Source organism: Schistocerca piceifrons, chromosome 7, assembly GCF_021461385.2.
Source record: "Schistocerca piceifrons isolate TAMUIC-IGC-003096 chromosome 7, iqSchPice1.1, whole genome shotgun sequence".
NCBI classification, from domain to species: Eukaryota; Metazoa; Arthropoda; class Insecta; order Orthoptera; family Acrididae; genus Schistocerca; species Schistocerca piceifrons.
Window position 1 is genome coordinate 130,543,195 of NC_060144.1, and position 72,089 is coordinate 130,615,283.

General features: G+C 37.1%; 10 protein-coding genes across 10 annotated transcripts in view; all 10 read left to right on the forward strand.

Moving 5' to 3' along the window:
- The window catches only part of LOC124805502, a 525-nt gene extending 165 nt beyond the window's left edge, over window positions 1-360 (forward strand). The window contains exon 1 of the mRNA XM_047266066.1: window positions 1-360. This exon is cut by the window's left edge and continues 165 nt beyond it. Coding sequence (XP_047122022.1) covers window positions 1-360 — 360 coding nt within the window.
- Window positions 361-2,627: 2,267 nt separating this feature from the next.
- Window positions 2,628-3,710, forward strand: LOC124805503. The gene is made up of 2 exons (XM_047266067.1): window positions 2,628-2,726; window positions 2,805-3,710. The coding sequence occupies exons 1-2, from the start codon at window positions 2,628-2,630 to the stop codon at window positions 3,708-3,710; spliced, it is 1,005 nt and encodes a 334-aa protein (XP_047122023.1).
- A 9,454-nt stretch (window positions 3,711-13,164) lies between these two features.
- LOC124805504 lies at window positions 13,165-13,843 on the forward strand. The gene is made up of 2 exons (XM_047266068.1): window positions 13,165-13,481; window positions 13,645-13,843. Exons 1-2 carry the CDS (start codon window positions 13,165-13,167, stop codon window positions 13,841-13,843), a joined length of 516 nt encoding a protein of 171 aa, XP_047122024.1.
- Window positions 13,844-30,058: 16,215 nt separating this feature from the next.
- Window positions 30,059-30,916, forward strand: LOC124805505 (LWamide neuropeptides-like). The gene has a single exon (XM_047266069.1). The coding sequence runs from the start codon at window positions 30,059-30,061 to the stop codon at window positions 30,914-30,916; it is 858 nt and encodes a 285-aa protein (XP_047122025.1).
- Window positions 30,917-35,001: 4,085 nt separating this feature from the next.
- On the forward strand, window positions 35,002-35,871 carry LOC124805506 (N66 matrix protein-like). The gene has a single exon (XM_047266070.1). The coding sequence runs from the start codon at window positions 35,002-35,004 to the stop codon at window positions 35,869-35,871; it is 870 nt and encodes a 289-aa protein (XP_047122026.1).
- Window positions 35,872-36,665: 794 nt separating this feature from the next.
- LOC124805507 (LWamide neuropeptides-like) lies at window positions 36,666-37,691 on the forward strand. The gene has a single exon (XM_047266071.1). It carries the CDS (start codon window positions 36,666-36,668, stop codon window positions 37,689-37,691), a length of 1,026 nt encoding a protein of 341 aa, XP_047122027.1.
- Window positions 37,692-54,853: 17,162 nt separating this feature from the next.
- Window positions 54,854-55,491, forward strand: LOC124805508. Its single transcript, XM_047266072.1, has 2 exons — window positions 54,854-55,119; window positions 55,401-55,491. Exons 1-2 carry the CDS (start codon window positions 54,854-54,856, stop codon window positions 55,489-55,491), a joined length of 357 nt encoding a protein of 118 aa, XP_047122028.1.
- Window positions 55,492-60,419: 4,928 nt separating this feature from the next.
- Window positions 60,420-61,414, forward strand: LOC124805509 (pentatricopeptide repeat-containing protein At1g10270-like). Its single transcript, XM_047266073.1, has 2 exons — window positions 60,420-61,122; window positions 61,218-61,414. The coding sequence occupies exons 1-2, from the start codon at window positions 60,420-60,422 to the stop codon at window positions 61,412-61,414; spliced, it is 900 nt and encodes a 299-aa protein (XP_047122029.1).
- A 1,635-nt stretch (window positions 61,415-63,049) lies between these two features.
- On the forward strand, window positions 63,050-64,117 carry LOC124805510. The gene has a single exon (XM_047266074.1). The coding sequence runs from the start codon at window positions 63,050-63,052 to the stop codon at window positions 64,115-64,117; it is 1,068 nt and encodes a 355-aa protein (XP_047122030.1).
- A 7,094-nt stretch (window positions 64,118-71,211) lies between these two features.
- The window catches only part of LOC124805511 (LWamide neuropeptides-like), a 1,067-nt gene continuing 189 nt past the window's right edge, over window positions 71,212-72,089 (forward strand). Inside the window, exon 1 of the mRNA XM_047266075.1 lies at window positions 71,212-72,089. This exon is cut by the window's right edge and continues 110 nt beyond it. Coding sequence (XP_047122031.1) covers window positions 71,212-72,089 — 878 coding nt within the window.

The following is a 72,089-nucleotide window of genomic DNA, read 5'->3' on the forward strand; positions in this document are numbered from 1 at the left end:
CGAATATGGGAAAAACGCAAATATGGGAAAAACGCAAATATGGGAAAAACGCAAATATGGGAAAAACGTAAATATGCGAAAAACGCAAATATGGGAGAAACACAAATATGGCAGAATGGCAAATATGGCAAATATGGCAAATATGGCAAATATGGCAAATATGGCAAAACGCGAATATGGGAAAAACGCGAATATGGGAAAAACGCGAATATGGGAAAAACGCGAATATGGGAAAAACGCGAATATGGGAAAAACGCGAATATGGGAAAAACGCGAATATGGGAAAAACGCGAATATGGGAAAATCGCTAATATGGGAAAATCGCTAATATTGGAAACTAGCAAATATAGTAGAAGATAATTTAGTGGCACAACATGAGTAGAAGGAATCGGTTGGTAAGATGGGTTCATGAGTAATGGAAAAATGGCAAATATGGGAAAATGACAAACATGGGACAATGGCAAATATGGGAAAGTGGCAAATATGGGAAAGTGGCAAATATGGGAAAGTGGCAAATATGGGAAAATGGCAAATATGGGAAAATGGCAAATATGGGAAAATGGCAAATATGGGAAAATAGCAAATATGGGAAAATCGCAAATATGGGAAAATCGCAAATATGGGAAAATCGCAAATGGGAAAAACACAAATATGTGATATACGCAAATATGGGAAGTACGCTAATATGGGAAAAACGCAAATGTGGGAAAAACGAAATTTTGGGAAAAACGCAAATATGGGAAAAACGCAAATATGGGAAAATTGCAAAAATGGGAAAAACGCACATATAGCAAAAACGCTAAAATGGGAAAACGCAAATATGGGAACAACACATATATGCCGGCCGAAGTGGCCGTGCGGTTAAAGGTGCTGCAGTCTGGAACCGCAAGACCGCTACGGTCGCAGGTTCGAATCCTGCCTCGGGCATGGATGTTTGTGATGTCCTTAGGTTAGTTAGGTTTAACTAGTTCTAAGTTCTAGGGGACTAATGACCTCAGCAGTTGAGTCCCATAGTGCTCAGAGCCATTTGAACCAACACATATATGGGAATAATGCAAGTAAGGGAAAAACGCAAATATGGAAAAAACGCAAATATGGGAAAAACGCAAATATGGGAAAAACGCAAATATGGGAAAAACGCAAATATGGGAAAAACGCAAATATGGGAAAAACGCAAATATGGGAAAAATGCAAATATGGGAAAAACGCAAATATGGGAAAAACGCAAATATGGGAAAAACGAACATATAGCAAAAATGCTAATATGAGAAAAACGCATATTTGGGAAAAACGCAAATATGTAAAAAACTCAAATATGGGAAAATTGCAAAAATGTGAAAAACGCACATATAGCAAAAACGCTAAAATGGGAAAACGCAAATATGGGTAAAACATATATATGGGTAAAACGCAATTATGGGAAAAACGCTAATAGCGGAAAAACGCAAATATGAGAAAAACGCAAATATGGGATAACTGCAAACATGGAAGAAACGCGAATATGGTAAAAACACAAATATGGGAAAAACGCAAATTTGGGAAAAACGCAAATTTGGGAAAACGCAAATTTGGGAAAACGCAAATTTGGGAAAACGCAAATTTGGGAAAAACGTAAATTTGGGAAAAACGTAAATTTGGGAAAAACGTAAATTTGGGAAAAACGTAAATTTGGGAAAAACGCAAATTTGGGAAAATCGCAAATATGGCAAAAACGCGAATATGGGAAAAACGCAAATATGGGAAAAACGCAAATATGGGAAAAACGCAAATATGGGAAAAACGCAAATATGGGAAGAACGCAAATATGGGAAAACGCAAATATGGGAAAAACGCAAATATGGGAAAAACGCAAATATGGCAAAATCGCAAATATGACAAAAACGCAAATATGGGAGATACGCAAATATGGGAAAAACGCAAGTATGCAAAAACGAAAACATGGCAAAAACGCAAATGTGGCCACAACGCAAATGTGGCCACAACGCAAATGTGGCCACAACGCAAATGTGGCCACAACGCAAATATGGGACAAACGCACATATAGCAAATACGCTAATAGGGGAAAAACGCAAATATGGGAAAAACGCAAATATGGGAAAAACGCAAATATGGGAAAAACGCAAATATGGGAAAAACGGAAATATCGGAAAAACGCAAATATCGGAAAAACGCAAATATCGGAAAAACGCAAACATGGTAGAAATGCAAATATGTTAAAAACGCATATATATGAAAAACGCAAATATGGGAAAAACGAAAATATGAGAAAAACGAAAATATGGGAAAAACGAAAATATGGGAAAAACGAAAATATGGGAAAAAGGAAAATATGAGAAAAACGAACATATGGGAAAAACGAAAATATGGGGAAAACGAGAATATGGGGAAAACGAGAATATGGGGAAAACACATATATGGGAAAATGGTAAATATGGGAAAATGGCAAATATGGCAAAATGTCAAATATGGGAAAATCGCAAATATGGCAAAAACCCGAATGTGAGAAAATCGCTAATATTGGAAACTCGCAAATATTGCAGCAGAAAATTTTGTGGCAAAACATGAGTAGAAGGAATCAGTTGGTAGGATGGGTTCATAAATAATGGGAAAATAGCAAATATGGGATAATGGCAAATATGGGAAAATGGCAAATATGGGAAAATGACATATGGGAAAATGCAAATATGGGAAAATGCAAATATGGGAAAATGCAAATATGGGAAAATGCAAATATGAGAAAATCGCAAATTTGAGAAAAACACAAATTTGAGAAAATCGCAAATTTGGGAAATTCGCAAATATAGGAAAAACATAAATATGATAAAAACGTAAACAAAGGAAAAACGAAAAATTGGGAAAAACGCAATAATGGCAAAAAAGCAAATAAGGGAATAACGCAAAAATGGCAAAATCGCAAATATGGGAAAAACGCAAATATGGCAAAAACGCGAATATGGGAAAAACGCAAGTATGGCAAAAACGCGAACGTGGGAAAAACGCAAGTATGGCAGAAACGCAAATATGGGAAAAATGTAAATATGGGAAAAACGCAATCATGGAGAAAACGCAAATATGGGAAAAACGCAAATATGGGAAAAACGCAAATAAGGGAAAAACGCAAATATGGGAAAACCACAAATATGGGAAAAACGCAAATATGGGAAAAACGCAAATATGGGAAAAACGCAAATATGGGAAAAACGCAAATATGGGAAAAACGCAAATATGGGAAAAACGCAAATATGGGAAAAACGCAAATATGGGAAAAATGCAAATATGGGAAAAATGCAAATATGGGAAAAATGCAAATATGGGAAAAACGCAAATATGGGAAAAACGCAAATATGGGAAAAACGCAAATAAAGGAAAAACCCAAATATGGGAAAAACGCAAAACAGGGAAAAACGCAAAACAGGGAAAAACGCAAAACAGGGAAAAACGCAAAACAGGGAAAAACGCAAAACAGGGGAAAACGCAAAACAGGGGAAAACGCAAAACAGGGGAAAACGCAAAACAGGGGAAAACGCAAAACAGGGGAAAACGCAAATCAGGGGAAAACGCAAAACAGGGGAAAACGCAAAACAGGGGAAAACGCAAAACAGGGGAAAACGCAAAACAGGGGAAAACGCAAAACAGGGGAAAACGCAAAACAGGGGAAAACGCAAGACAGGGGAAAACGCAAAACAGGGGAAAACGTAAATATGGGGTAAACGTAAATATGGGGTAAACGTAAATATGGGGTAAACGTAAATATGGGGTAAACGTAAATATGGGGTAAACGTAAATATGGGGTAAACGTAAATATGGGGTAATCGTAGATATGGGGAAAACGCAAATATGGGAAAAACGCAAATATGGCAGAAACCCAAGTTTGGAAAAAACGCAAATATGGAAAAAACGTAGATATGGGAAAAACGCAGATATGGGAAAAACGCAGATATGGGAATATCGCTAATATTGGTAACTCGCAAATATAGCAGAAGAGAATTTTATGGCACAACATGAGTAGAAGAAATCGGTTGGAAAGATAGGGTCATTAGTAATGGCTACATGGCAAATATGGGAAAATGGCGAATATGGGAAAATGGCGAATATGGGAAAATGGCAAATATGGGAAAATGGCAAATATGGGAAAATGGCAAATATGGGAAAATGGCAAATATGGGAAAATGGCAAATATGGGAAAATGGCAAATATGGGAAAATGGCAAATATGGGAAAATGGCAAATATGGGAAAATGGCAAATATGGGAAAATGGCAAATATGGGAAAAACGCAAATATGGGAAAAACGCAAATATGGGAAAAACGCAAATATGGGAAAAACGCAAATATGGGAAAAACGCACATATAGCAAAAACGCTAAAATGGGAAAACGCAAGTATGGGAACAACACATATATGCCGGCCGAAGTGGCCGTGCGGTTAAAGGCGCTGCGGTCTGGAACCGCAAGACCACTACGGTCGCAGGTTCGAATCCTGCCTCAGGCATGGATGTTTGTGATGTCCTTAGGTTAGTTAGGTTTAACTAGTTCTAAGTTCTAGGGGACTAATGACCTCAGCAGTTGAGTCCCATAGTGCTCAGAGCCATTTGAACCAACACATATATGGGAATAATGCAAGTAAGGGAAAAACGAAAATATGGAAAAAAACGCAAATATGGGAAAAACGCAAATATGGGAAAAACGCAAATATGGGGAAAACGCAAATATGGCAAAAACGCACATATAGCAAATATGCTGATATGAGAAAAACGCAAATTTGGGAAAAACGCAAATATGTAAAAAACGCAGATATGTAAAAAACGCAAATATGTAAAAAACGCAAATATGGGAAAATTGCAAAAATGTGAAAAACGCACATATAGCAAAAACGCTAAAATGGGAAAACGCAAATATGGGTAAAACATATATATGGGAAAAACGCAATTATGGGAAAAACGATAATAGCGGAAAAACGCAAATATGAGAAAAACGCAAATATGGGATAACTGCAAACATGGAAGAAACGCGAATATGGTAAAAACGCAAATTTCGGAAAAACGCAAATTTCAGAAAAACCCAAATTTGGGAAAAACCCAAATTTGGGAAAAACCCAAATTTGGGAAAAACGCAAATTTCGGAAATACGCAAATTTCGGAAAAACGCAAATATGGGAAAAACGCAAATATGGGAAAAACGCAAATATGGGGAAAACGCAAATATGGGGAAAACGCAAATATGGGGAAAACGCAAATTTGGGAAAAACTCAAATTTGGGAAAATCGCAAATATGGCAAAATCGCAAATATGGGAAAAACGCAAATATGGCAAAATCGCATATATGGCAAAATCGCAAATATGACAAAAATGCAAATATGGGAGATACGCAAATATGGGAAAAACGCAAATATGGGAAAAACGCAAGTATGCAAAAACGAAAACATGGCAAAAACGCAAATGTGGCCACAACGCAAATGTGGCCACAACGCAAATGTGGCCACAACGCAAATGTGGCCACAACGCAAATGTGGCCACAACGCAAATGTGGCCACAACGCAAATGTGGCCACAACGCAAATGTGGCCACAACGCAAATGTGGCCACAACGCAAATGTGGCCACAACGCAAATGTGGCCACAACGCAAATGTGGCCACAACGCAAATGTGGCCACAACGCAAATATGGGACAATTGCACATGTAGCAAATACGCTAATAGGGGAAAAACGCAAATATGGGAAAAACGCAAATATCGGAAAAACGCAAACATGGAAGAAATGCAAATATGTTAAAAACGCATATATATGAAAAACGCATATGTATGAAAAACGCAAACATGGGAAAAACGCAAATATGGGAAAAACGAAAATATGGGAAAAACGAAAATATGGGAAAAACGAAAATATGGGAAAAACGAAAATATGGGAAAAACGAGAATATGGGGAAAACGAGAATATGGGGAAAACGAGAATATGGGAAAATGGTAAATATGGCAAATTGTCAAATATGGCAAAATGTCAAATATGGGAAAATGTCAAATATGGGAAAAACCCGAATGTGAGAAAATCGGTAATATTGGAAACTCGCAAATATTGCAGCAGAAAATTTTGTGGCAGAACATGAGTAGAAGGAATCAGTTGGTAGGATGGGTTCATAAACAATGGGAAACTAGCAAATATGGGAAAATGGCAAATATGGGAAAATGGCAAATATGGGAAAATGACAGATATGGGAAAATGACAGTTATGGGAAAATGACAGTTATGGGAAAATGCAAATATGGGAAAATCGCAAATTTGAGAAAATCGCAAATTTGAGAAAATCACAATTATAGGAAAAACACAAATATGATATAAACGAAAACAAGGGAAAAACGAAAAATTGGGAAAAACGCAATAATGGCAAAAAAGCAAATAAGGGAATAACGCAAAAATGGCAAAATCGCAAATATGGGAAAAACGCAAATAAGGGAACATCGCTAATATGGGAAAAACACAAATATGGGAAAAACACAAATATGGGAAAAACACAAATATGGGGAAAACATAATATGGGAAAAACGCAAATATGGGAAAAACGCAAATATGGGAAAAACGCAAATATGGGAAAAACGCAAATATGGGAAAAACGCAAATATGGGAAAAACGCAAATATGGCAAATACGCTAATATGGGAAAAACGCAAATTTGGGAAAAATTCAAATTTGTAAAGAAAACTTTAATATGGGAAAATTGCAAAAACGTGAAAATCGCACATATAGCAAAAACGCTAAAATGGGAAAACGCAAATATGGAAAAAGCATATATATTGGAAAAACGCAAATATGGGAAAAACGCTAATATGAGAAAAACGCAAATATGGGATAATTGCAAACATGGAAGAAACGCGAGTATGGGAAAAACGCAAATATGGGAAAAACGCAAATATGGGAAAAACGCAAATATGGGAAAAACGCAAATATGGGAAAAACGCAAATATGGGAAAAACGCAAATATGGGAAAAACGCAAATATGGGAAAAACGCAAATATGGGAAAAACGCAAATATGGGAAAAACGCAAATATGGGAAAAACGCAAATATGGGAAAAACGCAAATATGGGAAAAACGCAAATATGGGAAAAACGCAAATATGGGAAAAAGGCAAATAAGGGATTAACGCAAATATGGGATTAACGCAAATATGGCAAAAACCCAAGTTTGGAAAAAACGCAAATATGGGAAAAACGCAGATATGGGAATATCGCTAATATTGGAAACTCGCAAATATAGCAGAAGAGAATTTTATGGCACAACATGAGTAGAAGAAATCGGTTGGAAAGATAGGTTCATTAGTAATGGCTACATGGCATACTTGGGAAAATGGCAAATATGGGAAAATGGCAAATATGGGAAAATGGCAAATATGGGAAAATGGCAAATATGGGAAAATGGCAAATATGGGAAACTGGCAAATATGGGAAACTGGCAAATATGGGAAACTGGCAAATATGGGAAACTGGCAAATATGGGAAACTGGCAAATATGGGAAAATGGCAAATATGGGAAAAGGCAAATATGGGAAAATGGCAAATATGGGAAAATGGCAAATATGGGAAAATGGCAAATTTTTCAAAATGGCAAATTTGGGAACATCGCAAGTTTGGGAACATCGCAAGTTTGGGAACATCGCAAGTTTGGGAACATCGCAAGTTTGGGAACATCGCAAATTTGGGAACATCCCAAATTTGGGAACATCGCAAATTTGGGAACATCGCAAATTTGGGAACATCGCAAATTTGGGAACATCGCAAATTTGGGAAAAACGCAAATATAAATAAAATCACAAATATGACAAAATCGAGAAAATGGGAAAATCGAAAATATGGGAAAATCGAAAATATGGGAAAATCGCAAAAATGGGAAAAACGCACTATGGGAAAATCACTAGTATTAGAATCTCGTAATTATGGAAAAATCGCAAAATATGGCAGAAGGGAATTTTGTGGCACAACTTGAGTAGAAGAGGGAATCGGTAGGTAGGATGGGTTCATGAGTAATGGGAAAAACACAAATATGGGAAAAACGCAAATATGGGAAAAACGCAAATATGGGAAAAACGCAAATATGGGAAAAACGCAAATATGGGAAAAACGCAAATATGGGAAAAACGCAAATATGCGAAAAACGCAAATATGCGAAAAACGCAAATATGGGAAAAACGCAAATATGGGAAAAACGCATATATGTAAAAAACGCAACTATGGGAAAATTGCAAAAATGTGAAAAACGCACATATAGCAAAACCACTAAAATGGGAAAACGCAAATATGGGGAAAACGCAAATATGGGTAAAACATATATATGGGAAAAACGCAATTATGGGAAAAACGCTAATAGCGGAAAAACGCAAATATGAGAAAAACGCAAATATGGGAGACATGCAAATATGGGAAAAACGCAAATATGGGAAAAACGCAAGTATGCAAAAACGAAAACATGGCAAAAACGCAAATGTGGCCACAACGCAAATGTGGCCACAACGCAAATGTGGCCACAAAGCAAATGTGGCCACAACGCAAATGTGGCCACAACGCAAATATGGCCACAACGCAAATATGGCCACAACGCAAATATGGCCACAACGCAAATGTGGCCACAACGCAAATGTGGCCACAACGCAAATATGGGACAAACGCACATATAGCAAATACGCTAATAGGGGAAAAAAACAAATATGGGAAAAACGCAAATATCGGAAAAACGCAAACATGGAAGAAATGCAAATATGTTAAAAACGCATATATATGAAAAACGCATATATATGATAAACGCATATATATGAAAAACGCAAATATGGGAAAAACGAAAATATGGGAAAAACGAAAATATGGGAAAAACGCAAATATGGGAAAAACGCAAATATGGGAAAAACGCAAATATGGGAAAAACGCAAATATGGGAAAAACGCAAATATGGGAAAAACGCAAATATGGGAAAAACGCAAATATGGGAAAAACGCAAATATGCGAAAAACGCAAATATGGGAAAAACGCAAATATGGGAAAAACGCATATATGGGAAAAACGCATATATGGGAAAAACGCAAATATGGGAAAATTGCAAAAATGTGAAAAACGCACATATAGCAAAACCGCTAAAATGGGAAAACGCAAATATGGGTAAAACATATATATAAGGAAAACGCAATTATGGGAAAAACGCTAATAGCGGAAAAACGCAAATATGAGAAAAACGCAAATATGGGAAAAACGCACATATAGCAAAAACGCTAAAATGGGAAAACGCAAATATGGGAACAACACATATATGCCGGCCGAAGTGGCCGTGCAGTTAAAGGCGCTGCAGTCTGGAACCGCAAGACCGCTACGGTCGCAGGTTCGAAACCTGCCTCGAGCATGGATGTTTGTGATGTCCTTAGGTTAGTTAGGTTTAACTAGTTCTAAGTTCTAGGGGACTAATGACCTCAGCAGTTGAGTCCCACAGTGCTCAGAGCCATTTGAACCAACACATATATGGGAATAATGCAAGTAAGGGAAAAACGCAAATATGGAAAATACGCAAATAAGGGAAAAACGAAAATATGGAAAAAACGCAAATAAGGGAAAAACGCAAATAAGGGAAAAACGCAAATAAGGGAAAAACGCAAATAAGGGAAAAACGCAAATATGGGAAAAACGCAAATATGGGAAAAACGCAAATATGGGTAAAACATATATATGGGAAAAACGCAATTATGGGAAAAACGCTAATAGCGGAAAAACGCAAATATGAGAAAAACGCAAATATGGGATAACTGCAAACATGGAAGAACGCGAATATGGTAAAAACGCAAATTTCGGAAAAACGCAAATTTCGGAAAAACGCAAATTTCGGAAAAACGCAAATTTCGGAAAAACGCAAATATGCCAAAATCGCAAATATGGGAAAAACGCAAATATGGCAAAAACGCAAATATGGCAAAAACGCAAATATGGCAAAATCGCATATATGGCAAAATCGCATATATGGCAAAATCGCAAAATATGGGAAAAACGCAAAATATGGGAAAAACGCAAAATATGGGAAAAACGCAAAAAATGGGAAAAACGCAAATATGGCAAAAACGTAAATATGAGAAAAACGCAAATATGGGAGACATGCAAATATGGGAAAAACGCAAATATGGGAAAAACGCAAGTATGCAAAACGAAAACATGGCAAAAACGCAAATGTGGCCACAACGCAAATGTGGCCACAACGCAAATGTGGCCACAACGCAAATGTGGCCACAAAGCAAATGTGGCCACAACGCAAATGTGGCCACAACGCAAATATGGCCACAACGCAAATGTGGCCACAACGCAAATATGGGACAAACGCACATATAGCAAATACGCTAATAGGGGAAAAACACAAATATGGGAAAAACGCAAATATCGGAAAAACGCAAACATGGAAGAAATGAAAATATGTTAAAAACGCATATATATGAAAAACGCATATATATGAAAAACGCATATATATGAAAAACGCAAATATGGGAAAAACGAAAATATGGGAAAAACGAAAATATGGGAAAAACGAAAATATGGGAAAAACGAAAATATGGGAAAAACGAAAATATGGGAAAAACGAAAATATGGGAAAAACGAGAATATGGGGAAAATGAGAATATGGGGAAAACGAGAATATGGGGAAAACGAGAATATGGGGAAAACGCATATATGGGAAAATGGTAAATATGGGAAAATGGCAAATATGGCAAAATGTCAAATATGGGAAAATTGCAAATATGGGAAAAACCCGAATGTGAGAAAATCGCTAATATTGGAAACTCGCAAATATTGCAGCAGAAAATTTTGTGGCAAAACATAAGTAGAAGGAATCAGTTGGTAGGATGGGTTCATAAACAATGGGAAAATAGCAAATATGGGAAAATGGCAAATATGGAAAAATGGCAAATATGGGAAAATGACAGATATGGGAAAATGACAGATATGGGAAAATGACAGATATGGGAAAATGCAAATATGGGAAAATCGCAAATTTGGGAAATTCGCAAATATAGGAAAAACACAAATATGATAAAAACGCAAACAAGGGAAAAACGAAAAATTGGGAAAAACGCAATAATGGCAAAAAAGCAAATAAGGGAATAACGCAAAAATGCCAAAATCGCAAATATGGGAAAAACGCAAATATGGTAAAAACGCGAATATGGGAAAAACGCAAGTATGGCAGAAACGCAAATATGGGAAAAATGTAAATATGGCAAATTCGAAAATATGGGAAAAACGCAAATATGGGAAAAACGCAAATATGGGAAAAACACAAATATGGGAAAACCACAAATATGGGGGAAAAAAATATGGGAAAAACGCAAATATGGGAAAAACGCAAATATGGGAAAAACGCAAACATGGAAGAAATGCAAATATGTTAAAAACGCATATATATGAAAAAAGCATATATATGAAAAACGCAAATATGGGAAAAACGCAAATATGGGAGAAACGCAAATATGGGAGAAACGCAAATATGGGAAAAACGCAAATATGGGAAAAACGAAAATATGGGAAAAACGAAATTATGGGAAAAACGAAAATATGGGAAAAACGAAAATATGGGAAAAACGAAAATATGGGAAAAACGAAAATATGGGAGAAACGAAAATAAGGGAAAAACGAAAATATGGGAAAAACGAATATATGGGAAAAACGAAAATATGGGAAAAACGAGAATATGGGGAAAACGAGAATATGGGGAAAACGAGAATATGGGGAAAACGCATGTATGGGAAAATGGTAAATATGGGAAAATGGCAAATATGGCAAAATGTCAAATATGGGAAAATCGCAAATATGGGAAAAACCCGAATGTGAGAAAATCGCTAATATTGGAAACTCGCAAAAATTGCAGCAGAAAATTTTGTGGCAAAACATGAGTAGAAGGAATCAGTTGGTAGGATGGGTTCATTAACAATGGGAAAATAGCAAATATGGGAAAATGGCAAATATGGGAAAATGGCAAATATGGGAAAATGACAGATATGGGAAAATGACAGATATGGGAAAATGCAAATATGGGAAAATGCAAATTTGAGAAAATCACAAATTTGAGAAAATCGCAAATTTCGGAAATTCGCAAATATAGGAAAAACACAAATATGATAAAAACGCAAACAAGGGAAAAACGAAAAATTGGGAAAAACGCAATAATGGCAAAAAAGCAAATAAGGGAACAATGCAAAAATGGCAAAATCGCAAATATGGGAAAAGTGCAAATATGGTAAAAACGCGAATATGGGAAAAACGCAAGTATGGCAAAAACGCAAACGTGGGAAAAACGCAAGTATGGCAGAAACGCAAATATGGGAAAAATGTAAACATGGCAAATTCGAAAATATGGGAAAAACGCAATTATGGAGAAAACACAAATATGGGAAAAACGCAAATATGGGGAAACGCAAATATGGGAAAATCGCAAATAAGGGAACATCGCTAATATGGGAAAAACGCAAATATGGGAAAACACAAATATGGGAAAACACAAATATGGGAAAACACAAATATGGGAAAACACAAATATGGGAAAACCACAAATATGGGGGAAAAAAATATGGGAAAAACGCAAATATGGCAAAAACGCAAATATGGGAAAAACGCAAATATGGGAAAAACGCAAATATGGCAAAAACGCAAATATGGCAAAAACGCAAATATGGCAAAAACGCAAATATGGCAAAAACGCAAATATGGGAAAAACGCAAATATGGGAAAAACGCAAATATGGTAAAAACGCAAATATGGCAAAAACGCAAATATGGCAAAAACGCAAATATGGCAAAAACGCAAATATGGCAAAAACGCAAATATGGCAAAAACGCAAATATGTGAAAAACGCAAATATGTGAAAAACGCAAATATGCGAAAAACGCAAGTATGCAAAAACGAAAACATGGCAAAAACGCAAATGTGGCCACAACGCAAATGTGGCCACAACGCAAATGTGGCCACAACGCAAATGTGGCCACAACGCAAATGTGGCCACAACGCAAATGTGGCCACAACGCAAATGTGGCCACAACGCAAATGTGGCCACAACGCAAATGTGGCCACAACGCAAATGTGGCCACAACGCAAATGTGGCCACAACGCAGATATGGGACAAACGCACATATAGCAAATATGCTAATAGGGGAAAAACGCAAATATGGGAAAAACGCAAATATCGGGAAAACGCAAACATGGAAGAAATGCAAATATGTTAAAAACGCATATATATGAAAAATGCAAATATGGGAAAAACACAAATACGGGAAAAACGAAAATATGGGAAAAACGAATATATGGGAAAAACGAATATATGGGAAAAACGAATATATGGGAAAAACGAATATATGGGAAAAACGAAAATATGGGAAAAACGAAAATATGGGGAAAACGAGAATATGGGGAAAACGAGAATATGGGGAAAACGAGAATATGGGGAAAACGAGAATATGGGGAAAACGCATATATGGCAAAATGGCAAATATGGGAAAATGACAGATATGGGAAAATGACAGATATGGGAAAATGACAGTTATGGGAAAATGACAGTTATGGGAAAATGACAGATATGGGAAAATGACAGATATGGGAAAATCGCAAATTTAAGAAAATCGCAAATTTGAGAAAATCACAAATATAGGAAAAACACAAATATGATAAAAACGAAAACAAGGGGAAAAACGAAAAATTGGGAAAAACGCAATAATGGCAAAAAAGCAAATAAGGGAATAACGCAAAAATGGCAAAATCGCAAATATGGGAAAAACGCAAATAAGGGAACATCGCTAATAAGGGAAAAACACAAATATGGGAAAAACACAAATATGGGGAAAACATAATATGGGAAAAACGCAATATGGGAAAAACGCAAATATGGAAAAACGCAAATATGGAAAAAGGCAAATATGGGAAAAACGCAAATATGGGAAAAACGCAAATATGGGAAAAACGCAAATATGGGATTAACGCAAATATGGGATTAACACAAATATGGGATTAACGCAAATATGGGATTAACGCAAATATGGGATTAACGCAAATATGGGATTAACGCAAATATGGGATTAACGCAAATATGGGATTAACGCAAATATGGGATTAACGCAAATATGGGATTAACACAAATATGGGATTAACGCAAATATGGCAAAAACCCAAGTTTGGAAAAAACGCAAATATGTGAAAAACGCAAATATGTGAGAAACGCAAATATGGGAGAAACGCAAATATGGGAGAACCACAAATATGGGTAAATGGCAAATATGGCAAAATGGCAAATATTGCAAAATGGCAAATATGGGAAAATGGCAAATATGGCAAACCGCAAATATGGGAAAAACGCGAATATGGGAAAATCGCTAATATTGGAAACTCACAAATATAGTAGAAGATAAATTAGTGGCACAACATGAGTAGAAGGAATCGGTTGGTAAGATGGGTTCATGAGTAATGGGAAAAAGGCAAATATGGGAAAATGGCAAATATGGGAAAATGGCAAATATGGGAAAATGGCAAATATGGGAAAATGGCAAATATGGGAAAATGGCAAATATGGGAAAATGGCAAATATGGGAAAATGGCAAATATGGGAAAATGGCAAATATGGGAAAATGGCAAATATGGGAAAATGGCAAATAGGGAAAGTGGCAAATATGGGAAAATGGCAAATATGGGAAAATGGCAAATAGGGAAAGTGGCAAATATGGGAAAATGGCAAATATGGGAAAATGGCAAATATGGGAAAATAGCAAATATGGGAAAATAGCAAATATGGGAAAAACACAAATATGTGATTTACGCAAATATGGGAAGTACGCTAATATGGGAAAAACGCTAATATGGGAAAAACGCTAATATGGGAAAAACGCAAATTTGGGAAAAACGAAATTTTGGGAAAAGCGCAAATATGGGAAAAACGCAAATATGTAAAAAACGCAAATATGGGAAAATTGCAAAAATGTGAAAAACGCACATATAGCAAAACCGCTAAAATGGGAAAACGCAAATATGGGTAAAACATATATATGGGAAAAACGCAATTATGGGAAAAACGCTAATAGCGGAAAAACGCAAATATGAGAAAAACGCAAATATGGGATAACTGCAAACATGGAAGAACGCGAATATGGTAAAAACGCAAATTTCGGAAAATCGCAAATTACGGAAAAACGCAAATTTGGGAAAAACGCAAATTTGGGAAAAACGCAAATATGGCAAAATCGCAAATATGGCAAAATCGCAAATATGGCAAAAACGCGAATATGGGAAAAACGCAAATATGGGAAAAACGCAAATATGGCAAAATAGCAAATATGACAAAAACACAAATATGGGAGATATGCAAATATGGGAAAACCGCAAATATTGGAAAAACGCAAATATGGGAAAAACGCAAATATGGGAAAAACGCAAGTATGCAAAAACGAAAACATGGCAAAAACGCAAATGTGGCCACAACGCAAATGTGGCCACAACGCAAATGTGGCCACAACGCAAATGTGGCCACAACGCAAATGTGGCCACAACGCAAATGTGGCCACAACGCAAATGTGGCCACAACGCAAATGTGGCCACAACGCAAATGTGACCACAACACAAATGTGGCCACAACGCAAATGTGGCCACAACGCAAATGTGGCCACAACGCAAATATGGGACCAACGCACATATAGCAAAGACGCTAATAGGGGAAAAACGCAAATATGGGAAAAACGCAAATATGGGAAAAACGCAAATATGGGAAAAACGCAAATATGGGAAAAACGCAAATATGGGAAAAACGCAAATATCAGAAAAACGGAAACATGGAAGAAATGCGAATATGTTAAAAACGCATATATATGAAAAACGTATATATATGAAAAACGCAAATATGGGAAAAACGCAAATATGGGAAAAACGAAAATATGGGAAAAACGAAAATATGGGAAAAACGAAAATATGGGAAAAACGAAAATATGTGAAAAACGAAAATATGGGAAAAACGAGAAGATGGGAGAAACGAGAATATGGGAGAAACGAGAATATGGGGAAAACGAGAATATGGGGAAAACGCATATATGGGAAAATGGTAAATATGGGAAAATGGCAAATATGGCAAAATGTCAAATATGAGAAAATCGCAAATATGGCAAAATGTCAAATATGGGAAAATCGCAAATATGGGAAAAACCCAAATGTGAGAAAATCGCTACTATTGGAAACTCGCAAATATTGCAGCAGAAAATTTTGTGGCAAAACATGAGTAGAAGGAATCTGTTGGTAGGATGGGTTCATAAATAATTGGAAAATAGCAAATATGGGAAAATGGCAAATATGGGAAAATGCAAATATGGGAAAATGCAAATTTGAGAAAATCACAAAAATTGAGAAAATCGGAAATTTGGGAAATTCGCAAATATAGGAAAAACACAAATATGATAAAAACGCAAACAAGGGAAAAACGAAAAATTGGGAAAAACGCAATAATGGCAAAAAAGCAAATAAGGGAATAATTCAAAAATGGCAAAATCGCAAATATGGGAAAAACGCAAATATGGTAAAAACGCCAATATGGGAAAAACGCCAATATGGGAAAAACGCAAGTATGGCAAAAACGCAAACGTGGGGAAAACGCAAGTATGGCAGAAACGCAAATATGGGAAAAATGTAAATATGGCAAATTCGACAATATGGGATAAACGCAATTATGGAGAAAACGCAAATATGGGAAAAAAGCAAATATGGGAAAAACGCAAATATGGGAAAAACGCAAATATGGGAAAAACGCAAATATGGTAAAAACGAAAATATGGGAAAAACGAAAATATAGGAAAAACGAAAATATAGGAAAAACGAAAATATGGGAAAAACGAAAATATGGGAAAAACGAAAATATGGGAAAAACGAAAATATGGGAAAAACGAAAATATGGGAAAAACGAAAATATGGGAAAAACGAAAATATGGGAAAAACGAAAATATGGGAAAAACGAGAATATGGGGAAAACGCATATATGGGAAAATGGTAAATATGGGAAAATGGCAAATATGGCAAAATGTCAAATTTGAGAAAATCGCAAATTTCGGAAATTCGCAAATATAGGAAAAACACAAATATGATAAAAACACAAACAAGGGAAAAACGAAAAATTGGGAAAAACGCAATAATGGCAAAAAAGCAAATAAGGGAATAATGCAAAAATGGCAAAATCGCAAATATGGGAAAAACGCAAATATCGTAAAAACGCGAGTATGGGAAAAACGCAAGTATGGCAAAAACGCAAACATGGGAAAAACGCAAGTATGGCAGAAACGCAAATATGGGAAAAATGTAAATATGGCAAATTCGAAAATATGGGAAAAACGCAATTACGGAGAAAACGCAAATATGGGAAAAACGCAAATATGGGAAAAACGCAAATAAGGGAACATCGCTAATATGGGAAAAACGCAAATATGGGAAAAACGCAAATATGGGAAAAACGCAAATATGGGAAAAACGCAAATATGGGAAAAACGCAAATATGGTAAAAACGCAAATATGGTAAAAACGCAAATATGGGAGATACACAAATATGGGAAAAACGCAAATATTGGAAAAACGCAAATATGGGAAAAACGCAAGTATGCAAAAATGAAAACATGGCAAAAGCGCAAATGTGGCCACAACGCAAATGTGGCCACAACGCAAATGTGGCCACAACGCAAATATGGGACAAACGCACATATAGCAAATACGCTAATAGGGGAAAAACGCAAATATTGGAAAAACGCAAATATGGGAAAAACGCAAACATGGAAGAAATGCAAATATGTTAAAAACGCATATATATGAAAAACGCATATATATGAAAAACGCATATATATATGAAAAACGCAAAGATATGAAAAACGCAAATATGGGAAAAACGAAATTATGGGAAAAACGAAAATATGGGAAAAACGAAAATATGGGAAAAACGAAAATATGGGAAAAACGAAAATATGGGAAAAACGAAAATATGGGAAAAACGAAAATATGGGAAAAACGAAATTATGGGAAAAACGAAATTATGGGAAAAACGAAATTATGGGAAAAACGAAATTATGGGAAAAACGAAATTATGGGAAAAACGAGAATATGTGGAAAACGAGAATATGTGGAAAACGAGAATATGGGGAAAACGCATATATGGGAAAATGGTAAATATGGAAAGATGGCAAATATGGCAAAATGTAAAATATGGGAAAATCGCAAATATGGGAAAAACCCGAATGTGAGAAAATCGCTAATATTGGAAACTCGCAAATACTGCAGCAGAAAATTTTGTGGCAAAATATGAGTAGAAGGAATCAGTTGGTAGGATGGGTTCATGAGCAATGGGAAAATAGCAAATATGGGAAAATGGCATATATGGGAAAATGACAAATATGGGAAAATGACTGATATGGGAAAATGACAGATATGGGAAAGTGCAAATATGGGAAAATGCAAATTTGAGAAAATCACAAATTTCAGAAAATCGCAAATTTGGGAAATTCGCAAATATAGGAAAAACACAAATATGATAAAAACGCAAACAAGGGAAAACGAAAAATTGGGAAAAACGCAATAATGGCAAAAAAGCAAATAAGGGAATAACGCAAAAATGGCAAAATCGCAAATATGGGAAAAACGCAAATATGGTAAAAACGCAAATATGGGAAAAACGAAAATATGGGAAAAACGCAAATATGGGAAAAACGCAAATATGGGAAAAACGCAAATATGGGAAAAATGCAAATATGGGAGAAACGCAAATATGGGAGAAACGCAAATATGGGAGAAACGCAAATATGGGAGAAATGAAAATATGGGAGAAATGAAAATATGGGGAAAATGAAAATATGGGAAAAATGAAAATATGGGAAAAATGAAAATATGGGAAAAATGAAAATATAAGAAAAACGCAAATTAGGGAGAAACGGAAATATGGGATAAGCACATAAAATAGGAAAAACGCAAATATGTTAAAAACGCAAATATGTTAAAAACGCGAATATGAGAAAATCGCTAATATTGGAAACTCGCAAATATGGCAGAGGATATTTTGTCACACATTAAGAGTAGAAGGAATCAGTTGGTAGGATGGGTTCACGAGTGATGGGAAAAACGCAAAAATGGTAAAATGGCAAAAATGGTAAAATGGCAAAAATGGGAAAATGGAAAATAAGGGAAAATGGAAAATAAGGGAAAATTACAAATATGGGAAAACAAAATATGGGAAAAACAAAATATGGGAAAATCACAAATATGAGAAAATCGCAAAAATGGGAAAATCGAAAATATGGGAAAATCGAAAATATGGGAAAATCGAAAATATGGGAAAATCGCAAAAATTAGAAAGTTGCAAAAATGAGAAAATCGCAAAAATGGGAAAAACGCAGTATGGGAAAATCACTAGTATTGGAATCTCGTAATTATGGGAAAATCGCAAATATGGCAGAAGACAATTATGTGGCACAACTTGAGTAGAAGAAGGTATTGGTTGGTAGGATGGGTTCATAAGTAATGGGAAAAACGCAAATATGCGAATATGGGAAAAACGCTAATATGGGAAAAACGCTAATATGGGAAAAACGCTAATATGGGAAAAACGCTAATATGGGAAAAACGCTGATATGGGAAAAACGCTAATATGGGAAAAACGCTAATATGGGAAAATCGCTAATATGGGAAAAACGCTAATATGGGAAAAACGCTAATATGGGAAAAATGCAAGTATGCAAAAACGAAAACATGGCAAAAACGCAAATGTGGCCACAACGCAAATGTGGCCACAACGCAAATGTGGCCACAACGCAAATATGGGACAAACGCAAATATGGGACAAACGCAAATATGGGAAAAACGCACATATACAAATACGCTAATAGGGGAAAAACGCAAATAGGGGAAAAACGCAAATAGGGGAAAAACGCAAATAGGGGAAAAACGCAAATAGGGGAAAAACGCAAATAGGGGAAAAACGCAAATAGGGGAAAAACGCAAATAGGGGAAAAACGCAAATAGGGGAAAAACGCAAATAGGGGAAAAACGCAAATAGGGGAAAAACGCAAATAGGGGAAAAACGCAAATAGGGGAAAAACGCAAATAGGGGAAAAACGCAAATAGGGGAAAAACGCAAATAGGGGAAAAACGCAAATAGGGGAAAAACGCAAATATGGGAAAAACGCAAATATGGGAAAAACGCAAATATGGGAAAAACGCAAATATGGGAAAAACGCAAATATGGGAAAAACGCAAATATGGGAAAAACGCAAATATGGGAAAAACGCAAATATGGGAAAAACGCAAATATCGGAAAAACGCAAATATCGGAAAAACGCAAATATTGGAAAAACGCAAACATGGAAGAAATGCAAATATGTTAAAAACGCATATATATGAAAAACGCATATATATGAAAAACGCAAATATGGGAAGAACGCAAATATGGGAAAAACGAAAATATGGGAGAAACGAAAATATGGGAAAAACGAAAATATGGGAAAAACGAAAATATGGGAAAAACGAAAATATGGGAAAAACGAAAATATGGGAAAAACGAAAATATGGGAAAAACGAAAATATGGGAAAAACGAGAATATGGGGAAAACGCATATATGGGAAAATGGTAAATATGGGAAAAAGGCAAATATGGCAAAATGTCAAATTTGAGAAAATCGCAAATTTCGGAAATTCGCAAATATAGGAAAAACACAAATATGATAAAAACACAAACAAGGGAAAAACGAAAAATTGGGAAAAACGCAATAATGGCAAAAAAGCAAATAAGGGAATAATGCAAAAATGGCAAAATCGCAAATATGGGAAAAACGCAAATATCGTAAAAACGCGAGTATGGGAAAAACGCAAGTATGGCAAAAACGCAAACATGGGAAAAACGCAAGTATGGCAGAAACGCAAATATGGGAAAAATGTAAATATGGCAAATTCGAAAATATGGGAAAAACGCAAATACGGAGAAAACGCAAATATGGGAAAAACGCAAATATGGGAAAAACGCAAATAAGGGAACATCGCTAATATGGGAAAAACGCAAATATGGGAAAAACGCAAATATGGGAAAAACGCAAATATGGGAAAAACGCAAATATGGTAAAAACGCAAATATGGTAAAAACGCAAATATGGTAAAAACGCAAATATGGGAGATACACAAATATGGGAAAAACGCAAATATTGGAAAAACGCAAATATGGGAAAAACGCAAGTATGCAAAAATGAAAACATGGCAAAAGCGCAAATGTGGCCACAACGCAAATGTGGCCACAACGCAAATGTGGCCACAACGCAAATATGGGACAAACGCACATATAGCAAATACGCTAATAGGGGAAAAACGCAAATATTGGAAAAACGCAAATATGGGAAAAACGCAAACATGGAAGAAATGCAAATATGTTAAAAACGCATATATATGAAAAACGCATATATATATGAAAAACGCAAAGATATGAAAAACGCAAATATGGGAAAAACGAAAATATGGGAAAAACGAAAATATGGGAAAAACGAAAATATGGGAAAAACGAAAATATGGGAAAAACGAAAATATGGGAAAAACGAAATTATGGGAAAAACGAAATTATGGGAAAAACGAAATTATGGGAAAAACGAAATTATGGGAAAAACGAAATTATGGGAAAAACGAAATTATGGGAAAAACGAGAATATGTGGAAAACGAGAATATGTGGAAAACGAGAATATGGGGAAAACGCATATATGGGAAAATGGTAAATATGGAAAGATGGCAAATATGGCAAAATGTAAAATATGGGAAAATCGCAAATATGGGAAAAACCCGAATGTGAGAAAATCGCTAATATTGGAAACTCGCAAATACTGCAGCAGAAAATTTTGTGGCAAAATATGAGTAGAAGGAATCAGTTGGTAGGATGGGTTCATGAGCAATGGGAAAATAGCAAATATGGGAAAATGGCATATATGGGAAAATGACAAATATGGGAAAATGACTGATATGGGAAAATGACAGATATGGGAAAGTGCAAATATGGGAAAATGCAAATTTGAGAAAATCACAAATTTCAGAAAATCGCAAATTTGGGAAATTCGCAAATATAGGAAAAACACAAATATGATAAAAACGCAAACAAGGGAAAACGAAAAATTGGGAAAAACGCAATAATGGCAAAAAAGCAAATAAGGGAATAACGCAAAAATGGCAAAATCGCAAATATGGGAAAAACGCAAATATGGTAAAAACGCAAATATGGGAAAAACGAAAATATGGGAAAAACGCAAATATGGGAAAAACGCAAATATGGGAAAAACGCAAATATGGGAAAAATGCAAATATGGGAGAAACGCAAATATGGGAGAAACGCAAATATGGGAGAAACGCAAATATGGGAGAAATGAAAATATGGGAGAAATGAAAATATGGGAAAAATGAAAATATGGGAAAAATGAAAATATGGGAAAAATGAAAATATGGGAAAAATGAAAATATAAGAAAAACGCAAATTAGGGAGAAACGGAAATATGGGATAAGCACATAAAATAGGAAAAACGCAAATATGTTAAAAACGCAAATATGTTAAAAACGCGAATATGAGAAAATCGCTAATATTGGAAACTCGCAAATATGGCTGAGGATATTTTGTCACACATTAAGAGTAGAAGGAATCAGTTGGTAGGATGGGTTCACGAGTGATGGGAAAAACGCAAAAATGGTAAAATGGCAAAAATGGTAAAATGGCAAAAATGGGAAAATGGAAAATAAGGGAAAATGGAAAATAAGGGAAAATTACAAATATGGGAAAACAAAATATGGGAAAAACAAAATATGGGAAAATCACAAATATGAGAAAATCGCAAAAATGGGAAAATCGAAAATATGGGAAAATCGAAAATATGGGAAAATCGAAAATATGGGAAAATCGAAAATATGGGAAAATCGCAAAAATTAGAAAGTTGCAAAAATGAGAAAATCGCAAAAATGGGAAAAACGCAGTATGGGAAAATCACTAGTATTGGAATCTCGTAATTATGGGAAAATCGCAAATATGGCAGAAGACAATTATGTGGCACAACTTGAGTAGAAGAAGGTATTGGTTGGTAGGATGGGTTCATAAGTAATGGGAAAAACGCAAATATGCGAATATGGGAAAAACGCTAATATGGGAAAAACGCTAATATGGGAAAAACGCTAATATGGGAAAAACGCTAATATGGGAAAAACGCTAATATGGGAAAAACGCTGATATGGGAAAAACGCTAATATGGGAAAAACGCTAATATGGGAAAATCGCTAATATGGGAAAAACGCTAATATGGGAAAAACGCTAATATGGGAAAAATGCAAGTATGCAAAAACGAAAACATGGCAAAAACGCAAATGTGGCCACAACGCAAATGTGGCCACAACGCAAATGTGGCCACAACGCAAATATGGGACAAACGCAAATATGGGACAAACGCAAATATGGGAAAAACGCACATATACAAATACGCTAATAGGGGAAAAACGCAAATAGGGGAAAAACGCAAATAGGGGAAAAACGCAAATAGGGGAAAAACGCAAATAGGGGAAAAACGAAAATAGGGGAAAAACGCAAATAGGGGAAAAACGCAAATAGGGGAAAAACGCAAATAGGGGAAAAACGCAAATAGGGGAAAAACGCAAATAGGGGAAAAACGCAAATAGGGGAAAAACGCAAATAGGGGAAAAACGCAAATAGGGGAAAAACGCAAATAGGGGAAAAACGCAAATAGGGGAAAAACGCAAATAGGGGAAAAACGCAAATAGGGGAAAAACGCAAATAGGGGAAAAACGCAAATAGGGGAAAAACGCAAATATGGGAAAAACGCAAATATGGGAAAAACGCAAATATGGGAAAAACGCAAATATGGGAAAAACGCAAATATGGGAAAAACGCAAATATGGGAAAAACGCAAATATGGGAAAAACGCAAATATCGGAAAAACGCAAATATCGGAAAAACGCAAATATCGGAAAAACGCAAACATGGAAGAAATGCAAATACGTTAAAAACGCATATATATGAAAAACGCATATATATGAAAAACGCAAATATGGGAAGAACGCAAATATGGGAAAAACGAAAATATGGGAGAAACGAAAATATGGGAAAAACGAAAATATGGGAAAAACGAAAATATGGGAAAAACGAAAATATGGGAAAAACGAAAATATGGAAAAAACGAAAATATGGAAAAAACGAAAATAAGGGAAAAACGAAAATATGGGAAAAACTAAAATATGGGAAAAACAAAAATATGGGAAAAACGAAAATATGGGAAAAACGAAAATATGGGAAAAATGAAAATATGGGGAAAACGAAAATATGGGAAAAACGAGAATATGGGGAAAACGAGAATATGGGGAAAACGCATATATGGGAAAATGGTAAATATGGGAAAATGGCAAATATGGGAAAATGTCAATATGGGAAAAACCCGAATGTGAGAAAATCGCTAATATTGGAAACTCGCAAATATTGCAGCAGAAAATTTTGTGGCAAAACATGAGTAGAAGGAATCAGTTGGTAGGATGGGTTCATAAATAATGGGAAAATGGCAAATATGGGAAAATGGCAAATATGGGAAAATGACAGATATGGGAAAATGTCAGATATGGGAAAATGCAAATATGGGAAAATGCAAATATGGGAAAATCGCAAATTTGAGAAAATCACAGATATAGGAAAAACACAAATATGATAAAAACGAAAACAAGGGGAAAACGAAAAATTGGGAAAAACGCAATAATGGCAAAAAAGCAAATACGGGAATAACGCAAAAATGGCAAAATCGCAAATATGGGAAAAACGCAAATAAGGGAACATCGCTAATATGGGAAAACCACAATATGGGAAAACGCAATATGGGAAAAACGCAATATGGGAAAAACGCAAATATGGGAAAAACGCAAATATGGGAAAAACGCAAATATGGGAAAAACGCAAACATGGGAAAAACGCAAACATGGGAAAAACGCAAACATGGGAAAAACGCAAATATGGGAAAACCGCAAAAATGGGAAAAAGCAAATGTGGAAGAAACGCAAATATGAGAAAAACGCAAATATGGGAAAACGCAAAAATCGGAAAATCAGAAAGTCGCAAATATGGCAGAAGGGAAGTTTGTAGCACAACTTGACTAGAAGAAGGAATCGGATGGTAGGATGGTTCGTGAGTAATGGGAAAAACGCAAATTTGGGAAAAACGCAAATTTGGGAAAAACGCAAATGTGAGAAAAACGCAAATGTGGGAAAAACGCAAATGTGGGAAAAACGCAAATATGTGAATAACGCAAATGTGGGAATAACGCAAATATGTGAATAACGCAAATATGCAAAAAACGCAAAACTCGGAAAATCAGAAAACCGAAAATACGGGGGAAGAGAATTTGAGCACATTTTGACTAGAAGAAGAAATTGGTTGGTAGGATGGTTCGTGAGTAATGGGAAACACGCAGATATGGGAAAAACGCAGATATGGGAAAAACGCAGATATGGGAAAAACGTAGATATGGGAAAGCACATTAAAAATGAAAAATGCAAATATGCAAAAAACGCGAATATGGGAAAATCGCTAAAATTGGAAACTCGCAAATATGGCAGAAGAAAATTTTGTTGCACAACATGAGTAAAAGGAATCGGTTGGTAGGATGGGTTCATGAGTAATGGGAAAAACGCAAAAATGGGAAAAACGCAAAAATGGGAAATACGCAAAAATGGGAAAAACGCAAAAATGGGAAAAACGCAAAAATGGGAAAAACGCAAAAATGGGATAAACGCAAAAATGGGAATAACGCAAAAATGGGAAAAACACAAATATGGGAAAAACGCAAATATGGGAAAAACGCAAATTTGGGAAATACGAAAAAATGGGAAATACGCAAAAATGGGAAAAACGCAAATATGGGAAAAACGCAAATATGGGAAAAACGCAAATATGGGAAAAACGCAAATATGGGAAAAACGCAAATATGGGAAAAACGCAAATATGGGAAAAACGCAAATAAAAACGCAAATATGGGAAAAACGCAATTATGGGAAAAACGCAATTATGGGAAAAACGCAATTATGGGAAAAACGCAATTATGGGAAAAACGCAATTATGGGAAAAACGCAATTATGGGAGAAACGCAAATATGGGAGAAACGCAAATATGGGAGAAACGCAAATATGGGAGAAACGCAAATATGGGTGAAACGCAAATATGGGAGAAACGCAAATATGGGAGAAACGCAAATATGGGAGAAACGCAAATATGGGAGAAACGCAAATATGGGAGAAACGCAAATATGGGAGAAACGCAAATATGGGAGAAACGCAAATATGGGAGAAACGCAAATATGGGAGAAACGCAAATATGGGAGAAACGCAAATATGGGAGAAACGCAAATATGGGAGAAACGCAAATATGGGAGAAACGCAAATATGGGAGAAACGCAAATATGGGAGAAACGCAAATATGGGAGAAATGAAAATATGAGAAAAATGAAAATATAAGAAAAACGCAAATAAGGGAGAAACGGAAATAAGGGAGAAACGGAAATATGGGATAAGCACATAAAATAGGAAAAACGCAAATATGTTAAAAACGCGAATATGAGAAAATCGCTAATATTGGAAACTCGCAAATATGGCAGAGGATATTTTGTCACACATTAAGAGTAGAAGGAATCAGTTGGTAGGATGGGTTCACGAGTGATGGGAAAAACGCAAAAATGGTAAAATGGCAAAAATGGTAAAATGGCAAAAATGGTAAAATGGCAAATATGGGAAAATGGAAAATAAGGGAAAAATACAAATATGGGAAAAGAAAATACGGGAAAAACAAAATATGGGAAAATCACAAATATGAGAAAATCGCAAAAATGGGAAAATCGAAAATATGGGAAAATCGAAGAAATAGGAAAACCGCAAAAATTAGAAAGTTGCAAAAATGAGAAAATCGCAAAAATGGGAAAAACGCAGTATGGGAAAATCACTAGTATTGGAATCTCGTAATTATGGAAAAATCGCAAATATGGCAGAAGGGAATTTTGTGGCACAACTTGAGTAGAAGAGGGAATCGGTAGGTAGGATGGGAAAAACGCAAATATGGGAAAAACGCAAATATGGGAAAAACGCAAATATGGGAAAAACGCAAATATGTGAAAAACGCAGATATGGGAAAATCGCAGATATGGGAAAAACGCAAATATGGGAAAAACGCAAATATGGGAAAAACGCAAATATGGGAAAAACGCAAATATGGGAAAAACGCAAATATGGGAAAAGCGCAAATATGGGAAAAGCGCAAATATGGGAAAAGCGCAAATATGGGAAAAACGCAAATATGGGAAAAACGCAAATATGGGAAAAACGCAAATATGGGAAAGACGCAAATATGGGAAAAACGCAAATATGGAATTAACGCAAATATGGGATTAACGCAAATATGGCAAAAACCCAAGTTTGGAAAAAACGCAAATATGGGAAAAACGCAGATATGGGAAAAACGCAGATATGGGAAAAACACAGATATGGGAAAATGGCAAATATGGGAAAATGGCAAATATGGGAAAGTGGCAATTATGGGAAAGTGGCAAATATGGGAAAATGGCAAATATGGGAAAATGGCAAATATGGGAAAATGGCAAATTTGGGAACATCGCAAATTTGGGAACATCGCAAATTTGGGAACATCGCAAATTTGGGAACATCGCAAATATGGGAACATCGCAAATTTGGGAAAAACGCAAATATAAAAAAAAACACAAATATGGGACAAACGCAAATATCGGAAAAACGAAAATATGGGAAAAACACAAATATGGGAAAAACGCAAATATGGGAAAAAAGCAAATATGGGAAAAACGCAAATATGGGAAAAAAGCAAATATGGGAAAAACGCAAATATGGGAAAAACGCAAATATGGGAAAAACGCAAAAATGGGAAAAACGCAAAAATGGGAAAAACGCAAAAATGGGAAAAACGCAAAAATTGGAAAAACGCAAAAATGGGAAAAACACAAATATGGGAAAAACGCAAATTTGGGAAAAACGCAAATTTGGGAAAAACGCAAATTTGGGAAAAACGCAAATTTGGGAAAAACGCAAATTTGGGAAAAACGCAAATATGGGAAAAACGCAAATATGGGAAAAACGCAAATATGGGAAAAACGCAAATGTGGGAAAAACGCAGATATGGGAAAAACGCAGATATGGGAAAAACGCAGATATGGGAAAAACGCAGATATGGGAAAATGGCAAATATGGGAAAATGGCAAATATGGGAAAATGGCAAATATGGGAAAATGGCAAATATGGGAAAATGGCAAATATGGGAAAGTGGCAAATATGGGAAAGTGGCAAATATGGGAAAATGGCAAATATGGGAAAATGGCAAATATGGGAAAATGGCAAATATGGGAAAATGGCAAATCTGGGAACATCGCAAATTTGGGAACATCGCAAATTTGGGAACATCGCAAATTTGGGAACATCGCAAATTTGGGAACATCGCAAATTTGGGAACATCGCAAATATGGGAACATCGCAAATTTGGGAAAAACGCAAATATAAAAAAAACACAAATATGGGACAAACGCAAATTTCGGAAAAACGCAAATATGGGAAAAACACAAATATGGGAAAAACGCAAATATGGGAAAAAAGCAAAAATGGGAAAAACGCAAAAATGGGAAAAACGCAAAAATGGGAAAAACGCAAAAATGGGAAAAACGCAAAAATGGGATAAACGCAAAAATGGGAATAACGCAAAAATGGGAAAAACACAAATATGGGAAAAACGCAAATATGGGAAAAACGCAAATTTGGGAAAAACGCAAATTTGGGAAAAACGCAAATTTGGGAAAAACGCAAATATGGGAAAAACGCAAATATCGGAAAAACGCAAATATGGGAAAAACGCAAATATGGGAAAAACGCAAATATGGGAAAAACGCAAATATGGGAAAAACGCAAATATGGGAAAAACGCAAATATGGGAAAAACGCAAGTATGGGAGAAACGCAAGTATGGGAGAAACGCAAGTATGGGAGAAACGCAAGTATGGGAGAAACGCAAGTATGGGAGAAACGCAAATATGGGAGAAATGAAAATATGGGAAAAATGAAAATATGGGAAAAATGAAAATATGGGAAAAATGAAAATATAAGAAAAACGCAAATTAGGGAGAAACGGAAATATGGGATAAGCACATAAAATAGGAAAAACGCAAATATGTTAAAAACGCGAATATACGATAATCGCTAATATTGGAAACTCGCAAATATGGCAGAGGATATTTTGTCACACATTAAGAGTAGAAGGAATCAGTTGGTAGGATGGGTTCACGAGTGATGGGAAAAACGCAAAAATGGTAAAATGGCAAAAATGGGAAAATGGAAAATAAGGGAAAAATACAAATATGGGAAAACAAAATATGGGAAAAACAAAATATGTGAAAATCACAAATATGAGACAATCGCAAAAAAGGGAAAATAGCAAAAAAGGGAAAATCGCAAAAAAGGGAAAATCGCAAAAAAGGGAAAATCGCAAAAAAGGGAAAATCGCAAAAAAGGGAAAATCGCAAAAAAGGGAAAATCGCAAAAATGGAAAATCGAAAATATGGGAAAATCGCAAATATTAGAAAGTTGCAAAAATGAAAAAACCGCAAAAATGGGAAAAACGCAGTATGAGAAAATCACTAGTATTGGAATCCCATAATTATGGAAAAATCGCAAATATGGCAGAAGGGTATTTTGTGGCACAACTTGAGTAGAAGAGGGAATCGGTAGGTAGGATGGGTTCATGAGTAATGGGAAAAACGGAAATATGGGAAAAACGCAAATATGGGAAAAACGCACAAATGGGAATAACGCACAAATGGGAATAACGCACAAATGGGAATAACGCACAAATGGGAAAATCGCACAAATGGGAAAATCGCAAAAGTGGGAAAATCCCAAAAGTGGGAAAATCGAAAAGTGGGAAAATCGCAAAAGTGGGAAAATCGCAAAAGTGGGAAAATAGCAAATGTGGGAAAATCGCAAAAGTAGGAAAATCTTAAATGTGGGAAAATCGCAAATGTGGGAAAATCGCAAATGTGGGAAAATCGCATATATGGGAAAAACGCATATATGGGAAAAACCCTAATAAGGACAAAACGCATATATGGGAAAAACGCATATATGGGAAAAACGCATATATGGGAAAAACGCATATATGGGAAAAACGCATATATGGGAAAAACGCATATGTGGGAAAAACGCATATGTGGGAAAAACGCAAATGTGGGAAAAACGCAAATGTGGGAAAAACGCAAATGTGGGAAAAACGCAAATGTGGGAAAAACGCAAATGTGGGAAAAACGCAAATGTGGGAAAAACGCAAATGTGGGAAAAACGCAAATGTGGGAAAAACGCAAATGTGGGAAAAACGCAAATGGGGGAAAAACGCAAATGGGGGAAAAACGCAAATGGGGGAAAAACGCAAATGGGGGAAAAACGCAAATGGGGGAAAAACGCAAATGGGGGAAAAACGCAAATGGGGGAAAAACGCAAATGGGGGAAAAACGCAAATGGGGGAAAAACGCAAATGGGGGAAAAACGCAAATGGGGGAAAAACGCAAATGGGGGAAAAACGCAAATGGGGGAAAAACGCAAATGTGGGAAAAACGCAAATGTGGGAAAAACGCAAATGTGGGAAAAACGAAAATGTGGGAAAAAGGCAATATGGGAAATACGCAATGTGGGAAAAAGGCAATATGGGAAATATGCAAATATGGGAAATACGCAAATATGGGAAATACGCAAATATGGGAAAAACGCAAAAATGGGAAAAACGCAAAAATGGGAAAAACGCAAAAATGGGAAAAACGCAAAAATGGGAAAAACGCAAAAATGGGAAAAACGCAAAAATGGGATAAACGCAAAAATGGGAAAAACGCAAAAATGGGAAAAACGCAAAAATGGGAAAAACACAAAAATGGGAAAAACGCAAATATGGGAAAAACGCAAATATGGGAAAAACGCAAATTTGGGAAAAACGCAAATTTGGGAAAAACGCAAATTTGGGAAAAACGCTAATTTGGGAAAAACGCAAATATGGGAAAAACGCAAATTTGGGAAAAACGCAAATATGGGAAAAACGCAAATATGGGAAAAACGCAAATATGGGAAAAACGCAAATATGGGAAAAACGCAAATATGGGAAAAACGCAAATATGGGAAAAACGCAAATATGGGATAAACGCAAATATGGGAGAAACGCAAATATGGGATAAACGCAAATATGGGATAAACGCAAATATGGGATAAACGCAAATATGGGAGAAACGCAAATATGGGAGAAACGCAAATATGGGAGAAACGCAAGTATGGGAGAAACGCAAATATGGGAGAAATGAAAATATGGGAAAAATGAAAATATAAGAAAAACGCAAATTAGGGAGAAACGGAAATATGGGATAAGCACATAAAATAGGAAAAACGCAAATATGTTAAAAACGCGAATATACAATAATCGCTAATATTGAAAACTCGCAAATATGGCAGAGGATATTTTGTCACACATTAAGAGTAGAAGGAATCAATTGGTAGGATGGGTTCACGAGTGATGGGAAAAACGCAAAAATGGTAAAATGGCAAAAATGGGAAAATGAAAAATAAGGGAAAAATACAAATATGGGAAAACAAAATATGGGAAAACAAAATATGGGAAAAACAAAATATGGGAAAAACAAAATATGTGAAAATCACAAATATGAGACAATCGCAAAAATGGGAAAATCGCAAAAATGGGAAAATCGCAAAAATGGGAAAATCGAAAATATGGGAAAATCGAAAATATGGGAAAATCGCAAAAATTAGAAAGTTGCAAAAAGGAGAAAATCGCAAAAATGGGAAAAACGCAGTATGGGAAAATCACTAGTATTGGAATCCCAAAATTATGGAAAAATCGCAAATATGGCAGAAGGATATTTTGTGGCACAACTTGAGTAGAAGAGGGAATCGGTAGGTAGGATGGGTTCATGAGTAATGGGAAAAACGCAAATATGGGAAAAACGCACAAATGGGAATAACGCACAAATGGGAACATCGCACAAATGGGAACATCGCACAAATGGGAACATCGCACAAATGGGAACATCGCACAAATGGGAAAATCGCAAAAGTGGGAAAATCGCAAAAGTGGGAAAATCGCAAAAGTGGGATAATCGCAAATGTGGGAAAATCGCAAAAGTGGGAAAATCGCAAAAGTGGGAAAATCGCAAAAGTGGGAAAAACGCAAATGTGGGAAAAACGCAAATGTGGGAAAAACGCAAATGTGGGATAAACGCAAATGTGGGAAAAACGCAAATGTGGGATAAACGCAAATGTGGGATAAACGCAAATGTGGGATAAACGCAAATGTGGGAAAAACGCATATATGGGAAAATCGCATATATGGGAAAATCGCATATATGGGAAAAGCACAAATATGGGAAAAGCACAAATATGGGAAAAGCACAAATATGGGAAAAGCACAAATATGGGAAAAGCACGAATATGGGAGAAAAGGAAATATGGCAAAACGCAAATATGGAAAAAACGCAAATATGGAAAAAAACGCAAATATGGGAAAAGCGCATATATGGGAAAAGCGCATATATGGGAAAAGCGCATATATGGGAAAAGCGCATATATGGGAAAAGCGCATATATGGGAAAAGCGCATATATGGGAAAAACGCAAGTAGGGGATAAATGCAAAAATGAAGAAAACGCAAATATGGGAAAATCGGAAATATGGGAAAATCGGAAATATGGGAAAATCGTAAAAAATTGAAAATCACAAAAATGGAAAATCGCATAAATGGGAAAATCGCATAAATGGGAAAATCGCAGAAATGGGAAAATCGGAAAGATGGGATAATCGGAAAGATCGGAAAATCGCAAAACTGGGAATATTGCAAAAATTTGAAATTCGCAAATATGGGAAATTTACTAGCATTGGAATCTCGCAATTATGGGTAAATCGCAATATGGCAGAAGAGAATTTTGTGGCACTACTTGAGTAGAAGAAGGTATTGGTTGGTAGGATGGGTTCATAAGTAATGGGAAAAACGCAAATATGCGAAAATGGGAAAAACGCAAATATGCGAATATGGGAAAAACGCTAATATGGGAAAAACGCTAATATGGGAAAAACGCTAATATGGGAAAAACGCTAATATGGGAAAAACGCTAATATGGGAAAAACGCAAGCATGCAATAACGAAAACATGGCAAAAACGCAGATGTGGCCACAATGCAAATGTGGCCACAACGCAAATGTGGCCACAACGCAAATGTGGCCACAACCCAAATGTGGCCACAACGCAAATGTGGCCACAACGCAAATGTGGCCACAACGCAAATGTGGCCACAACGCAAATGTGGCCACAACGCAAATGTGGCCACAACGCAAATGTGGCCACAACGCAAATGTGGCCTAAACGCAAATGTGGCCTAAACGCAAATGTGGCCTAAACGCAAATGTGGCCTAAACGCAAATCTGGCCACAACGCAAATATGGGAAAAACGCACATATAGCAAATACGCTAATAGGGGAAAAACGCAAATAGGGGAAAAACGCAAATAGGGGAAAAACGCAAATAGGGGAAAAACGCAAATAGGGGAAAAACGCAAATAGGGGAAAAACGCAAATAGGGGAAAAACGCAAATATGGGAAAAACGCAAATATGGGAAAAACGCAAATATGGGAAAAACGCAAATATGGGAAAAACGCAAATATGGGAAAAACGCAAATATGGGAAAAAAGCAAATATGGGAAAAAAGCAAATATGGGAAAAAAGCAAATATGGGAAAAAAGCAAATATGGGAAAAAAGCAAATATCGGAAAAACGCAAATATCGGAAAAACGCAAATATCGGAAAAACGCAAATATCGGAAAAACGCAAATATCGCAAAAACGCAAAATGGAAGAAATGCAAATATGTTAAAAACGCATATATATGAAAAACGCATATATATGAAAAACGAAAATATGGGAAAAACGAAAATATGGGAAAAACGAAAATATGGGAAAAAGGAAAATATGGGAAAAACGAAAATATGGGAAAAACGAGAATATGGGGAAAACGAGAATATGGGGAAAATGCATATATGGGAAAATGGTAAATGTGGGAAAATGGCAAATATAGGGAAATGTCCTATATTGGAAAAACCCGAATGTGAGAAAATCGCTAATATTGGAAACTCGCAAAAATTGCAGCAGAAAATTTTGTGGCAAAACATGAGTAGAAGGAATCAGTTGGTAGCATGGGTTCATAAATAATGGGAAAATGGCAAATATGGGAAAATGGCAAATATGGGAAAATGACAGATATGGGAAAATGACAGATATGGGAAAATGCAAATATGGGAAAATCGCAAATTTGAGAAAATCACAAATATAGGAAAAACACAAATATGATAAAAACGAAAATAAGGGAAAAACCAAAAATTGGGAAAAACGCAATAATGGCAAAAAAGCAAATAAGGGAATAACGCAAAAATGGCAATATCGCAAATATGGGAAAAACGGAAATAAGGGAACATCGCTAATATGGGAAAAACACAAATATGGGGAAAACGCAAATATGGGAAAAACGCAATATGGGAAAAACGCAAATATGGGAAAAACGCAAATATGGGAAAAACGCAAATATGGGAAAAACGCAAATATGGGAAAAACGCAAATATGGGATAAACGCAAATATGGGATAAATGCAAATATGGGAAAAACGCAAATATGGCAAATACGCTAATATGGCAACAATGCTAATATGGCAACAATGCTAATATGGCAAATACGCAAATTTGGGAAAAACTCAAATATGTAAAAAAAACTTTAATATGGGAAAATTGCAAAAATGTGAAAAACGCACTTATAGCAAAAACGCTAAAATGGGAAAACGCAAATATGGGAAAAACATATATATGGGTAAAACGCAATTATGGGAAAAACGCTAATAGCGGAAAAACGCAAATATGAGAAAAACGCAAATATGGGATAACTGCAAACATGGAAGAAACGCGAATATGGGAAAAACGCAAGTATGGGAAAAACGCAAGTATGGGAAAAACGCAAGTATGGGAAAAACGCAAGTATGGGAAATACGCAAGTATGGGAAAAACGCAAGTATGGGAAAAATGCAAGTATGGGAAAAACGCAAAAATGGGAAAAACGCAAAAATGGAAAAAACGCAAAAATGGGAAAAACGCAAAAATGGGAAAAACGCAAAAATGGGAAAAACGCAAAAATGGGAAAAACGCAAAAATAGGAAAAACGCAAAAATGGGAAAAACGCAAAAATGGGAAAACGCAAAAATGGGAAAACGCAAAAATGGGAAAACGCAAAAATGGGAAAAACGCAAAAATGAGAAAAACGCAAAAATGAGAAAAACGCAAAAATGGGAAAAACGCAAAAATGGGAAAAACGCAAAAATGGGAAAAACGCAAAAATGGGAAAAACGCAAAAATGGGAAAAACGCAAAAATGGGAAAAACGCAAAAATGGGAAAAACGCAAAAATGGGAACAACGCAAAAATGGGAACAACGCAAAAATGGGAACAACGCAAAAATGGGAACAACGCAAAAATGGGAACAACGCAAAAATTGGAACAACGCAAAAATGGGAACAACGCAAAAATTGGAACAACGCAAAAATGGGAACAACGCAAAAATGGGAACAACGCAAAAATGGGAACAACGCAAAAATGGGAACAACGGAAAAATGGGAACAACGCAAAAATGGGAACAACGCAAAAATGGGAACAACGCAAAAATGGGAACAACGCAAAAATGGGAACAACGCAAAAATGGGAAAAACGCGAAAATTTGAAAAACGCAAAAATTTGAAAAACGCAAAAATGGGAAAAACGCAAAAATGGGAAAAACGCAAAAATGGGAAAAACGCAAAAATGGGAAAAACGCAAAAATGGGAAAAACGCAAAAATGGGAAAAACGCAAATATGGGAAAAACGCAAATATGGGAGAAATGAAAATATGGGAGAAATGAAAATATGGGAGAAATGAAAATATGGGAAAAATGAAAATATGGGAAAAATGAAAATATGGGAAAAATGAAAATATAAGAAAAACGCAAATTAGGGAGAAACGGAAATATGGGATAAGCACATAAAATAGGAAAAACGCGATTATGTTAAAAACGTGAATATGAGAAAATCGCTAATATTGGAGACTCGCAAATATGGCAGAGGATATTTTGTCACACATTAAGAGTAGAAGGAATCAGTTGGTAGGATGGGTTCACGAGTGATGGGAAAAACGCATAAATGGTAAAATGGCAAAAATGGTAAAATGGCAAAAATGGGAAAATGGAAAATAAGGGAAAAATACAAATATGGGAAAACAAAATACGGGAAAAACAAAATATGGGAAAATCACAAATATGAGAAAATCGCAAAAATGGGAAAATCGAAAATATGGGAAAATCGAAAAAATGGGAAAATCGCAAAAATTAGAAAGTTGCAAAAATGAGAAAATCGCAAAAATGGGAAAAACGCAGGATGGGAAAATCACTAGTATTGGAATCTTGTAATTATAGAAAAATCACAAATATGGCAGAAGGGAATTTTGTGGCACAACTTGAGTAGAAGAGGGAATCGATAGGTAGGATGGGTTCATGAGTAATGGGAAAAACGCAAATATGGGAAAAACGCAAATATGAGAAAAACGCAAATATAGGAAAAACGCAAATATGGGAAAAACGCACAAATGGGAAAATCGCACAAATGGGAAAATGGGAAAATCGCACAAATAGGAAAATGGGAAAATCGCACAAATGGGAAAATGGGAAAATGGGAAAATCGCAAAAGTGGGAAAATCGCAAAAGTGGGAAAATCGCAAAAGTGGGAAAATCGCAAAAGTGGGAAAATCGCAAAAGTGGGAAAATCGCAAAAGTGGGAAAATCGCAAAAGTGGGAAAATCGCAAAAGTGGGAAAATCGCAAATATGGGAAAAACGCAAATATGGGAAAAACGCATATATGGGAAAAACGCAAATATGGGAAAAACGCATATATGGGAAAAACGCATATATGGGAAAAACTCATATATGGGAAAAACGCATATATGGGAAAAACGCATATATGGGAAAAACGCACATATGGGAAAAACGCGCATATGGGAAAAACGCACATATGGGAAAAACGCACATATGGGAAAAACGCACATATGGGAAAAACGCATATATGGGAAAAACGCATATATGGGAAAAACGCATATATGGGAAAAACGCATATATGGGAAAAACGCATATATGGGAAAAACGCAAATGTGGGAAAAACGCAAAGTAGGGGAAAAACGCAAATTAGGGGAAAAACGCAAATTAGGGGAAAAACGCAAATGGGGAAAAACGCAAATGGGGAAAAACGCAAATGAGGGGAAAACGCAAATGGGGGAAAAACGCAAATGGGGGAAAAACGCAAATGGGGGAAAAACGCAAATGTGGGAAAAACGCAAATGTGGGAAAAAGGCAATATGGGAAATACGCAAATATGGGAAATACGCAAATATGGGTAAAATGCAAATATGGGAAAAACGCAAATATGGGAAAAACGCAAATATGGGAAAAACGCAAATATGGGAAAAATGCAAATATGAGAAAAACACAAATATTGCAAATCGTAAATATGGGAAAAAAGCAAATATGGGATAAACGCAAATATGGGAAAAACGCAAAAATTGGAAAATCAGAAAATCGCAAGTATGGGTGAAAGAATCTTGTGGCACAACTTGACTAGAAGAAGGAATCGGTTGGTGGGATGGATCGTGAGTAATGCGAAAAAAGGCAAATATGGGAAAGATGCAAAAATGGGAAAGATGCAAAAATGGGAAAGACGCAAAAATGGGAAAGACGCAAAAATGGGAAAGACGCAAAAATGGGAAAGACGCAAAAATGGGAAAGACGCAAAAATGGGAAAGACGCAAAAATGGGAACGACGCAAAAATGGGAACGACGCAAAAATGGGAACGACGCAAAAATGGGAACGACGCAAAAATGGGAACGACGCAAATATGGGAACGACGCAAATATGGGAACGACGCAAATATGGGAACGACGCAAATATGGGAATGACGCAAATATGGGAACGACGCAAATATGGGAACGACGCAAATATGGGAACGACGCAAATATGGGAACGACGCAAATATGGGAAAAACGCAAATATGGGAAAAACGCAAATATGGGAAAAACGCAAAAATGGGAAAAACGCAAAAATGGGAAAAACGCAAATATGGGAAAAACGCAAATATGGGAAAAACGCAAATATGGGAAAAACGCAAATATGGGAAAAACGCAAGTAGGGGAGAAACGCAAATGTGGGAGAAATGAAAATATGGGAAAAATGAACATATGGGAAAAATGAAAATATGGGAAAAATGAAAATATAAGAAAAACGCAAATTAGGGAGAAACGGAAATATGGGATAAGCACATAAAATAGGAAAAACGCAAATATGTTAAAAACGCGAATATGAGAAAATCGCTAATATTGGAAACTCGCAAATATGGCAGAGGATATTTTGTCACACATTAAGAGTAGAAGGAATCAGTTGGTAGGATGGGTTCACGAGTGATGGGAAAAACGTAAAAATGGTAAAATGGCAAATATGGGAAAATGGAAAATATGGGAAAAATACAAATATGGGAAAACAAAATACGGGAAAAACAAAATATGGGAAAATCACAAATAGGAGAAAATCGCAAAAATGGGAAAATCGAAAATATGGGAAAATCGAAGAAATAGGAAAACCGCAAAAATTAGAAAGTTGCAAAAATGAGAAAATCGCAAAAATGGGAAAAACGCAGTATGGGAAAATCACTAGTATTGGAATCTCGTAATTATGGAAAAATTGCAAATATGGCAGAAGGGAATTTTGTGGCACAACTTGAGTAGAAGAGTGAATCGGTAGGTAGGATGGGAAAAACGCAAAAATGGGAAAAACGCAAAAATGGGAAAAACGCAAAAATGGGAAGAACGCAAAAATGGGAAGAACGCAAAAATGGGAAGAACGCAAATATGGGAAAAACGCAAATATGGGAAAAACGCAAATATGGGAAAAACGCAAATATGGGAAAAACGCATATATGGGAAAAACGCATATATGGGAAAAACGCATATATGGGAAAAACGCAAATATGGGAAAAACGCATATATGGGAAAAACGCATATATGGGAAAAACGCATATATGGGAAAAACGCAAATATGGGAAAAACGCAAATATGGAATTAACGCAAATATGTGATTAACGCAAATATGGCAAAAACCCAAGTTTGGAAAAAACGCAAATATGGGAAAAACGCAGATATGGGAAAAACCCAGATATGGGAAGAACGCAGATATGGGAAAAACGCAGATATGGGAAAATGGCAAATATGGGAAAATGGCAAATATGGGAAAATGGCAAATATGGGAAAATGGCAAATATGGGAAAGTGGCAAATATGGGAAAATGGCAAATATGGGAAAATGGCAAATATGGGAAAATGGCAAATATGGGAAAATGGCAAATATGGGAAAATGGCAAATATGGGAAAATGGCAAATATGGGAAAATGGCAAATTTGGGAACATCGCAAATATGGGAAAAACGCAAATATGGGAAAAACGCAAATTTGGGAAAAACGCAAATATGGGAAAAACGCAAATATGGGAAAAACGCAAATATGGGAAAAACGCAAATATGGGAAGAACGCAAATATGGGAAAAACGCAAATATGGGAAAAACGCAAATATGGGAAAAACGCAAATATGGGAAAAACGCAAATATGGGAGAAACGCAAATATGGGAGAAACGCAAATATGGGAGAAACGCAAGTATGGGAGAAACGCAAGTATGGGAGAAACGCAAATATGGGAGAAATGAAAATATGGGAAAAATGAAAATATGGGAAAAATGAAAATATGGGAAAAATGAAAATATAAGAAAAACGCAAATTAGGGAGAAACGGAAATATGGGATAAGCACATAAAATAGGAAAAACGCAAATATGTTAAAAACGCGAATATACGATAATCGCTAATATTGGAAACTCGCAAATATGGCAGAGGATATTTTGTCACACATTAAGAGTAGAAGGAATCAGTTGGTAGGATGGGTTCACGAGTGATGGGAAAAACGCAAAAATGGTAAAATGGCAAAAATGGGAAAATGGAAAATAAGGGAAAAATACAAATATGGGAAAACAAAATATGGGAAAAACAAAATATGTGAAAATCACAAATATGAGACAATCGCAAAAAAGGGAAAATCGCAAAAATGGAAAATCGAAAATATGGGAAAATCGAAAATATGGGAAAATCGCAAAAATTAGAAAGTTGCAAAAATGAGAAAATCGCAAAAATGGGAAAAACGCAGTATGGGAAAATTACTAGTATTGGAATCCCATAATTATGGAAAAATCGCAAATATGGCAGAAGGGTATTTTGTGGCACAACTTGAGTAGAAGAGGGATTCGGTAGGTAGGATGGGTTCATGAGTAATGGGAAAAACGGAAATATGGGAAAAACGCAAATGTGGGAAAAACGCACAAATGGGAATAACGCACAAATGGGAATAACGCACAAATGGGAATAACGCACAAATGGGAAAATCGCACAAATGGGAAAATCGCACAAATGGGAAAATCGCAAAAGTGGGAAAATCGTAAAAGTGGAAAATCGCAAAAGTGGGAAAATCGCAAAAGTGGGAAAATCGCAAAAGTAGGAAAATCCCAAATGTGGGAAAAACGCAAATGTGGGAAAAACGCAAATGTGGGAAAAACGCAAATGTGGGAAAAACGCAAATGTGGGAAAAACGCAAATGTGGGAAAAACGCAAATGTGGGAAAAACGCAAATGTGGGAAAAACGCAAATGTGGGAAAAACGCAAATGGGGGAAAAACGCAAATGTGGGAAAAAACGCAAATGTGGGAAAAACGCAAATGTGGGAAAAACGCAAATGTGGGAAAAACGCAAATGTGGGAAAAAGGCAATATGGGAAATACGCAATGTGGGAAAAAGGCAATATGGGAAATACGCAATGTGGGAAAAAGGCAATATGGGAAATATGCAAATATGGGAAATACGCAAATATGGGAAATACGCAAATATGGGAAATACGCAAATATGGGAAATACGCAAATAAGGGAAATACGCAAATCAGGGAAATACGCAAATATGGGTAAAACGCAAATATGGGAAAAACGCAAATATGGGAAAACCGCAAAAATGGGAAAAACGCAAAAATGGGAAAAACGCAAAAATGGGAAAAACGCAAAAATGGGAAAAACGCAAAAATGGGAAAAACGCAAAAATGGGAAAAACGCAAAAATGGGAAAAACGCAAATATGGGAAAAACGCAAATATGGGAAAAACGCAAATATGGGAAAAACGCAAATATGGGAAAAACGCAAATATGGGAAAAACGCAAATATGGGAAAAGCGCAAATATGGGAAAAGCGCAAATATGGGAAAGGCGCAAATATGGGAAAAGCGCAAATATGGGAAAAACGCAAATATGGGAAAAACGCAAATATGGGAAAAACGCAAATATGGGAAAAACGCAAATATGGAATTAACGCAAATATGGGATTAACGCAAATATGGCAAAAACCCAAGTTTGGAAAAAACGCAAATATGGGAAAAACGCAGATATGGGAAAAATGCAGATATGGGAAAAATGCAATATGGGAAAAACGCAGATATGGGAAAATGGCAAATATGGGAAAATGGCAAATATGGGAAAATGGCAAATATGGGAAAGTGGCAAATATGGGAAAATGGCCATTATGGGAAAATGGCAAATATGGGAAAATGGCAAATATGGGAAAATGGCAAATATGGGAAAATGGCAAATATGGGTAAATGGCATATATGGGTAAATGGCATATATGGGAAAATGGCATATATGGGAAAATGGCAAATTTGGGAACATCGCAAATTTGGGAACATCGCAAATATGGGAACATCGCAAATTTGGGAAAAACGCAAATATAAAAAAAACACAAATGTGGGACAAACGCAAATATCGGAAAAACACAAATATGGGAAAAACGCAAATATGGGAAAAACGCAAATATGGGAAAAACGCAAAAATGGGATAAACGCAAAAATGGGAAAAACGCAAAAATGGGAAAAACGCAAAAATGGGAAAAACGCAAAAATGGGATAAACGCAAAAATGGGAATAACGCAAAAATGGGAAAAACACAAATATGGGAAAAACACAAATATGGGAAAAACGCAAATTTGGGAAAAACGCAAATTTGGGAAAAACGCAAATTTGGGAAAAACGCAAATTTGGGAAAAACGCAAATTTGGGAAAAACGCAAATATGGGAAAAACGCAAATATGGGAAAAACGCAAATATGGGAAAAACGCAAATATGGGAAGAACGCAAATATGGGAAAAACGCAAATATGGGAGAAACGCAAGTATGGGAGAAACGCAAGTATGGGAGAAACGCAAGTATGGGGGAAACGCAAATATGGGAGAAATGAAAATATGGGAAAAATGAAAATATGGGAAAAATGAAAATATAAGAAAAACGCAAATTAGGGAGAAACGGAAATATGGGATAAGCACATAAAATAGGAAAAACGCAAATATGTTAAAAACGCGAATATACGATAATCGCTAATATTGGAAACTCGCAAATATGGCAGAGGATATTTTGTCACACATTAAGAGTAGAAGGAATCAGTTGGTAGGATGGGTTCACGAGTGATGGGAAAAACGCAAAAATGGTAAAATGGCAAAAATGGGAAAATGGAAAATAAGGGAAAAATACAAATATGGGAAAACAAAATATGGGAAAAACAAAATATGTGAAAATCACAAATATGAGACAATCGCAAAAAAGGGAAAATCGCAAAAATGGAAAATCGAAAATATGGGAAAATCGAAAATATGGGAAAATCGCAAAAATTAGAAAGTTGCAAAAATGAGAAAATCGCAAAAATGGGAAAAACGCAGTATGGGAAAATCACTATTATTGGAATCCCATAATTATGGAAAAATCGCAAATATGGCAGAAGGGTATTTTGTGGCACAACTTGAGTAGAAGAGGGATTCGGTAGGTAGGATGGGTTCATGAGTAATGGGAAAAACGGAAATATGGGAAAAACGCAAATGTGGGAAAAACGCACAAATGGGAATAACGCACAAATGGGAATAACGCACAAATGGGAATAACGCACAAATGGGAAAATCGCAAAAGTGGGAAAATCGCAAAAGTGGGAAAATCGCAAAAGTGGGAAAATCGCAAAAGTGGGAAAATCGCAAAAGTGGGAAAATCGCAAAAGGGGGAAAATCGCAAAAGTGGGAAAATAGCAAATGTGGGAAAATCGCAAAAGTGGGAAAATCCCAAATGTGGGAAAAACGCAAATGTGGGAAAAACGCAAATGTGGGAAAAACGCAAATGTGGGAAAAACGCAAATGTGGGAAAAACGCAAATGTGGGAAAAACGCAAATGTGGGAAAAACGCTAAGGGGGAAAAACGCAAATGTGGGAAAAACGCAAATGTGGGAAAAACGCAAATATGGGATAAACGCAAAAATGGGAATAACGCAAAAATGGGAATAACGCAAAAATGGGAATAACGCAAAAATGGGAATAACACAAAAATGGGAAAAACGCAAATATGGGAAAAACGCAAATATGGGAAAAACGCAAATATGGGAAAAACGCAAATATGGGAAAAACGCAAATATGGGAAAAACGCAAATTTGGGAAAAACGCAAATTTGGGAAAAACGCAAATTTGGGAAAAACGCAAATTTGGGAAAAACGCAAATTTGGGAAAAACGCAAATTTGGGAAAAACGCAAATTTGGGAAAAACGCAAATATGGGAAAAACGCAAATATGGGAAAAACGCAAATATGGGAAAAACGCAAATATGGGATAAACGCAAATATGGGATAAACGCAAATATGGGAGAAACGCAAATATGGGATAAACGCAAATATGGGAGAAACGCAAATATGGGAGAAACGCAAGTATGGGAGAAACGCAAATATGGGAGAAATGAAAATATGGGAAAAATGAAAATATAAGAAAAACGCAAATTAGGGAGAAACGGAAATATGGGATAAGCACATAAAATAGGAAAAACGCAAATATGTTAAAAACGCGAATATACAATAATCGCTAATATTGAAAACTCGCAAATATGGCAGAGGATATTTTGTCACACATTAAGAGTAGAAGGAATCAGTTGGTAGGATGGGTTCACGAGTGATGGGAAAAACGCAAAAATGGTAAAATGGCAAAAATGGGAAAATGGAAAATAAGGGAAAAATACAAATATGGGAAAACAAAATATGGGAAAAACAAAATATGTGAAAATCACAAATATGAGTCAATCGCAAAAATGGGAAAATCGCAAAAATGGGAAAATCGAAAATATGGGAAAATCGAAAATATGGGAAAATCGAAAATATGGGAAAATCGAAAATATGGGAAAATCGCAAAAATGGGAAAAACGCAGTATGGGAAAATCACTAGTATTGGAATCCCGTAATTATGGAAAAATCGCAAATATGGCAGAAGGGTATTTTGTGGCACATCTTGAGTAGAAGAGGGAATCGGTAGGTAGGATGGGTTCATGAGTAATGGGAAAAACGCAAATATGGGAAAAACGCAAATATGGGAAAAACGCACAAATGGGAAAAACGCACAAATGGGAATAACGCACAAATGGGAATAACGCACAAATGGGAATAACGCACAAATGGGAAAATCGCACAAATGGGAAAATCGCAAAAGTGGGAAAATCGCAAAAGTGGGAAAATCACAAAAGTGGGAAAATCGCAAAAGTGGGAAAATCACAAAAGTGGGAAAAACGCAAATGTGGGAAAAACGCAAATGTGGGATAAACGCAAATGTGGGAAAAACGCAAATGTGGGAAAAACGCAAATGTGGGAAAAACGCAAATGTGGGAAAAACGCAAATGTGGGATAAACGCAAATGTGGGATAAACGCAAATGTGGGAAAAACGCATATATGGGATAAACGCATATATGGGAAAATCGCATATATGGGAAAAGCACAAATATGGGAAAAGCACAAATATGGGAAAAGCACAAATATGGGAGAAGCACAAATATGGGAGAAAAGGAAATATGGAAAAAACGCAAATATGGGAGAAAAAGAAATATGGAAAAAAACGCAAATATGGGAAAAGCGCATATATGGGAAAAGCGCATATATGGGAAAAACGCAAATAGGGGATAAATGCAAAAATGAAGAAAACGCAAATATGGGAAAATCGGAAATATGGGAAAATCGTAAAAAATTTAAAATCACAAAAATGGAAAATCGCATAAATGGGAAAATCGCATAAATGGGAAAATCGCATAAATGGGAAAATCGGAAAGATCCGAAAATCGCAAAAATGGGAATATTGCAAAAATTTGAAATTCGCAAATATGGGAAATTTACTAGCATTGGAATCTCGCAATTATGGGTAAATCGCAAATATGGCAGAAGAGAATTTTGTGGCACTACTTGAGTAGAAGAAGGTATTGGTTGGTAGGATGCGTTCATAAGTAATGGGAAAAACGCAAATATGCGAATATGGGAAAAACGCTAATATGGGAAAAACGCTAATACGGGAAAAACGCTAATATGGGAAAAACGCTAATATGGGAAAAACGCTAATATGGGAAAAACGCTAATATGGGAAAAACGCTAATATGGGAAAAACGCTAATATGGGAAAAACGCTAATATGGGAAAAACGCAAGCATGCAATAACGAAAACATGGCAAAAACGCAGATGTGGCCACAACGCAAATGTGGCCACAACGCAAATGTGGCCACAACGCAAATGTGGCCACAACGCAAATGTGGCCACAACGCAAATGTGGCCACAACGCAAATGTGGCCACAACGCAAATGTGGCCACAACGCAAATGTGGCCACAACGCAAATGTGGCCACAACGCAAATGTGGCCACAACGCAAATTTGGCCACAACGCAAATGTGGCCTAAACGCAAATGTGGCCTAAACGCAAATGTGGCCTAAACGCAAATGTGGCCTAAACGCAAGTGTGGCCTAAACGCAAATGTGGCCACATCGCAAATATGGGACAAACGCAAATATGGGAAAAACGCAAATATGGGAAAAACGCAAATATGGGAAAAACGCGAATATGGGAAAAACGCAAATATGGGAAAAACGCAAATATGGGAAAAACGCAAATATGGGAAAAACGCAAATATGGGAAAAACGCAAATATGGGAAAAACGCAAATATGGGAAAAAAGCAAATATGGGAAAAAAGCAAATATGGGAAAAAAGCAAATATGGGAAAAAAGCAAATATGGGAAAAAAGCAAATATCGGAAAAACGCAAATATCGGAAAAACGCAAATATCGGAAAAACGCAAATATCGGAAAAACGCAAATATCGCAAAAACGCAAAATGGAAGAAATGCAAATATGTTAAAAACGCATATATATGAAAAACGCATATATATGAAAAACGAAATTATGGGAAAAACGAAAATATGGGAAAAACGAAAATATGGGAAAAACGAAAATATGGGAAAAACGAAAATATGGGAAAAACGAAAATATGGGAAAAACGAAAATATGGGAAAAACGAGAATATGGGGAAAACGAGAATATGGGGAAAACGAGAATATGGGGAAAATGCATATATGGGAAAATGGTAAATGTGGGAAAATGGCAAATATAGGGAAATGTCCTATATTGGAAAAACCCGAATGTGAGAAAATCGCTAATATTGGAAACTCGCAAAAATTGCAGCAGAAAATTTTGTGGCAAAACATGAGTAGAAGGAATCAGTTGGTAGGATGGGTTCATAAATAATGGGAAAATGGCAAATATGGGAAAATGGCAAATATGGGAAAATGACAGATATGGGAAAATGCAAATATGGGAAAATCGCAAATTTGAGAAAATCACAAATATAGGAAAACACAAATATGATAAAAACGAAAATAAGGGAAAAACCAAAAATTGGGAAAAACGAAAATAAGGGAAAAACCAAAAATTGGGAAAAACGCAATAATGGCAAAAAAGCAAATAAGGGAATAACGCAAAAATGGCAATATCGCAAATATGGGAAAAACGGAAATAAGGGAACATCGCTAATATGGGAAAAACACAAATATGGGAAAAACGCAAATATGGGAAAAACGCAAATATGGGAAAAACGCAAATATGGGAAAAACGCAAATATGGGAAAAACGCAAATATGGGAAAAACGCAAATATGGGAAAAACGCAAATATGGGAAAAACGCAAATATGGGAAAAACGTAAATATGGCAACAACGCTAATATGGCAAATACGCAAATTGGGAAAAACTCAACAAATATGGCAACAACGCTAATATGGCAAATACGCAAATTGGGGAAAAACTCAAATATGTAAAAAAACACTTTAATATGGGAAAATTGCAAAAATGTGAAAAACGCACTTATAGCAAAAACGCTAAAATGGGAAAACGCAAATATGGGAAAAACATATATATTGGAAAAACGCAAGTATGGGAAAAACGCTAATATGGGATAATTGCAAACATGGAAGAAACGCGAATATGGGAAAAACGCAAGTATGGGAAAAACGCAAGTATGGGAAAAACGCAAGTATGGGAAAAACGCAAGTATGGGAAAAACGCAAGTATGGGAAAAACGCAAGTATGGGAAAAACGCAAGTATGGGAAATACGCAAGTATGGGAAATACGCAAGTATGGGAAAAACGCAAGTATGGGAAAAACGCAAGTATGGGAAAAATGCAAGTATGGGAAAAACGCAAGTATGGGAAAAACGCAAGTATGGGAAAAACGCAAGTATGGGAAAAACGCAAGTATGGAAAAACGCAAAAATGGGAAAAACGCAAGTATGGGAAAAACGCAAAAATGGGAAAAACGCAAAAATGGGAAAAACGCAAAAATGGGAAAAACGCAAAAATGGGAAAAACGCAAAAATGGGAAAAACGCAAAAATGGGAAAAACGCAAAAATGGGAAAAACGCAAAAATGGGAAAAACGCAAAAATGGGAAAAACGCAAAAATGGGAAAAACGCAAAAATGGGAAAAACGCAAAAATGGGAAAAACGCAAAAATGGGAAAAACGCAAAAATGGGAAAAACGCAAAAATGGGAACAACGCAAAAATTGGAACAACGCAAAAATTGGAACAACGCAAAAATGGGAACAACGCAAAAATGGGAACAACGCAAAAATGGGAACAACGCAAAAATGGGAACAACGCAAAAATGGGAACAACGCGAAAATGGGAAAAACGCGAAAATGGGAAAAACGCGAAAATGGGAAACACGCAAAAATGGGAAAAACGCAAAAATGGGAAAAACGCAAAAATGGGAAAAACGCAAAAATGGGAAAAACGCAAAAATGGGAAAAACGCAAAAATGGGAAAAACGCAAATATGGGAAAAACGCAAATATGGGAAAAACGCAAATATGGGAGAAATGAAGATATGGGAAAAATGAAAATATGGGAAAAATGAAAATATGGGAAAAATGAAAATATAAGAAAAACGCAAATTAGGGAGAAACGGAAATATGGGATAAGCACATAAAATAGGAAAAACGCGATTATGTTAAAAACGTGAATATGAGAAAATCGCTAATATTGGAAACTCGCAAATATGGCAGAGGATATTTTGTCACACATTAAGAGTAGAAGGAATCAGTTGGTAGGATGGGTTCACGAGTGATGGGAAAAACGCAAAAATGGTAAAATGGCAAAAATGGTAAAATGGCAAAAATGGTAAAATGGCAAAAGTGGGAAAATGGAAAATAAGGGAAAAATACAAATATGGGAAAACAAAATACGGGAAAAACAAAATATGGGAAAATCACAAATATTGCAAATCGTAAATATGGGAAAAAAGCAAATATGGGATAAACGCAAATATGGGAAAAACGCAAAAATTGGAAAATCAGAAAATCGCAAGTATGGGGGAAAGAATCTTGTGGCACAACTTGACTAGAAGAAGGAATCGGTTGGTGGGATGGATCGTGAGTAATGCGAAAAAAGGCAAATATGGGAAAGACGCAAAAATGGGAAAGACGCAAAAATGGGAACGACGCAAAAATGGGAACGACGCAAAAATGGGAAAGACGCAAAATTGGGAACGACGCAAAAATGGGAACGACGCAAAAATGGGAACGACGCAAAAATGGGAACGACGCAAAAATGGGAACGACGCAAAAATGGGAACGACGCAAAAATGGGAACGACGCAAAAATGGGAACGACGCAAATATGGGAACGACGCAAATATGGGAACGACGCAAATATGGGAACGACGCAAATATGGGAACGACGCAAATATGGGAACGACGCAAATATGGGAACGACGCAAATATGGGAACGACGCAAATATGGGAAAAACGCAAATATGGGAAAAACGCAAATATGGGGAAAATGCAAATACGGGAAAAACGCAAATATGGGAAAAACGCAAATCTGGGAAAAACGCAAATATGGGAGAAACGCAAATATGGGAGAAACGCAAATATGGGAGAAACGCAAGTATGGGAGAAACGCAAATATGGGAGAAACGCAAATATGGGAGAAACGCAAATATGGGAAAAATGAAAATATGGGAAAAATGAAAATATGGGAAAAATGAAAATATAAGAAAAACGCAAATTAGGGAGAAACGGAAATATGGGATAAGCACATAAAATAGGAAAAACGCAAATATGTTAAAAACGCGAATATGAGAAAATCGCTAATATTGGAAACTCGCAAATATGGCAGAGGATATTTTGTCACACATTAAGAGTAGAAGGAATCAGTTGGTAGGATGGGTTCACGAGTGATGGGAAAAACGCAAAAATGGTAAAATGGCAAAAATGGTAAAATGGCAAAAATGGTAAAATGTCAAAAATGGAAAATAAGGGAGAAATACAAATATGGGAAAACAAAATATGGGAAAAACAAAATATGGGAAAATCACAAATATGAGAAAATCGCAAAAATGGGAAAATCGAAAATACAGGAAAATCGAAAATATGGGAAAATCGCAAAAATTAGAAAGTTGCAAAAATGAGAAAATCGCAAAAATGGGAAAAACGCAGTACGGGAAAATCACTAGTATTGGAATCTCGTAATTATGGAAAAATCGCAAATATGGCAGAAGGGAATTTTGTGGCACAACTTGAGTAGAAGAGGGAATCGGTAGGTAGGATGGGTTAATGAGTAATGGGAAAAACGCAAATATGGGAAAAACGCAAATATGGGAAAAACGCAAATATGGGAAAAACGAAAATATGGGAAAAACGAAAATATGGGAAAAACGAAAATATGGGAAAAACGAGAATATGGGAAAAACGCTAATATGGGAAAAACGCTAATATGGGAAAAACGCTAATATGGGATAAACGCTAATATGGGATAAACGCTAATATGGGAAAAACGCAAGTATGCAATAACGAAAACATGGCAAAAACGCAGATGTGCCCACAAGGCAAATGTGCCCACAAGGCAAATGTGCCCACAAGGCAAATGTGCCCACAAGGCAAATGTGCCCACAACGCAAATGTGCCCACAACGCAAATGTGCCCACAACGCAAATGTGCCCACAACGCAAATGTGCCCACAACGCAAATGTGCCCACAACGCAAATGTGCCCACAACGCAAATGTGCCCACAACGCAAATGTGGCCACAACGCAAATGTGCCCACAACGCAAATGTGGCCACAACGCAAATGTGGCCACAACGCAAATGTCGCCACAACGCAAATATGGCCACAACGCAAATATGGGAAAAACGCACATATAGCAAATTCGCTAATAGGGGAAAAACGCAAATAGGGGAAAAACGCAAATAAAGGAAAAACGCAAATAGGGGAAAAACGCAAATAGGGGAAAAACGCAAATAGGGGAAAAACGCATATAGGGGAAAAACGCAAATAGGGGAAAAACGCAAATAGGGGAAAAACGCAAATAGGGGAAAAACGCAAATAGGGGAAAAACGCAAATAGGGGAAAAACGCAAACAGGGGAAAAACGCAAATAGGGGAAAAACGCAAATAGGGGAAAAACGCAAATAGGGGAAAAACGCAAATAGGGGAAAAACGCAAATAGGGGAAAAACGCAAATAGGGGAAAAACGCAAATAGGGGAAAAACGCAAATAGGGGAAAAACGCAAATATGGGAAAAACGCAAATAGGGGAAAAACGCAAATAGGGGAAAAACGCAAATATGGGAAAAACGCAAATATCGGAAAAACGCAAATATGGGAAAAACGCAAATATGGGAAAAACGCAAATATGGGAAAAACGCAAATATCGGAAAAACGCAAACATGGAAGAAATGCAAATATGTTAAAAACGCATATATATGAAAAACGCATATATATGAAAAACGCAAATATGGGAAAAACGAAAATATGGGAAAAACTTAAATATGGGAAAAACGAAAATATGGGAAAAACGACAATATGGGAAAAACGAAAATATGGGAAAAACGAAAATATGGGAAAAACGAAAATATGGGAAAAACGAAAATATGGGAAAAACGAAAATATGGGAAAAACGAAAATATGGGAAAAACGAAAATATGGGAAAAACGAAAATATGGGAAAAACGAGAATATGGGGAAAACGAGAATATGGGGAAAACGCATATATGGGAAAAGGGTAAATATGGGAAAATGGTAAATATGGGAAAATGGCAAATATGGGAAAATGGCAAATATGGGAAAATGTCCAATATGGGAAAAACCCGAATGTGAGAAAATCGCTAATATTGGAAACTCGCAAATACTGCAGCAGAAAATTTTGTGGCAAAACATGAGTAGAAGGAATCAGTTGGTAGGATGGGTTCATAAATAATGGGAAAATGGCAAATATGGGAAAATGGCAAATATGGGAAAATGACAGATATGGGAAAATGCAAATATGGGAAAATCGCATATTTGAAAAAATCACAAATATAGGAAAAACACAAATATGATAAAAACGAAAATAAGGGAAAAACGAAAATAAGGGAAAAACGAAAAATTGGGAAAAACGCAATAATGGCAAAAAAGCAAATAAGGGAATAACGCAGAAATGGCAAAATCGCAAATATGGGAAAAATGCAAATAAGGAAACATCGCTAATATGGGAAAAACGCTAATATGGGAAAAACGCTAATATGGGAAAAACGCTAATATGGGAAAAACGCTAATATGGGAAAAACGCTAATATGGAAAAAACGCTAATATGGGAAAAACGCTAATATGGGAAAAACGCAAGTATGCAATAACGAAAACATGGCAAAAACGCAGATGTGGCCACAACGCAGATGTGGCCACAACGCAAATGTGGCCACAACGCAAATGTGGCCACAACGCAAATGTGGCCACAACGCAAATGTGGCCACAACGCAAATGTGGCCACAACGCAAATGTGGCCACAACGCAAATGTGGCCACAACGCAAATGTGGCCACAACGCAAATGTGGCCACAACGCAAATGTGGCCACAACACAAATATGGGACAAACGCAAATATGGGAAAAGCGCACATATAGCAAATACGCTAATAGGGGAAAAACGCAAATATGGGAAAAACGCAAATATGGGAAAATCGCAAATATGGGAAAAACGCAAATATGGGAAAAACGCAAATATGGGAAAATCGCAAATATGGGAAAAACGCAAATATGGGAAAAACGCAAATATGGCAAATACGCTATTATGGGAAAAACGCAAATTTGGGAAAAACTCAAAAATGTAAAAAAAACTTTAATATGGGAAAATTGCAAAAACGTGCAAAACGCAAATATGGGAAAAGCATATATATTGGAAAAACGCAAGTATGGGAAAAACACTAATATGAGAAAAACGCAAATATGGGATAATTGAAACATGGAAGAAACGCGAGTATGGGAAAAACGCAAATATGGGAAAAACGCGAGTATGGGAAAAACGCGAGTATGGGAAAAACGCAAATATGGGAAAAACGCAAATATGGGAAAAACGCAAATATGGGAAAAACGCAAATATGGGAAAAACGCAAATTTGGGAAAAACGCAAATATGGGAAAAACGCAAATATGGGAAAAACGCAAATATGGGAAAAACGCAAATATGGGAAAAACGCAAATATGGGAAAAACGCAAATATGGGAAAAACGCAAATATGGGATTAACGCAAATATGGGATTAACGCAAATATGGGATTAACGCAAATATGGGGTTAACGCAAATATGGCAAAAACGCAAATATGGCAAAAACGCAGATATGGGAAAAACGCAGATATGGGAAAAACGCAGATATGGGAAAAACGCAGATATGGGAAAAACGCAGATATGGGAAAAACGCAGATATGGGAAAAACGCAGATATGGGAATATCGCTAATATTGGAAACTCGCAAATATGGAACGACGCTAAAATGGGAACGACGCAAAAATGGGAACGACGCAAAAATGGGAACGACGCAAAAATGGGAACGACGCAAACGTGGGAACGACGCAACAATGGGAACAACGCAAAAATGGGAACAACGCAAAAATGGGAACAACGCAACAATGGAAACAACGCAAAAATGGGAACAACGCAAAAATGGGAACAACGCAAAAATGGGAACAACGCAAAAATGGGAACAACGCAAAAATGGGAACGACGCAAAAATGGGAACGACGCAAAAATGGGAACGACGCAAAAATGGGAACGACGCTAAAATGGGAACGACGCTAAAATGGGAACGACGCTAAAATGGGAACGACGCTAAAATGGGAACGACGCTAAAATGGGAACGACGCAAAAATGGGAACGACGCAAAAATGGGAACGACGCAAAAATGGGAACGACGCAAAAATGGGAACGACGCAAAAATGGGAACGACGCAAAAATGGGAACGACGCAAAAATGGGAAAAACGCAAGTATTGGAAAAACGCAAATATGGGAAACACGCAAATATATGAAAAACGCAAATATGGGAAAAACGAAAATATGGGAAAAACGCAAATATGGGAAAAACGCGAATATGGGAAAAACGCGAATATGGGAAAAACGCGAATATGGGAAAAACGCGAATATGGGAAAAACGCAAGTATGCAATAACGAAAACATGGCAAAAACGCAGATGTGGCCACAACGCAAATGGGGCCACAACGCAAATGGGGCCACAACGCAAATGTGGCCACAACGCAAATGTGGCCACAACGCAAATGTGGCCACAACGCAAATGTGGCCACAACGCAAATGTGGCCACAACGCAAATGTGGCCACAACGCAAATGGGGCCACAACGCAAATGTGGCCACAACGCAAATGTGGCCACAACGCAAATGTGGCCACAACGCAAATGTGGCCACAACGCAAATGTGGCCACAACGCAAATGTGGCCACAACGCAAATGTGGCCACAACGCAAATGTGGCCACAACGCAAATGTGGCCACAACGCAAATATGGGAAAAACGCACATATAGCAAATTCGCTAATAGGGGAAAAACGCAAATATGGGAAAAACACAAATATGGGAAAAACGCAAATATGGGAAAAACGCAAATATGGGAAAAACGCAAATATGGGAAAAACGCAAATATGGGAAAAACGCAAATATGGGAAAAACGCAAATATGGGAAAAACGCAAATATGGGAAAAACGCAAATATGGGAAAAACGCAAATATGGGAAAAACGCAAATATGGGAAAAACGCAAATATGGGAAAAACGCAAATATGGGAAAAACGCAAATATGGGAAAAACGCAAATATGGGAAAAACGCAAATATGGGAAAAACGCAAATATGGGAAAAACGCAAATATCGGTAAAACGCAAATATCGGAAAAACGCAAATATCGGAATAACGCAAATATCGGAAAAACGCAAACATGGAAGAAATGCAAATATGTTAAAAACGCATATATATGAAAAACGCAAATATGGGAAAAACGAAAATATGGGAAAAACGAAAATATGGGAAAAACGAAAATATGGGAAAAACGAAAATATGGGAAAAACGAAAATATGGGAAAAACGAGAATATGGGAAAAACGAGAATATGGGAAAAACGAGAATATGGGGAAAACGAGAATATGGGGAAAACGAGAATATGGGGAAAACGAGAATATGGGGAAAACGAGAATATGGGGAAAACGAGAATATGGGAAAAGGGTAAATATGGGAAAATGGTAAATATGGGAAAATGGCAAATATGGGAAAATGTCCAATATGGGAAAAACCCGAATGTGAGAAAATCGCTAATATTGGAAACTCGCAAATATTGCAGCAGAAAATTTTGTGGCAAAACATGAGTAGAAGAAATGAGTTGGTAGGATGGGTTCATAAATAATGGGAAAATGGCAAATATGGGAAAATGGTAAATATGGGAAAAGACAGATTTGGGAAAATGCAAATATAGGAAAATCGCAAATTTGAGAAAATCACAAATATAGGAAAATCACAAATATGGTAAAAACGAAAATAAGGGAAAAACGAAAAATTAGGAAAAACGCAATAATGGCAAAAAAGCAAATAAGGGAATAACGCAAAAATGGCAAAATCGCAAATATGGGAAAAACGCAAATAAGGGAACATCGCTAATATGGGAAAAACACAAAATATGGGAGAACTACAAATATGGGGAAAACGCAAATATGGGAAAAACGCAAATATGGGAAAAACGCAAAAATGGGAAATACGCAAAAATGGGAAATACGCAAAAATGGGAAATACGCAAAAATGGGAAATACGCAAAAATGGGAAATACGCAAAAATGGGAAATGCGCAAAAATGGGAAATGCGCAAAAATGGGAAATGCGCAAAAATGGGAAATGCGCAAAAATGGGAAATGCGCAAAAATGGGAAATACGCAAAAATGGGAAAAACGCAAAAATGGGAAAAACGCAAAAATGGGAAAAACGCAAAAATGGGAAAAACGCAAAAATGGGAAAAACGCAAAAACGGGAAAAACGCAAATACGGGAAAAACGCAAATATGGGAAAAACGCAAATATGGGAAAAACGCAAATATGGGAAAAACGCAAATATGGGAAAATCGCAAATATGGGAAAAACGCAAATATGGGAAAAACGCAAATATGGGAAAAACGCAAATGTGGGAAAAACGCAAATGTGGGAAAAACGCAAATATGGGAAAAACGCAAATATGGGAAAAACGCAAATATGGGAAAAACGCAAATATGGGAGAAACGCAAATATGGGAGAAACGCAAGTATGGGAGAAATGAAAATATGGGAAAAATGAAAATATGGGAAAAATGAAAATATAAGAGAAACGCAAATTAGGGAGAAACGGAAATATGGGATAAGCACATAAAATAGGAAAAACGCAAATATGTTAAAAACGCGGAATATGAGAAAATCGCTAATATTGAAAACTCGCAAATATGGCAGAGGATACTTTGTCACACATTAAGAGTAGAAGGAATCAGTTGGTAGGATGGGTTCACGAGTGATGGGAAAAACGCAAAAATGGTAAAATGGCAAAAATGGTAAAATGGAAAATAAGGGAAAAATACAAATATGGGAAAACAAAATACGGGAAAAACAGAATATGGGAAAATCACAAATATGAGAAATTCGCAAAAATGGGAAAATCGAAAATATGGGAAAATCGAAAATATGGGAAAATCGAAAAGATGGGAAAATCGAAAATATGGGAAAATCGAAAAAAAAGGAAAATCGCAAAAATTAGAAAGTTGCAAAAATGAGAAAATCGCTAAAATGAGAAAAACGCAGTATGGGAAAATCACTAGTATTGGAATCTCGTAATTATGGAAAAATCGCAAATATGGCAGAAGGGAATTTTGTGGCACAACTTGAGTAGAAGAGGGAATCGGTAGGTAGGATGGGTTCATGAGTAATGGGAAAAACGCAAATAAGGGAAAAACGCAAATATGGGAAAAACGCAAATATGGGAAAAACGCAAATGTGGGAAAATCGCACAAATGGGAAAATGGGAAAATCGCACAAATGGGGGAAATGGGAAAATCGCACAAATGGGAAAATCGCACAAATGCGAAAATGGGAAAATCGCACAAATTGGAAAATCGCACAAATGGGAAAATCGCACAAATGGGAAAATCGCACAAATGGGAAAATCGCAAAAGTGGGAAAATCGCAAATGTGGGAAAATCGCAAATGTGGGAAAAACGCAAATGTGGGAAAAACGCAAATGTGGGAAAAACGCAAATGTGGGAAAAACGCAAATATGGGAAAAGCGCAAATATGGGAAAAGTGCAAATATGGGAAAAGCGCAAATATGGGAAAAACGCAATTATGGGAAAAACGCAATTATGGGAAAAACGCAATTATGGGAAAAACGCAATTATGGGAAAAACGCAATTATGGGAAAAACGCAAATATGGGATTAACGCAAATATGGGATTAACGCAAATATGGCAAAAACCCAAGTTTGGAAAAAACGCAAAAATGGGAAAAACGCAGATATGGGAAAAACGCAGATATGGGAAAAACGCAGATATGGGAAAAACGCAGATATGGGAAAAACGCAGATATGGGAAAATGGCAAATATGGAAAAATGGCAAATATGGGAAAATGGCAAATATGGGAAAATGGCAAATATGGGAAAATGGCAAATATGGGAAAATGGCAAATATGGGAAAATGGCAATTATGGGAAAATGGCAAATTTGGGAAAATGGCAAATTTGGGAACATCACAAATTTGGGATCATCGCAAATTTGGGAAAAACGCAAATATAAAAACAACACAAATATGGGACAAACGCAAATATGGGAAAAACGCAAATATGGGAAAAACGCAAATATGGGAAAAACGCAAATATGGGAAAAACGCAAATATAGGAGAAACGCAAATATGGGAGAAACGCAAATATGGGAGAAACGCAAATATGGGAGAAACGCAAATATGGGAGAAACGCAAATATGGGAGAAACGCAAATATGGGAGAAATGAAAATATATGAAAAATGAAAATATGGGAAAAATGAAAATATGGGAAAAATGAAAATATAAGAAAAACGCAAATTAGGGAGAAACGGAAATATGAGATAAGCACATAAAATAGGAAAAACGCAAATATGTTAAAAACGCGAATATACGAAAATCGCTAATATTGGAAACTCGCAAATATGGCAGAGGATATTTTGTCACACATTAAGAGTAGAAGGAATCAGTTGGTAGGATGGGTTCACGAGTGATGGGAAAAACGCAAAAATGGTAAAATGGCAAAAATGGGAAAATGGAAAATAAGGGAAAAATACAAATATGGGAAAACAAAATATGGGAAAAACAAAATATGTGAAAATCACAAATATGAGGAAATCGCAAAAATGGGAAAATCGAAAATATGGGAAAATCGAAAATATGGGAAAATCGCAAAAATTAGAAAGTTGCAAAAATGAGAAAATCGCAAAAATGGGAAAAACGCAGTATGGGAAAATCACTAGTATTGGTATCCCGTAATTATGGAAAAATCGCAAATATGGCAGAAGGAATTTTGTGGCACAACTTGAGTAGAAGAGGGAATCGGTAGGTAGGATGGGTTCATGAGTAATGGGAAAAACGCAAATATGGGAATAACGCAGATATGGGAATAACGCAAATATGGGAATAACGCAAATATGGGAAAAACACAATATGGGAAAACCGCAATATGGCGAAAACGCAATATGGGAAAAATGCAATATGGGAAAAACGCAAATATGGGAAAAACGCAAATATGGGAAAAACGCAAATATGGGAAAAACGCAAATTTGGGAAAAACGCAAATATGGGAAAAACGCAAATATGGGAAAAACGCAAATATGGCAAATACGCTACTATGGCAATAACGCTAATATGGGAAATACGCAAATTTGGGAAAAACTCAAATATGTAAAAAAAACTTTAATATGGGAAAATTGCAAAAATGTGAAAAACGCACATATAGCAAAAACGCTAAAATGGGAAAACGCAAATATGGGAAAAACATATATATTGGAAAAACGCAAGTATGGGAAAAACGCTAATATGGGATAATTGCAAACATGGAAGAAACGCGAATATGGGAAAAACGCAAGTATGGGAAAAAACGCAAGTATGGGTAAAAACGCAAGTATGGGAAAAACGCAAGTATGGGAAAAACGCAAAAATGGGAAAAACGCAAAAATCGGAAATACGCAAAAATCGGAAATACGCAAAAATCGGAAATACGCAAAAATGGGAAATACGCAAAAATGGGAAATACACAAAAATGGGAAATACGCAAAAATGGGAAATACGCAAAAAGGGGAAATACGCAAAAATGGGAAATACGCAAAAATGGGAAATACGCAAAGATGGGAAATACGCAAAAATGGGAAATACGCAAAAATGGGAAATACGCAAAAATGGGGAATACGCAAAAATGGGGAATACGCAAAAATGGGGAATACGCAAAAATGGGGAATACGCAAAAATGGGAAATACGCAAAAATGGGAAAAACGCAAAAATGGGAAATACGCAAATATGGGATATACGCAAATATGGGATATACGCAAATATGGGATATACGCAAATATGGGACATACCCAAATATGGGATATACGCAAATATGGGATATACGCAAATATGGGATATACGCAAATATGGGAAAAACGCAAATATGGGAAAAACGCAAATATGGGAAAAACGCAAATATGGGAAAAACGCTAATATGGGAAAATCGCTAATATGGGAAAAACGCTAATATGGGAAAAACGCTAATATGGGAAAAACGCTAATATGGGAAAAACACTAATATGGGAAAAACGCTAATATGGGAAAAACGCAAGTATGCAATAACGAAAACATGGCAAAAACGCAGATGTGGCCACAACGCAAATGTGGCCACAACGCAAATGTGGCCACAACGCAAATGTGGCCACAACGCAAATGTGGCCACAACGCAAATGTGGCCACAACGCAAATGTGGCCACAACGCAAATGTGGCCACAACGCAAATGTGGCCACAACGCAAATGTGGCCACAACGCAAATGTGGCCACAACGCAAATGTGGCCACAACGCAAATGTGGCCACAACGCAAATATGGGAAAAACGCACATATAGCAAATACGCTAATAGGGGAAAAACGCCAGTATGGGAAAAACGCAAATATGGGAAAAACGCAAATATGGGAAAAACGCACATATGGGAAAAACGCAAATATGGGAAAAACGCAAATATGGGAAAAACGCAAATATGGGAAAAACGCAAATATGGGAAAAACGCAAATATGGGAAAAACGCAAATATGGGAAAAACGCAAATATGGGATAAACGCAAATATGGGAAAAACGCAAATATGGGAAAAACGCAAATATGGGAAAAACGCAAATATGGGAAAATTGCAAAAATGTGAAAAACGCACATATAGCAAAAACGCTATAATGGGAAACCGCAAATATGGGAAAAACTTATGTATTGGAAAAACGCAAGTATGGGAAAAACGCTAAGTTGGGATAATTGCAAACATGGAAGAAACGCGAATATGGGAAAAACGCGAATATGGGAAAAACGCGAATATGGGAAAAACGCGAATATGGGAAAAACGCGAATATGGGAAAAACGCAAAAATGGGAAAAACGCAACAATGGGAAAAACGCAAAAATGGGAAAAACGCAAAAATGGGAAAAACGCAAAAATGGGAAAAACGCAAAAATGGGAAAAACGCAAAAATGGGAAAAACGCAAAAATGGGAAAAACGCAAGTATGGGAAAAACGCAAAAATGGGAACAACGCAAAAATGGGAAAAACGCAAAAATGGGAAAAACGCAAAAATGGGAAAAACGCAAAAATGGGAAAAACGCAAAAATGGGAAAAACGCAAAAATGGGAAAAACGCAAAAATGGGAAAAACGCAAAAATGGGAAAAACGCAAAAATGGGAAAAACGCAAAAATGGGAAAAACGCAGTAATGGGAAAAACGCAAAAATGGGAAAAAAAAAATCCGAAAATCGAAAAAATGGAGAAATCGAAAAAATGGAGAAATCGAAAAAATGGAGAAATCGAAAAAATGGGGAAATCGAAAAAATGGGAAAATCGAAAAAATGGGAAAATCGAAAAAATGGGAAAATCGAAAAAATGGGAAAATCGAAAAAATGGGAAAATCGAAAAAATGGGAAAATCGAAAAAATGGGAAAATCGAAAAAATGGGAAAATCGCAAAAATGAAATCAGTTGGTAGGATGGGTTCACGAGTGATGGGAAAAACGCAAAAATGGTAAAATGGCAAAAATTGTAAAATGGCAAAAATTAGAAAATGGAAAATAAGGGAAAAATACAAATATGGGAAAGCAAAATACGGGAAAAACAAAATATGGGAAAATCACAAATATGAGAAAATCGCAAAGATGGGAAAATCGAAAATATGGGAAAATCGAAAAAATGGGAAAATCGCAAAAATTAGAAAGATGCAAAAATGAAAAAAATCGCAAAAATGGGAAAAACGCAGTATGGGAAAATCACTAGTATTGGAATCTCGTAATTATGGAAAAATCGCAAATATGGCAGAAGGCAATTTTGTGGCACAACTTGAGTAGAAGAGGGAATCGGTAGGTAGGATTGGTTCATGAGTAATGGGAAAAACGCAAATATGGGAAAAACGCAAATATGGGAAAAACGCACAAATGGGAAAATCGCACAAATGGGAAAATCGCACAAATGGGAAAATCGCACAATGGGAAAATGGGAAAATTGCACAAATGCGAAAATGGGAAAATCGCACAAATGGGAAAATCGCAAAAGTGGGAAAATCGCAAATGTGGGAAAATCGCAAATGTGGGAAAAACGCATATATGGGAAAAACGCATATATGGGAAAAACGCATATGTGGGAAAACGCAAATGTGGGAAAAACGCACATGTGGGAAAAACGCAAATGTGGGAAAAACGCAAATGGGGGAAAAACGCAAATGGGGGAAAAACGCAAATGGGGGAAAAACGCAAATGGGGGAAAAACGCAAATGGGGGAAAAACGCAAATGGGGGAAAAACGCAAATGGGGGAAAAACGCAAATGGGGGAAAAACGCAAATGGGGGAAAAACGCAAATGGGGGAAAAACGCAAATGGGGGAAATACGCAAATGTGGGAAAAACGCAAATATGGGAAAAACGCAAATATGGGAAAAACGCAAATGTGGGAAAAACGCAAATGTGGGAAAAACGCAAATGTGGGAGAAACGCAAATGAGTGAAAAACGCAAATGTGGGAAAAACGCAAATATGGGAAAAACGCAATTGTGGGAAAAACGCAAATGTGGGAAAAAGGCAATATGGGAAATACGCAATGTGGGAAAAAGGCAATATGGGAAATATGCAAATATGGGAAATGTGCAAATATGGGAAATATGCAAATATGGGAAATACGCAAATATGGGAAATACGCAAATATGGGAAATACGCAAATATGGGAAATACGCAAATATGGGAAATACGCAAATATGGGAAATACGCAAATATGGGAAATACGCAAATATGGGAAATACGCAAATATGGGAAATACGCAAATATGGGAAAAACGCAAATATGGGAAAAACGCAAATATGGGAAAAACGCAAATATGGGAAAAACGCAAATATGGGAAAAACGCAAATATGGGAAAAATGCAAATATGAGAAAAACAAATATTGCAAATCGTAAAAATGGGAAAAAAGCAAAAATTGGAAAATCAGAAAATCGCAAGTATGGGGGAAAGAATCTTGTGGCGCAACTTGACTAGAAGAAGGAATCGGTTGGTGGGATGGATCGTCAGTAATGCGAAAAAAGGCAAATATGGGAAAGACGCAAAAATGGGAAAGACGCAAAAATGGGAAAGACGCAAAAATGGGAAAGACGCAAAAATGGGAAAGACGCAAAAATGGGAAAATCTCAAAAATGGGAAAATCTCAAAAATGGGAAAAACGCAAAAATGGGAAAGACGCAAATTTGGGAAAGACGCAAATATGGGAAAGACGCAGATATGGGAAAAGCATAAATAAGGGAAAAGCAAATGAAATGGGAAAAACGCAAAAATCGGAAAATCAGAAAATCGCAAATATGGGAGAAATGAATTTTGTGGCACAATTTGAGCAGAAGAAGGAATCGGTTGGTAGGATGGGTTTATGAGTAATGGGAAAAACGCAAATATTGGAGAAATGCAAGTATGAGAGAAACGCAAATGTGGGCAAGACGCAAATGTGGGCAAGACGCAAACGTGGGCAAGACGCAAACGTGGGCAAGATGCAAACGTGGGCAAGACGCAAACGTGGGAAAGACGCAAACGTGGGCAAGACGCAAACGTGGGCAAGACGCAAATGTGGGCAAGACGCAAATGTGGGCAAGACGCAAATGTGGGCAAGACGCAAATGTGGGAAAGACGCAAATGTGGGAAAGACGCAAATGTGGGAAAGACGCAAATGTGGGAAAGACGCAAATGTGGGAAAGACGCAAATGTGGGAAAGACGCAAATGTGGGAAAGACGCAAATGTGGGAACGACGCAAAAGTGGGAACGACGCAAAAATGCGAACGACGCAAAAATGCGAACGACGCAAAAATGGGAACGACGCAAAAATGGGAACGACGCAAAAATGGGAACGACGCAAAAATGGGAACGACGCAAAAATGGGAACGACGCAAAAATGGGAACGACGCAAAAATTGGAACGACGCAAAAATTGGAACGACGCAAAAATTGGAACGACGCAAAAATTGGAACGACGCAAAAATTGGAACGACGCAAAAATGGGAACGACGCAAAAATGGGAACGACGCAAAAATGGGAACGACGCAAAAATGGGAATGACGCAAAAATGGGAACGACGCAGAAACGGGAACGACGCAGAAACGGGAACGACGCAGAAACGGGAACGACGCAGAAACGGGAACAACGCAGAAACGGGAACGACGCAAAAACGGGAACGACGCAAAAACGGGAACGACGCAAAAATGGGAACGACGCAAAAACGGGAACGACGCAAAAACGGGAACGACGCAAAAATGGGAACGACGCAAAAACGGGAACGACGCAAAAATGGGAACGACGCAAAAATGGGAACAACGCCAAAATGGGAACAACGCCAAAATGGGAACAACGCCAAAATGGGAACAACGCCAAAATGGGAACAACGCAAAAATCGGATAATCGCAAAATGGGAAAATCATAAAATTGGGAAAATCATAAAAATGGGAAAATCATAAAAATCGGAAAATCATAAAAATGGGAAAATCATAAAAATGGGAAAATCATAAAAATGGGAAAATCACTCGCATTGGAATCTCGCAATTATGGGAAAATCGCAAATATGGCAGAAGATAATTTCTTCCCACATCATGAGTAGAAGAAGGAATCGGTTGGTAGGATGGGTTCATGAGTACTGGGAAAAACGCAAATATTGGAGAAATGCAAGTATGGGAGAAACGCAAGTATGGGAGAAACGCAAGTATGGGAGAAACGCAAGTATGGGAACAACGCAAATTTAAGAACAACGCAAATATGGGAACAACGCAAATATGGGAACAACGCAAATATGGGAACAACGCAAATATGGGAACAACGCAAATATGGGAACAACGCAAATATGGGAACAACGCAAATATGGGAACAACGCAAATATGGGAACAACGCAAATATGGGAACAACGCAAATATGGGAACAACGCAAATATGGGAACAACGCAAATATGGGAACAACGCAAATATGGGAACAACGCAAATATGGGAACAACGCAAATATGGGAACAACGCAAGTATGGGAAAAACGCAAGTATGGGAAAAACGCAAGTGTGGGAAAAACGCAAGTGTGGGAAAAACGCAAGTGTGGGAAAAACGCAAGTGTGGGAAATACGCAAGTATGGGAAAAACGCAAGTATGGGAAAAACGCTAATCTGGGAAAAACGCAAATCTGGGAAAAACGCAAATCTGGCAAAAACGCAAATCTGGCAAAAACGCAAATATGGGAAAAACGCAAATATGGGAAAAACGCAAATATGGGAAAAACGCAAATATGGGAAAAACGCAAATATGGGAAAAACGCAAATATGGGAAAAAACGCAAATATGGGAAAAAACGCAAATATGGGAAGAAACGCAAATATGGGAAAACGCAAATATGGGAAAACGCAAATATGGGAAAAAACGCAAATATGGGAAAAAACACAAAAATGGGAAAAAACACAAAAATGGGAAAAAGCAAATGTGGGAAAAACGCAAATGTGGGAAAAACGCAAATGTGGGAAAAACGCAAATGTGGGAAAAACGCAAATGTGGGAAAAACGCAAATGTGGGAAAAACGCAAATGTGGGAAAAACGCAAATGTGGGAAAAACGCAAATGTGGGAAAATCGCAAATGTGGGAAAATCGCAAATGTGGGAAAATCGCAAATGTGGGAAAATCGCAAATGTGGGAAAAACGCAAATGTGGGAAAAACGCAAATGTGGGAAAAACGCAAATGTGGGAAAAACGCAAATATGGGAAAAACGCAAATATGGGAAAAACGCAAATGTGGGAAAAACGCAAATGTGGGAAAAACGCAAATGTGGGAAAAAGGCAATATGGGAAATACCCAATGTGGGAAAAAGGCAATATGGGAAATATGCAAATATGGGAAATACTCAAATATGGGAAATACGCAAATATGGGAAATACTCAAATATGGGAAATACGCAAATATGGGAAATACGCAAAGATGGGAAAAACGCAAATATGGGAAAAACGCAAATATGGGAAAAATGCAAATATGAGAAAAACACAAATATTGCAAAACGTAAATATGGGAAAATAGCAAATATGGGATAAACGCAAAAATGGGAAAAACGCAGAAATTGGAAAATCTCAAAAATGGGAAAATCTCAAAAATGGGAAAAACGCAAAAATGGGAAACACGCAGATATGGGAAAAGCGTAAATAAGGGAAAAGCAAATGAAATGTGAAAAACGCAAAAAACGGAAAATCAGAAAATCGCAAATATGGGAGAAATGAATTTTGTGGCACAATTTGAGCAGAAGAAGGAATCGGTTAGTTGGATGGGTTCATGAGTAATGGGAGAAACGCAAGTATGGGAGAAATGCAAGTATGGGAGAAACCCAAGTGTGGGAGAAACCCAAGTATGGGAGAAACCCAAGTATGGGAGAAACCCAAGTATGGGAACAACCCAAGTATGGGAACAACCCAAGTATGGGAACAACGCAAATATGGGAACAACGCAAATATGGGAACAACGCAAATATGGGAACAACGCAAATATGGGAACAACGCAAATATGGGAACAACGCAAATATGGGAACAACGCAAATATGGGAACAACGCAAATATGGGAACAACGCAAATATGGGAACAACGCAAATATGGGAACAACGCAAATATGGGAAAAACGCAAATATGGGAAAAACGCAAATATGGGAAAAACGCAAATATGGGAAAAACGCAAATATGGGAAAAACGCAAATATTGGAAAAACGCAAATATGGGAAAAACGCAAATATGGGAAAAACGCAAATATGGGAAAAACGCAAATATTGGAAAAACGCAAATATGGGAAAAACGCAAATATGGGAAAAACGCAAATATGGGAAAAACGCAAATATGGGAAAAACGCAAATATGGGAAAAACGCAAATATGGGAAAAACGCAAATATGGGAAAAACGCAAATATGGGAAAAACGCAAATATGGGAAACACGCAAATATGGGAAAGACGCAAATATGGGAAAGACGGAAATATGGGAAAAACGGAAAAATGGGAAAAACGGAAACATGGGAAAAATGCAAATATGGGAAAAACACAAGTATTGCAAATCGTAAATATAAGAATAAAGCAAATATGGGATAAACGCAAATATGGGAAAAACGCAAAAATTGGAAAATCAGAAAATCGCAAGTATGGGGGAAAGAATTTTGTGGCACAACTTGACTAGAAGAAGAAATCGGTGTGTGGGATGGTTCGTGAGTAATGCGAAAGAAGGCAAATATGGGAAAGACGCACATATGGGATAGACGCACATGTGGGAAAGACGCACATGTGGGAAAGACGCACATGTGGGAAAGACGCACATGTGGGAAAGACGCACATGTGGGAAAGACGCACATGTGGGAAAGACGCACATGTGGGAAAGACGCACATGTGGGAAAGACGCACATGTGGGAAAGACGCACATGTGGGAAAGACGCACATGTGGGAAAGACGCACATGTGGGAAAGACGCACATGTGGGAAAGACGCACATGTGGGAAAGACGCACATGTGGGAAAGACGCACATGTGGGAAAGACGCACATGTGGGAAAAACGCAAATATGGGAAAAACGAAAATATGGGAAAAACGAAAATATGGGAAAAACGAAAATATGGGAAAAACGAAAATATGGGAAAAACGAAAATATGGGAAAAACGAAAATATGGGAAAAACGAAAATATGGGAAAAAACGAAAATATGGGAAAAACGCAAATATGGGAAAAACGCAAATATGGGAAAAACGCAAATATGGGAAAACGCAAATATGGGAAAACGCAAATATGGGAAAAATGCAAATATGGGAAAAACGCAAATATGGGAAAAACGCAAATCTGGGAAAAACGCAAATGTGCGAAAAACGAAAATGTGGGAAAAACGCAAATGTGGGAAAAACGCAAATGTGGGAAAAACGCAAATGTGGGAAAAACGCAAATGTGGGAAAAACGCAAATATGGGAAAAACACAAGTATTGCAAATCGTAAATATAAGAATAAAGCAAATATGGGATAAACGCAAATATGGGAAAAACGCAAAAATTGGAAAATCAGAAAAGTATGGGGGAAAGAATTATGTGGCACAACTTGACTAGAAGAAGGAATCGGTGTGTGGGATGGTTCGTGAGTAATGCGAAAAAAGGCAAATATGGGAAATACGCACATATGGGATAGACGCACATGTGGGATAGACGCACATGTGGGAAAGACGCACATGTGGGAAAGACGCACATGTGGGAAAGACGCACATGTGGGAAAGACGCACATGTGGGAAAGACGCACATGTGGGAAAGACGCACATGTGGGAAAGACGCACATGTGGGAAAGACGCCCATGTGGGAAAGACGCACATGTGGGAAAGACGCACATGTGGGAAAGACGCACATGTGGGAAAGACGCACATGTGGGAAGAACGCACATGTGGGAAGAACGCACATGTGGGAAGAACGCACATGTGGGAAGAACGCACATGTGGGAAGAACGCACATATGGGAAGAACGCACATATGGGAAGAACGCACATATGGGAAGAACGCACATATGGGAAGAACGCACATATGGGAAGAACGCACATATGGGAAGAACGCACATGTGGGAAGAACGCACATGTGGGAAGAACGCACATGTGGGAAGAACGCAAATGTGGGAAGAACGCAAATGTGGGAAAAACGCAAATGTGGGAAAAACGCAAATGTGGGAAAAACGCAAATGTGGGAAAGACGCAAATGTGGGAAAGACGCAAATGTGGGAAAGACGCAAATGTGGGAAAGACGCAAATGTGGGAAAGACGCAAATGTGGGAAAGACGCAAATGTGGGAAAGACGCAAATGTGGGAAAAAAGCAAATGTGGGAAAGACGCAAATGTGGGAAAGACGCAAATGTGGGAAAGACGCAAATGTGGGAAAGACGCAAATGTGGGAAAGACGCAAATGTGGGAAAAAAGCAAATGTGGGAAAAAAGCAAATGTGGGAAAAAAGCAAATGTGGGAAAAAAGCACATGTGGGAAAAAAGCAAATGTGGGAAAAAAGCAAATGTGGGAAAAAAGCAAATGTGGGAAAAAAGCAAATGTGGGGAAAAAGCAAATGTGGGGAAAAAGCAAATGTGGGAAAAAAGCAAATGTGGGAAAAAAGCAAATGTGGGAAAAAAGCAAATGTGGGAAAAACGCAAATGTGGGAAAAACGCAAATGTGGGTAAAACGCAAATGTGGGAAAAACGCAAATGTGGGAAAAACGCAAATGTGGGAAAAACGCAAATGTGGGAAAAACGCAAATGTGGGAAAAACGCAAATGTGGGAAAAACACAAACATGGAAGGTACGCAAATATGGGAGAAATGCAAAAATCGGAAAATCAGAAAATCGCAAATATGGGAGAAGAGAATATTGTGGCACAATTTGACTAGAAGAAGGAATCGGTTGGTAGGATGGGTTCATGAGTAATGGGAAAAACGCAAATATTGGAGAAATGCAACTATGGGAAAAACGCAAATATGGGAAAAACGCAAATATGGGAAAAACGCAAATATGGGAAAAACGCAAATATGGGAAAAATACAAATATGGGAAAAATACAAATATGGGAAAAATGCAAATATGGGAAAAATGCAAATATGGGAAAAAAGCAAATATGGGAAAAACGCAAAAATGGGCAGAACGAAAAATCGGAAATTCGCAAAAATGGGAAAATCGCAAATATGGGAAAAACGCAAAAATGGGCAGAACGAAAAATCGGAAATTCGCAAAAATGGGAAAATCGCAAATATGGGAAACACGCAGATATGGGAAAAGTGTAAATAAGGGAAAAGCAAATGATATGTGAAAAACGCAAATAACGGAAAATCAGAAAAACGCAAATATGGGTGAAATGAGTTTTGTGGCACAATTTGACCAGAAGAAGGAATCGGTTGGTAGGATCGTTCGTGAGTAATGCGAAAAACGCAAATATGGCGAAAAACGCAAATATGGCGAAAAACGCAAATATGGCGAAAAACGCAAATATGGCGAAAAACGCAAATATGGGGAAAAACGCAAATATGGGGAAAAACGCAAATATGGGAAAAGCGCAAATATGAGAAAATCGTAAATATGGGAAAATCGCAAATATGAAAAAATCGCAAATATGGGAAAAACGCAAAAATTGGAAAATCAGAAAATCGCAAATATGGGAAAAAAGAATTTTTGTGGCACATATTGACTAGAAAAATGATTCGGTTGGTAGGATGGTACGTTACTAATGCGAAAAACGCAAATATGGGAAAAACGCAAAAATCGGAATATCAGAAAATCGCAAATATGGCAGAAGAGAATTATGTGTCACAATTTGAGTAGATGAGGGATTCCGTTGATAGGATGGTTCGTGAGTAATGGGAAAAACCCAAAAAATGGAAAGACGCAAATATGGGAGAAACGCAAATATGGGAGAATAGAAACTATGGGAGAAACGCAAATATGAGAAAAACAGAAATACGGGAAAACGCAGAAATCGGAATATCAGAAAATCGCAAATATGGCAGAAGAGATTTTTGTGGCACAACTTGAGTGGAAGAGTGGATCTGTTGATAGGATGGTTCGTGAGTAATTGGAAAAACGCAAATATGGGACAAGCGCAAATAGGGGACAAGCGCGAATAGGGGACAAGCGCGAATAGGGGACAAGCGCGAATAGGGGACAAGCGCGAATAGGGGACAAGCGCGAATAGGGGACAAGCGCGAATAGGGGACAAGCGCGAATAGGGGACAAGCGCGAATAGGGGACAAGCGCGAATAGGGGACAAGCGCGAATAGGGGACAAGCGCGAATAGGGGACAAGCGCGAATAGGGGACAAGCGCGAATAGGGGACAAGCGCGAATAGGGGACAAGCGCGAATAGGGGACAAACGCGAATAGGGGACAAACGCGAATAGCGGACAAACGCGAATAGGGGACAAACGCAAATAGGGGACAAACGCAAATAGGGGACAAACGCAAATAGGGGACAAACGCAAATAGGGGACAAACGCAAATAGGGGACAAACGCAAATAGGGGACAAACGCAAATAGGGGACAAACGCAAATAGGGGACAAACGCAAATATGGGACAAACGCAAATATGGGACAAACGCAAATATGGGACAAACGCAAATATGGGACAAACGCAAATATGGGACAAACGCACATATGGGACAAACGCACATATGGGACAAACGCACATATGGGAAAAACGCACATATGGGAAAAACGCACATATGGGAAAAACGCACATATGGGAAAAACGCACATATGGGAAAAACGCACATATGGGGAAAACGCACATATGGGGAAAACGCACATATGGGGAAAACGCACATATGGGGAAAACGCACATATGGGGAAAACGCACATATGGGGAAAACGCACATATGGGGAAAACGCACATATGGGGAAAACGCACATATGGGGAAAACGCACATATGTGGAAAACGCACATATGGGGAAAACGCACATATGGGGAAAACGCACATATGGGGAAAACGCACATGTGGGGAAAACGCACATGTGGTGAAAACGCACATGTGGGGAAAACGCACATGTGGGGAAAACGCACATGTGGGATAAACGCACATGTGGGATAAACGCACATGTGGGGAAAACGCACATGTGGGGAAAACGCACATGTGGGGAAAACGCACATGTGGGGAAAACGCACATGTGGGGAAAACGCACATGTGGGGAAAACGCACATGTGGGGAAAACGCACATGTGGGGAAAACGCACATGTGGGGAAAACGCACATGTGGGGAAAAGGCACATGTGGGGGAAACGCACATGTGGGGGAAACGCACATGTGGGGGAAACGCACATGTGGGGGAAACGCACATGTGGGGGAAACGCACATGTGGGGGAAACGCACATGTGGGGGAAACGCACATGTGGGGGAAACGCACATGTGGGGGAAACGCACATGGGGGGAAACGCACATGCGGGAAAACGCACATGTGGGGAAAACGCAAATGTGGGGAAAACGCAAATGTGGGGAAAACGCAAATGTGGGGAAAACGCAAATGTGGGGAAAACGCAAATGTGGGAAAAACGCAAATGTGGGAGAAACGCAAATGTGGGAGAAACGCAAATGTGGGAAAAACGCAAATGTGGGAAAAACGCAAATGTGGGAAAAACGCATATGTGGGAAAAACGCAAATGTGGGAAAAACGCAAATGTGGGAAAAACGCAAATGTGGGAAAAACGCAAATGTGGGAAAAACGCAAATGTGGGAAAAACGCAAATGTGGGAAAAACGCAAATGTGGGAAAAACGCAAATGTGGGAAAAACGCAAATGTGGGAAAAACGCAAATGAGGGAAAAACGCAAATGTGGGAAAAACGCAAATGTGGGAAAAACGCAAATGTGGGAAAAACGCAAATGTGGGAAAAACGCAAATGTGGGAAAAACGCAAATGTGGGAAAAACGCAAATGTGGGAAAAACGCAAATGTGGGAAAAAC

Excerpts from the sequence above, each read along its gene's own strand:
- LOC124805507 (XM_047266071.1), top strand. The coding sequence starts at position 36,666 with ATGGGAAAAACGCAAATATGGGAAAAACGCAAATATGAGAAAAACGCA.
- LOC124805510 (XM_047266074.1), top strand. The coding sequence starts at position 63,050 with ATGGGAAAAACGCAAATATTGGAGAAATGCAAGTATGAGAGAAACGCA.
- LOC124805506 (XM_047266070.1), top strand. The coding sequence starts at position 35,002 with ATGAGAAAAACGCAAATATGGGATAACTGCAAACATGGAAGAAACGCG.
- LOC124805505 (XM_047266069.1), top strand. The coding sequence starts at position 30,059 with ATGTGGGAAAATCGCAAATGTGGGAAAATCGCAAATGTGGGAAAATCG.
- LOC124805509 (XM_047266073.1), top strand. The coding sequence starts at position 60,420 with ATGGAAGAAACGCGAATATGGGAAAAACGCGAATATGGGAAAAACGCG. Across the intron at positions 61,123-61,217 it reads AAATCGCAAAAATGAAATCA|GGAAAAATACAAATATGGGA; the intron begins GTTGGTAGGATG and ends ATGGAAAATAAG.
- LOC124805508 (XM_047266072.1), top strand. The coding sequence starts at position 54,854 with ATGTTAAAAACGCATATATATGAAAAACGCAAATATGGGAAAAACGAA. Across the intron at positions 55,120-55,400 it reads AACGAGAATATGGGAAAAGG|GAAAATCACAAATATGGTAA; the intron begins GTAAATATGGGA and ends TCACAAATATAG.
- LOC124805503 (XM_047266067.1), top strand. The coding sequence starts at position 2,628 with ATGGCAAATATGGGAAAATGGCAAATATGGGAAAATGACATATGGGAA. Across the intron at positions 2,727-2,804 it reads AAATGCAAATATGGGAAAAT|GAAAAACATAAATATGATAA; the intron begins GCAAATATGAGA and ends TCGCAAATATAG.
- LOC124805504 (XM_047266068.1), top strand. The coding sequence starts at position 13,165 with ATGGGAAAAACGCAAATATCGGGAAAACGCAAACATGGAAGAAATGCA. Across the intron at positions 13,482-13,644 it reads AACGCATATATGGCAAAATG|GAAAAACACAAATATGATAA; the intron begins GCAAATATGGGA and ends TCACAAATATAG.